At 41.8% G+C, this 72,089-nt stretch overlaps 2 protein-coding genes and 1 long non-coding RNA gene across 4 annotated transcripts in view; 1 reads left to right on the forward strand and 2 right to left on the reverse strand.

Moving 5' to 3' along the window:
- LOC106578600 (uncharacterized) overlaps window positions 1–350 on the reverse strand; it is a 4,970-nt gene extending 4,620 nt beyond the window's left edge. The window contains exon 1 of the mRNA XM_014157593.3: window positions 1–350. This exon is cut by the window's left edge and continues 244 nt beyond it. Coding sequence (XP_014013068.3) covers window positions 1–123 — 123 coding nt within the window. The 5' untranslated portion in view covers window positions 124–350.
- Window positions 351–33,593: 33,243 nt separating this feature from the next.
- LOC123732558 (uncharacterized) lies at window positions 33,594–59,909 on the forward strand. Of its 2 annotated transcripts, XR_006763228.2 has the most exons (4): window positions 33,980–34,140; window positions 37,225–37,330; window positions 37,615–37,724; window positions 37,816–38,357. XR_006763228.2 is itself a non-coding variant. In XM_082968072.1 (2 exons), the coding sequence occupies exons 1-2, from the start codon at window positions 33,966–33,968 to the stop codon at window positions 58,094–58,096; spliced, it is 1,248 nt and encodes a 415-aa protein (XP_082824198.1). In that variant the 5' UTR covers window positions 33,594–33,965; the 3' UTR covers window positions 58,097–59,909. The 2 variants fall into 2 exon arrangements, 1 of the variants encoding a protein (XP_082824198.1); XM_082968072.1 differs by lacking the exons at window positions 37,225–37,330; window positions 37,615–37,724; window positions 37,816–38,357 and adding an exon at window positions 57,024–59,909 and having other exon boundaries at window positions 33,594–34,140.
- LOC106578602 (uncharacterized) lies at window positions 46,914–47,911 on the reverse strand. Its single transcript, XR_001322486.3, has 3 exons — window positions 47,854–47,911; window positions 47,536–47,645; window positions 46,914–47,444 (listed from the first exon to the last, which is right to left on the reverse strand). It is a non-coding gene; the product is annotated as an uncharacterized LOC106578602 (long non-coding RNA).
- Window positions 59,910–72,089: the final 12,180 nt, after the last annotated feature.

Below are 72,089 nucleotides of genomic sequence, written 5' to 3' on the forward strand. Positions count from 1 at the left end.
TTCACCCTCTACTTGTTTTTGTATTGTAACAGCCTCCTCTTCCTCCTCCTCTTTAACGAGAGTTTCTTTCTCCATCCAACAGACCTCTTCTTTAGCAGGAGGAGAGTAGCTTAGTGAACTCATGGTCGGGGATAATAGCTAGCTAGCATTAGCGACTAGACTAGTGCTAACTTAACCAGCCAGCTAGCTGACTTACAACGTAAATAATACATTAAATGGGGTAGCTAGTTGTTTCCACATAAGTATGTTTAAATCATAGTAGCAATTAAACCACGAAATCGTATAAAGAACTTGAATGTTCCGACTTTGTTGGCTAGCGAGCTACGGAGGTGGCTGCAGTTGGTGAAGAAGCGTTCCGTCCACTAGATTATACGTCACACTAGAAACATCGCCTGAAAGACACATATCGCCATCTGCTGTCTGGAGGGAGGAAACGCAGTTGAGGAGGGAAAACTTTTTTTATTCTTCATTTTATTATAATATTATAAAGCAGTTTAGGGAAACGTTTTTTTTCTCTTCATTAAATAATAATATTATATTAACACGTACAAAGAGTAACACGTGTTGTTTGATTAGTTCAGATTTTTTTTATGAGAATTTAAAATAAACTCTACATCTACTCCACATCCTTATTTCTGACTCAGTCAAATATCTAGATATCAAAATAAGCACCTAGTTATTGATACCCTTGATAAAGATGAGCAAAAATTACTGTATAAAATAAATAAATAAACTTTACCCACTACCAGGATATTTTAGCCCAAAACCTGGTTACCTCTCTGCTAGGAGGCTGAAACTTGGCCATAAGTGGATCTTCCAGCAAGACACATTAACATCCACATAGAAATGGTTAATTGGGCACAAAAGCAACATTTTCAATGGCCAACTCCATTGAAAACCTGTGGTTTGAATTGAACAGGGCAGTCCATAAGCGCAGGCAAAATATATCAAGGACCTGGAGAGATTCTGTTTGGAGGAATGGTCTAAGATCCCTTTCAATGTGTTCTTTAATCTCATAAAACATTTCAGTGTCGTTATTCTCTCAAGTGGAGGGTGAGTATGGAAAACATGGGTGGCAATAATTCAGACCCCTGGCTTTTGAGAATTACATGTTAAACTAAATCTCTTTCTCTGAGCAATTGTACTAGTGTCAAATAATAAAATGTCCCTTTAATTTTTACATACAATATAGATCAGTATTTTAATTCTTTATTTTATAGAGTTGTTTTTTCTCATCTTTATCAAGGGTGTCAACAATTTTGTCCCCCACTGACCTCCATACATGGTGTAACAATACATCATGTAGATGTATATAATGAACAGACTAGGTCTATACTGCTCCTACATGGTGTAACAATACATCATGTAGATGTATATAAGGAACAGACTAGGTCTATACTGCTCCTACATGGTGTAACAATACATCATGTAGATGTATATAATGAACAGACTATGTCTATACTGCTCCTACATGGTGTAACAATACATCATGTAGATGTATATAATGAACAGACTAGGTCTATACTGCTCCTACATGGTGTAACAGAGTGCATTCGGAAAGTATTCAGACCCCTTCACTTTTTCCACATTTTGTTACGTTACAGCCTTATTCTAAAATGGATAAAAAATACTCATTCGACCAAATCAATCTACACACATTACCCCATAATGACATCACAATACCCCATAATGACAAACCAAAAACATGTTTTAGATTTTTTTTGCTAATTTATTAAAATAAACTGGAAAAGTATTCAGACTCTTTACTACATACTTTGTTTAAACACCTTTTGCAGTGATTACAGCCTCGAGTCTTCTGGAGTATGACGCTACAAGCTTGGCACATCTGTATTTGGGGAGTTTCTCCCATTCTTCTCTGCAGATCCTCTTCTCCCGAAGCAACTCCTGCGTTGTCTTGGCTGTGGACTTAAGGTCGTTGTCCTTTTGGTAGGTGAACCTTCACCCCAGTCTGAGGTTCTGAGCTCTCTGTAGCAGGTTTTCATCAAGGATCTCTCTGCACTCTGTTCATCTTTCCCTCGATCCTGACTAGTCTCCCAGTCCCTGCTGCTGAAAAACATCCCCACAGCATGATGCTCCCGCCACCACCACGCTTTACGCCAGGCTAGCTGCTTGGCATTCAGGCCAAAGAGTTCAATCTTGGTTTCATCAGACCAGAGAATCTTGTTTCTCATGGTCTGAGAGTCCTTTAGGTGCCTTTTGGCAAACTCCAAGCGGGCTGTCATGTGCCTTTTACTGAGGAGTAGCTTCCGTCTGGCCTCTCTACCATAAAGGCCTGATTGGTGTAGTTCTGCAGAGATGATTGTCCTTCTGGAAGGTTCTCCCATCTCCACAGAGGAACTCTGGAGCTCTGTCAGAGTGACCATCTGGTCACCTCCCCGACCAAGGTCCTTCTCCCCCGATTGCTCAGTTTGGCCGTCCAGCTCTATCAGCACGGTTATGCTGGTTATGCACGGTTATGGTCAGCGAGCTGGAGCCCAACTACCGGAGACCAGTTAGAACCCAACTAACAAAACCCAACTGAAACATGACTGCAGATCAGAAGAGCAGAGACATACAGAATGATGGCAGGGAAAATCACCAACATCCAAAATAGATAGATTCCAGATGTCAGTCATCTAGCGCACTAGCAGTAGTCTACTTCACAGAGAATATGCTGAAAAGTAGTGATGGGGAAACAAATCTTCCTGATGCATTGACGCTTTCCAGCCTTTTGTGTAAAAAATAGGTTCATTACTCAAGGCTTTGATCGACACAGAATTTAGAACAGCCACATTTTTATAGACGATGTTCAACACACCGTAGCGCGTAGCAGCATAGCCTTTATGTCATTATTATAGGTGACATCCCACACCGTAGCAGCATAGCCTTTATGTCATTATTATAGATGACATCCCACACCGTAGCTGCATAGCCTTTATGTCATTATTATAGATGACATCCCACACCGTAGCAGCATAGCCTTTATGTCATTATTATAGATGACATCCCACACCGTAGCAGCATAGCCTTAATGTCATTATTATAGATGACATGCCACACCGTAGCAGCATAGCCTTTATGTCATTATTATAGATGACATCCCACACCGTAGCAGCATAGCCTTTTTGTCATTATTATAGATGACGTCCCACACCGTAGCTGCATAGCCTTTATGTCATTATTATAGATGACATCCCACACCGTAGCACCATAGCCTTTATGTCATTATTATAGATGACATCCCACACCGTAGCAGCATAGCCTTTATGTCATTATTATAGATGACATCCCACACCGTAGCAGCATAGCCTTTATGTCATTATTATAGATGACATCCCACACCGTAGCAGCATAGCCTTTATGTCATTATTATAGATGACATGCCACACCGTAGCAGCATAGCCTTTATGTCATTATTATAGATGACATCCCACACCGTAGCAGCATAGCCTTTATGTCATTATTATAGATGACATCCCACACCGTAGCAGCATAGCCTTTATGTCATTATTATAGATGACATCCCACACCGTAGCAGCATAGCCTTTATGTCATCTACTAAACCCCTGGCCATGTTCGAGAGAATCTAATCCATGCTGCATTGTGGGTAAATGGTGACTGGCTGACTGATTTATGAATAATAATGAGTAGTTATTTATGATGTAAGGTGATTTGTAGATCAGTCAGTTGGCAGTCGCCTGCAGTGTCGAACAAGCCCAATACCAAACCAATCAGGTGGTTGTTCGATGAAATGAAGCTTCAGACGCCATTGATGACGTGCTGCAGATAAAGTGATACAGGCATCGGTACACTGCTTTGAAGTTTACTGTTTAGCGATTTGGACGCAGGCCTCGTAGCTCCGGTATCAAAAGTAACATACCTACCGAAAAGTTGTCAAAACAAAAAGGAGCAAGCAGGTATGATTTTCAAAACTTATGCTTCCTACACTTTAACTTGTTGTCTGAAAATAAAATAAACATTTTACTCAACTGCGTTACCCACTCCAGTCAGCAGATGGCGGTCTGGGAATTTAAGGTAATGCTGTTGGTGTGACGTATAATGTAGTGGACGGAACGCTTCTTTCAACAGCAGCAACAGTTATTCAGCCACCTCGGTAGCTTGCTAGACAAAATAGCCGAACCAATAAAGCTCTTTAGATGCTTTAGTGTATATTAGTGTCACGGCTCCTCCTCTGCAGTGCAGGGGCGGTTCCTCCTGCAGGCAGAGGAGGGTCATTAGTGATTGGAGCCACCTGGGCTCAGGGTATAAAACTGCTCCACTAACCTCTCTCTCTCCCTGCTCCTCCAGGTATGATCCTGTTTTGTTTGTTCTTTGTAGTTTTACGTAGTTTCCACTCAGTCATGTTCACACACACATATTCACGCATCCATGCACCTTACATACACCCTACATTATGACATTTCCACACCTCATTCCTTTTTCTTTGTTTAGAGTTAATAGTTTTGTTTACAATAAAGAACCTTTTGAATTGGCCTATACCTGTTGTTAATGTCCCCTAATTTTTGCCACAGGCTATGAGCCGGCCTGTGACAATTAGCCACTGTGTTTTAAAACCACTTCTGTTGTCTAGTTAGTTATCCGATTTAATTTCATATTTACGGTCTTGTTGTTATTAGTCAGCTAGCGGGCTGGTTAAGTTAGCATTAACCTAGCTAGCTAACATCCCCGACCATGCGGTCACTAAACTACTCTCCTCCTGTTAAAGAAGATGAGGACATCACAGTAAAACAAGAAGTAGAGGGTGAGGCCGTTACTGTGAAAGAAGAGAAAGACGTTTCAGTGAAAGAAGAGGAAGACGCGTTCAGAGTGAAAGAGGAGGCGGATGTTACAGTAAAAGAAGAGGAGGATGCAGTTTATGGAGTGAAAGAGGAGGAGGGGGAGATTACTGTTACATCGAGAAAGGAGGAGGAGGAAACTGGATATCTGGGCCCGGTTTCCCAAACGCATCTTAAGGCGTCCAATGGTTGTAACGGTGAATTTAGCCATAAGATGGTTTTAAGAAACCGTTCCCTGATTAACACTAGTAAGTACTGTCTTAAATACAGAGGCACAAACTCTGCAGTTGTTGAACTGATGTTTGGTGTTAAAGGAAAAATCTGCAATATCTACATCCATATTTAGACTTTTAAATTATTTATTTATAGCCATTGATTCTTGAAGAACATAACACATGCCCATGAGCTTAGTTCAAATGTTTACCCCATCAGAACCCCAAATAAGCTTTTTTTACTCCAATGTCTAGAAACAATGTAAACCAACATTGTACAGCCTCAACATGGTTAAAACTATAATGTTGATATCATGGATGGTCTGTCCTTGCATCCATAGGTCTGTCTATGAATTTAAAAGTAGTTACATTTCTCCAACCCCATCCATCATCTTATTACCAAAACAGTGTTTGAACTGCAGATTGGTTGATTGATTCCTGTGTGGGTTTTTTAAACAGAAACAAAATGGCTGCTCAGAGACTTTGTTTGGTAAACAGCTGAGGGATGGGGGCTGGAGAAATGTAATCACTCTCAAATTAATAGAGAAAGCTATTGTAGCAACCTTCAGGCTATCCCCTGAATTCACTACACTATGAATACCAAGACTGGCCATCCATGATGTCATAATGATAGTTTAACCAGGTTTCTAGGCTATATAGTATATTCTAGAATTCATCCATGATGTCATAATGATAGTTTAACCAGGTTTCTATTCTAGTAGATTATGATTTTTCAACGCCGATACCGATTATTGGAGGACCAAAAAAAAGCTGTTAATTTTTATTTAAATATTTTTTATTATTATTTTTTTTATTTTAAATTAATTTATTTGTAATAATGACAATTACAACAATGCTGAATGAACACTTATTTTAACTTAATATAATACATCAATAAAATCTATTCAGCCTCAAATAAATAATGAAATATGTTCAATTTGGTTTAAATAATGCAAAAGCAAAGTTTTGGGGAAGACAGTAAAAGTGCAATATGTGCCATGTAAGAAAGCTAAAGTTTAAGTTCCTTGCTCAGAACATGAGAACATATGAAAGCTGGTGGTTCCTTTTAACATGAGTCTTCAATATTCCCAGGTAAGAAGTTTTAGGTTGTAGTTATTATAGGAATTATAGGACTATTTCTCTCTATACAATTTGTATTTCATATACCTTTGACTTTTGGATGTTCTCATAGGCACTTTAGTATTACAAGTGTAACAGTATAGCTTCCGTCCCTCTCCTCGCTCCTACCTGGGCTCAAACCAGGAACACATCGACAACAGCCACCCTCGAAGCACCGTTACCTATGCAGAGCAAGGGGAACAACTACTCCAAGTCTCAGAGCGAGTGATGTTTGAAACGCTATTAGCTCGCACCCCGCTAACTAGCTAGTCATTTCACATCGTTTACACCAGCCTAATCTCGGGAGTTGATAGGCTTGAATTCATAAACAGCGCAATGCTTGAAGCACAGCGACGAGCTGCTGGAAAAACGCACTAAAGTGCTGTTTGAATGAATGCTTACGAGCCTGCTGGTGCCTACCATCCCTCAGTCAGACTGCTCTATCAAATCATAGACTTAATTATATCATAATAACACACAGAAATACGAGCCTTAGGTTATTAATATGGTCGAATCCGAAAACTATCATCTCAAAAACAAAACGTTTATTCTTTCAGTGAAATACGGAACCGTTCCGTATTTTATCTAACGGGTGGCATCCATAAGTCTTAATATTCCTGTTACATTGCACAACCTTCAATGTTATGTCATAATTATGTACAATTCTGGCAAATTAGTTCGCAACGAGCCAGGCGGCCCAAACTGTTGGGTATACCCTGACTCTGCGTGCAATGAACGCAAGAGAAGTGATACAATTTCACCTGGTCAATATTGCCTGCTAACCTGGATTCCTTATAGCTAAATATGCAGGTTTAAAAATATATACTTGTGTGTTGATTTTAAGAAAGGCATTGATGTTTACGTACATTCGTGCAACGATTGTGCTTTTTTCCAAATGCGCTTTTGTTAAATCATCCCCGTTTGGCGAAGTCGGCTGTCTTTGTTAGGAAGAAATTGTCTTCATACAGTTTGCAACGAGCCAGGTGGCCCAAACTGCTGCATATACCCTGACTCTGTTGGAAGAGAAGTGACACATTTTCCCTAGTTAAAAGAAATTCATGTTAGCAGGCAATATTAACCAAATATGCAGGTTTCAAATATATACCTGTGTATTGATTTTAAGAAAGGCATTGATGTTTACACGTTGGAGCAACGTGTACCTAAGCGATTATATGCAACGCAGGACAGGCTAGATAAACTAGTAATATCATCAACCATGTGTAGTTAACTAGTGATTATGATTGATTGATTGTTTTTTATAAGATAAGTTTAATGCTAGCTAGCAACTTACCTTGGCTTCTTACTGCGTTCGCGTAACAGGCAGGCTCCTCGTGGAGTGCAACGTAAAGCAGGTGGTTAGAGCGTTGGACTAGTTAACCGTAAGGTTGCAAGATGGAATCCCCGAGCTGACAAGGTAAAAATCTGTCGTTCTGCCCCTGAACAAGGCAGTTAACCCACCGTTCCTAGGCCGTCATTGAAAATAAGAATGTGTTCTTAACTGACTTGCCTAGTTAAATAAAGGTGTAAAAAAAACATGAAATCGGCCCTAATTAATCGGCCATTCCGATTAATTGGTCGACCTCTAGTCTAGACGTCCTACAAAACCATACTTCTTTCTCTATTTCGGACCATAATATACATTCCTCTTATCTTTAGAATGTTTATCCCCCTTGTGGCATTACTCGTTTCCTTATGTCTTTTGACAACTAACTGTCTCACACGTTTAACAAAGTTATCAATTTCCCGTTTTCTTGTGACTTTTGATAGCAAACTATCTCACACGTTTAACAAAGTTATCCCCCTTGTATACATCTCTCTCATCCCCGGTTAATTCCGGGACCTCCTTGGAGGATTTACTTCCCATGGTAGTAAACCCTTTCCTGTGTTCCCTTGGAAGTAGGAAGAATCACTGTTATGACTTTAGATTATTAGAGTCTCTCACGCATACGAGTTCCTTGTGTCTTTTGACTAGTAATATATCTTATCTCACACGCATACGAGTTTAATGACCTAGATCAATTTTATCGTTCCTTGTGTCTTTTGACTAGTAATATAACTTCTCACACGCACGCAATTATTTCCCAGCTGATAGTTTATTTTGGTAATGGCCTCAACTACCTTGAGTCGTCGCGGACCGAATTCCTACTGTTTATTCAGTACTCAGTGTCATTTTACATTTATTTAGATACTTTGTTGTCGAACTTTCTCTATATAAACTTCTAAAAACGGTATACCGAATAAGAATCCTGTTTGACCCTGGTGGTTATCACCTTACATACATCAGATTTTTAACAATGTAAACGTCTAATGCAAGTTTGGTAAACAGTGTATGATCGCTGGATGATTCTGTCGTGTCTTTGGCTATGCTTGATTAAGTGATATGAAATGCTATTCTATAAAATCCTTTCTCTGTAATTAATATTACCTGATTGAGCTAATCATGTAAATGTAATTAACTAGAAAGTCGGGGCACCACGAAAGAGTGTTTATAGAGCTGTTATCTTCCGAATAAACTCTGAAAGACCTAGTAATATTCTATTTATTTTCGTCAAGGGCTTATATAGTGGAGGGAGAGAAGGGTGTGTTTCATAGTTTATAACCCATGTCTCTTCACAGGGGCGGGCCACTGATTGAGCAGAGCTCTAACCTTATGAACACCCAATTCTCTCATTTGGAAGCTAAAATTACATTTAATCTTTTCACAAATAGTTTCATATTCAAACATTTAAATTGCACAACATTTCCATGTGAATCTGATAACTAGAATGTGTAGACTTTCCAAGATCTAGTTTATGTTGTCCTGTCATCAGTCATAATGTCTCAGATGACAACCGAACTGACATCATATTCATTAAGTACCAACGCATATTTTCAACTGGTTCTATTACCGAAATGTTGTTCCTTTCCCCCCACCGTTTGATGTTCCCAGACTCTCTGTGTTTAACAAAGGCTATTCAAGAGTCCTTCAGTAGAGTCAAGAGAGAGAGGGGAGAAAGGTATTTACGGGGGGGTCATAAACCTAACCCACAGGCCAACGTCATGACAATTGGTTTTAAGTCTAATACTGCGGGTAATGGAGTCACCAATGACTAGGGTTTTCAATTTGTCAGAGCTAATGGAGGGAGGCTTAGGCGTCTCAGACAACGTAACTGGATGAGTAGAGACCTGTAAAGGCTCAGCCTCTGACTCCAACTCGCTGCTTAATGGGGAGAACCGGTTGAAAGTTTCTGTTGGCTGAATGAGCGACATTCCTACAGCATTTCCCTCCAGAAGCCATGAGAAAGTTGTCCGGCTGCGGGGACCGTGCGAGGGGATTTATACTACTATCTGTACATACTGGTGGCACAGACGCTGTTTCATCCTTTCCTACACTTAAATTACCCTTGCCTAATGATTGCGTCTGAAGCTGGGCTTGCAGCACAGCTATCCTCACCGTAAGGCGATCGTTCTACTGTACATTATGAGTACAGCGACTGCAATTAGAAGGCATCATGTTAATGTTACCACTTAGCTTCGGCTGGTGGAGGTCCTGACGAACCACGTCCAGATAAAGCGTCCGGAGTGAAAAAGTTCAATGAAAATAAAAACTTGAGTGAGGGAAAAACTAAAAATATAAACGTAATTAAAAAGTAAAAACGGTAAAGTTGTCAGGTAGCAAAGTAAGTTTAGCAACAAAACGCACAGCAGCATGTAACAAGTCTGCAAGTTGTGACCGGAAACTTGTTAGGTGAAGTTATGGGACCTACAGTAGGTCTATGTTATTGTAGGTGAAGTTATGGATCCTACAGTAGGTCTATGTTGTTGTTAGGTGAAGTTATGGATCCTAGAGTAGGTCTATGTTATGGTTAGGTGAAGTTATGGATCCTAAAGTAAATCTATGTTATTGTTAGGTGAAGTTATGGGTCCTACAGTAGGTCCTACAGTAGGTCTATGTTATTGTTAGGTGAAGTTATGGGTCCTACAGTAGGTCTATGTTATTGTTAGGTGAAGTTATGGGTCCTACAGTAGGTCTATGTTGTTGTTAGGTGAAGTTATGGGTCCTACAGTAGGTCTATGTTATTGTTAGGTGAAGTTATGGGTCCTATAGTAGGTCTATGTTGGTGTTAGGTGAAGTTATGGGTCCTACAGTAGGTCTATGTTGTTAGGTGAAGTTATGGATCCTACAGTAGGTCTATGCTATTGTTAGGTGAAGTTATGGGTCCTACAGTAGGTCCTTCAGTAGGTCTATGTTATTGTTAGGTGAAGTTATGGGTCCTACAGTAGGTCTATGTTGGTGTTAGGTGAAGTTATGGGTCCTACAGTAGGTCTATGTTGTTAGGTGAAGTTATGGATCCTACAGTAGGTCTATGCTATTGTTAGGTGAAGTTATGGGTCCTACAGTAGGTCCTTCAGTAGGTCTATGTTATTGTTAGGTGAAGTTATGGGTCCTACAGTAGGTCTATGTTATTGTTAGGTGAAGTTATGGGTCCTACAGTAGGTCTATGTTATTGTTAGGTGAAGTTATGGGTCCTACAGTAGGTCTATGTTGTTGTTAGGTGAAGTTATGGGCCAACTGGTTAAAAACTTAGTGTACGAACCCTTATTGGCAGGCTGATGGCAAAGCTAGCCAAAGAGCATTTTACTGGTTGAAGTGTTTAACTATAAATCAGTTGATTTGCGACAATAACACAAACATATTAAGCAGGTGATTCAAGCGAGCCCTACAATTATAATCCATATTTAATGTGAAATACACTTATAAACAACCTGTAAATGGAGGCTATTTTTGCTGTCAACCTTTGAGAACTCCGAGTTTTCCCCCACGGTGGTGAATTATTGTCACAGCTGTCGTGGAAGAGAGAATGGGACCAAAACGCAGCGGGTTGCATGCTCAACATATTTATTATAAAAAATGCGAACACCACGGAAAAACAATAAACAAACTAACGACAGGAACAGAGAAGCAGGCTCAACAAAAGCAGTGCTCTCAAACAACTACCCACAAGTGACAAACAAAACACACACCTATTTATAGGACTCCCAATCAGAGGCAACTAGAAACACCTACCTCCAATTGAGAGTCCAGCACCCAACCTACACATAGAAAAACTACCCTATAACATACACAGAAATACAAACATAGACCAGTGACCAAAAAAACCCCGTAATACATAAATAAACTACCCTCTGCCACGTCCTGACCAAACTACAATAACAAAATATCCTCTATACTGGTCAGGATGTGACAATTATTAAATAGACACAGAGCTTAATGTGAGTTTCCTTGAGTAGCACTCCTGATCTTGCACTGTAAAATTCAGAATACATTGTGAAAAACTAAAATCTTTGCTCACCATTTTTTGCTCCAGGAAGATATACTACATCCATAACTAGTGGTTTCCTCATTAGCAGGGAGGTGTTTCTGCAATCAAATTGTGTGCGCATTGCCCTCGTGCTGCAATTTTAGCAAACACAGAAAGGGGCCTATATTGGAGACCAAAAGTCATCTGGTACACTGCTTAGGATTTCAACAACTCTAATAACTTATTTCTAGTTACTACTAATGTGAAAACAAGACAAAATATGATTGTTGCTGAGTTGACTGTCTTAATAGTCAAATAATTTAACAGACGTCAATTGTTGTACAACATCATTGGTATGATCTGGGCATCACCTTTTACCTCAAATAAAAAATGGATTTCTGCTGTTTTGGGCCTTTAACCATCTGTCTGATTTTGCCATTCACACAGGAGAGAGGCGGGACAGTCGTGGATCCTCTGGGGAGCCTCAACAACCTCATGATGCTGACGAGGCAGGGAAGAGTCTCTCCAGATCAGAACACCTCAAGAAACACCTGCAGAGACCCACAGGGAAGAGAACTCACTGCTGCTCTGATTGTGGGAAGAGATTCACCTCATCAGGCAATAGAATTCATCAGAGAATCCACACAGGAGAGACATTTTTTAGCTGTACTCAATGTGGGATGAGTTTTACTCGGTCAACCAGCCTCATATCACACCAGAGAATACACACAGGAGAGAACCCCTATAGCTGTGATCAGTGTGGGAAGAGTTTTACTGAGTCTGGGGGTCTGATTAAACACCAGAGAACACACACAGTAGAGAAATCTTATAGCTGTGATCAATGTGGGAAGAGTTTTACTGAGACTGGGGGTCTGACTAAACACCAGAGAACACACACAGGCGAGAAACCTTATAGCTGTGGTCAATGTGGGAAGAGTTTTGCTGCATCTAGCAATCTGACTCCACACCAGAGAACACACACAGGAGAGTAACCTTATAGCTGTGATCAGTGTGGGAAGAGTTTTGCTGCATCTAGCAATCTGACTCCACACCAGAGAACACACACAGGAGAGAAATCTCATAGCTGTGATCAGAGATACTCTGATAAAAGATCTCTGATCAAACATCAGAAAATACATGAAGGAGTTGTTTCATGATATCAATGAATTAATGTCACAATGTAGAATGTTCTAACATTGTAGTAGGAGTATTTTAATAATACTCCCCCCCCCTATTGATTTCAGCCATGATATGGATATTAGCCTCAGGGGGAAATTCCAGGCTCTGAAATGTGATTTGACAAAAAGTGACCAAAAAAAAAAAGAGTTGTGTTACACTTACCACGTTGGTGACCCACTGGAATCAAAATGCAACACTTCAAAATGTAGCTAGCTGTTTTCTACAAGTTGTCCTCTAACCAGTGATGTACACATTATTCCCAGATTCCGTGTGGTTTTTGAGCTGTTAGTTTTAACAGGACGTGCAACTTGATCTTCCTCCTCTCGCACAATTGATTTCCACATGATATCGATGAGTTATGACAAATAAGTGTTGTGTTCCTTTGTTTAGCAACCCCTACATTTAAATGCATCACTCCAAAATGTAGCTGACTGTCTTCTGCAGGTTGTCCTCTAACCAGCGAGGTAAAATACATCTCCCATATCCATGTTTTTTTTTGTTTTGTTAGTTTCAACAGCACGTACAACCTGATTTCCCCCCTAATCGATATCAGTGATTTATTGCTACTTGTCAAAACAACAGCGTTTTTGGTGCTTGTGCAGTTTATAAGGTGCTTGTTTAAAAAAATACAACTAATATGATTATTGTGGCAGATGTTTGTGTATATAGCACATTTTATGTTTAGGTTTTCACTTTATCCCAAACTGTTTCTGCATATTGGTTATTGATTTGGACACTTTAAAACTGTGTTTTGACGTTGGGGCTATTTCATATTTACATTTCATGTAACATTTAGTAATGATATTTATTTATTCAACCAACTGACAATTTTTTGGTACAATTATATTGACATTGTTGCCCTGCTTTTAGAATATCGGGTTCATTCTCAGATGTGCCAACCCAAATGTACTAGAGCATGACATTGGGGACTGGGCCCCGATCCAACAACATGCCTATCTAGTGACCCCTGAAAAGAGAGAGAAGCTCCGCAGTGAGGTGGAAAGTTACTACGGATATTGCAGGAGTTTCCTCTTGAAATCAGACATGTCTGTGGTAAGGACAACTTGGTTTCTGATTGTCTCTGGGGTTGGCAGTCCAAAATATTTGTGTTGTGCATTTAGCCAATGCGTTACCATGGATCACAATATTATTTAAATACGTGTTTTTAATTGTTGACAGCCAGTAGACACCATGTTTATATTGTAGAAAGTGAAGCATTGTAGATGATTATAATGTGAAATGGAAGTTGTTTTCTGTTGGTGGTGAGCAAACTAGTCCAACAAAAATATAGGATATATTTGTTGTCTTAAGGGGGTAGGTGTTACAAGCTTTGGTTTTTCCATTTATGTTTTGAGGTTGGACTTTAGCACGTCTAGCTCGTTAGCACGTCTAGCTCGTTAGCACGTCTAGCTCATTAGCACGTCTAGCTCGTTAGCACGTCTAGCTCGTTAGCACGTAGGACACACTGATTGGTGTCACCTCGTTAGTCAGTATGTGTTACACCTGTGCTGGCTTGTCCATCTCGTTAGTGGGAAGGTGTTTCACCTGAGCTGGTCCAGGTTCTATTTAAGAGTGTCTGGCCCAGTGCTCCAGTTGTCTTGATACATGTGGAGAGTCAACACCTTTAGTTGCTCTACCTTTTTGGTTTGCTTCCTGTATTTAAGTTTGGTGTGGGTTTTTCTTTTGTTTGCCTCTTCTTGGGCCGATTTAGTGGGTCTCATGGTGGGTGACTTTTAGGTCCCAGTTGTTGTTACTAGTCAACTTTCAGTGGACACTGAGAGCAAAACTGCAAGATTATGTTATAATACTTTTATTGCATCAAATGGTTTTTTTATGCAACAGAATAGAGGGTTCTTAGAACTATTGTGTCTGTGTTCTACTGAGGATGGGCCTCTGGGAGATAACACTGTCAGGAAATTTACAATGTCTTTTGGGTGATAAAACCTAAAGAGACCGCATTCCAGAGCATGAGTTAATGTTTCTGTTCTATATGGTACCAGGGAGAGATGACCCCAGGGCCAGACCCTGGTCTCTACACAAAGAGTACTGTTTTTACAGCAGATACTGTCTGCTGTGAATTATAAGTATCTCTCATACAATTCTTAATCTTGTGACCCGTTCTATACATCTGTTGTTCGTCATGTAGATTGAAAGGGGTGTATCTTGGCTGTAAAAGACCTTTGTACTTATGTCTTGGGGCTCTCAACGATTCATCTGGGGGTGATTCATCTCTCAACGATTCATCTGGGGGTGATTCATCTCTCAACGAATCATCAGGGGGTGATTCATCTCTCAACAAATCTTCTGGGGGTGATTCGTCGACCAGCCACCATTGCCACCATTGTCATAGAGCACTCAATTGATTCACCCTATATTATTAATAAGTGAATAAAGATTTAGTTTAAGATTAACTCTGACTTGTGTGATAAGTTTCTCTCCTCAATTGATATTAAAGAAATTAAACGCCACATTTGGCGATGGGGATGTGAATCTTGACTTGGTGACCGCTCCTGGTGACCTGGGTAAATGGTGCACGAGGGATCCCTCTAACTTGGGATCTCAGGGAGACCACACTTCGGGAACGGAGCAGATGGACCCACCTTTGATCTGAGAGGCAGCGAGCAGAGTGGATACCACATCTCAAACCTAGTTTTAAAAGAGGTGAGCGAAACACGCAATGTGGAGTTTTTAGAAAAGCCTCGTAGGCTCTGAGTGTGTATTCCTGTGTGGTGTAAACAGGGCCCAGTCAGGAGGATCTGAGTGTGTATTTCTGTGTGGAGGTGTAAACAAGGCCCAGTCAGGAGGCTCTGAGTGTGTATTCCTGTGTGGAGGTGTAAACAGTGCCCAGTCAGTAGAATCTGGGTTTCTATTCCTGTGTGGAGGTGTAAACAGGGTCCGCTATCTGTGTGAACTGGATGAAAACTAGAATCTGTGTTTACTAGTTAAGACCATTTATGATATAGTGTAAGATAGTAAGGTGCACCTGTAATTGTTTTAAACCTGTAATTGTTTTAAACCTGGACCCCATTTTAGAAGAATTGAAAGATGTAAATGTATGAGTTGCATTATCCTAGGAACTAACCATGAGATAGAAATGTGAAAATATTCCTGCAGGTTAAAATATTGTTGAAAAACAACTAATTGATTAGGTATGTTTGAGAATAGCATTGTGTCACTGTGTTATGATAGTTGTGTGACTGTGGAATGAGAGTTGTGTGACTGTGGAATGAGAGTTGTGTGACTGTGATATGAGAGTTGTGTGACTGTGATATGAGAGTTGTGTGACTGTGGAAATGAGTCTTAATCTGTTGTCTGGATAGTAACATACAGAAATATGCTTAATCAGATGATTGAAATTTGGATAATATTTTAGAAAGCAGCGGAAGGTCTATAGTTCCTGGGAGGCTTGATTTTGCCATGGTCTCTGGGAGGTTAGAGAACCGTTGAGGATCCCATGGTCATTGTCTGGGAAACAAAAGTTTATTTTTTGTTCTGCTGGGAGTATTTATGGAGAGCTGCTTCGTAGCTATGGAGAGTCCTTGAAAAAGCAAATGGAATGGTTGTCGTGACTACCTGAGAATTTCTTACGTTTTATATGGATTCTGTGAATATATGAAAATATGATGAAAGGTACGTGTGTATAATCAATTACTAGAGATTTGATGAAGTAATACTGGGAATATAATTAGACACAATTTAAACAACCCATATGTAGACAAACGTAGGTTTTGAGTTGGTATCTTTAATGGATCATTTGATAAAGATGAGGTATAAGCATTATTAAACAGTCTACAAAGTCTGGGCAGTTGTCTCAGAAACTGATGGGAGTGTGTCCACTTTAGGTTAACTTACCCTAACGATGTAACTATAAAACGCTTATTGGATTGGGGGGGGGTTCTTCCCAATATGAGAGGAGTTGCTATATTTCTTGAATAAACCTTTTTCCATAAAGTTAGAGTGAAACCCACCTTCTAACATGTTCTTTGAAGAACCTTTTGGGGCTGTTTTTAATTGACCAAGAACCCTACGGTTCTTAGGGGATCTGAGAACAACTCCAGTTGAACCCTTCATTTTTAGAGTGTAGTCGGCTCTATTTACTCTGTGATTCAAACATGCTGATTACGATCAAGTCAGCTGCTGCTGCTCCAATACAGTATGAGGTGAGACGGTGAACTGATGTTGAACTGGGCAGTCAGCTGCTGCTGCTCCAATACAGTATGAGGTGAGACGGTGAACTGATGTTGAACTGGGCAGTCAGCTGCTGCTGCTCCAATACAGTATGAGGTGAGACGGTGAACTGATGTTGAACTGGGCAGTCAGCTGCTGCTGCTCCAATACAGTATGAGGTGAGACGGTGAACTGATGTTGAACTGGGCAGTCAGCTGCTGCTGCTCCAATACAGTATGAGGTGAGACGGTGAACTGATGTTGAACTGGGCAGTCAGCTGCTGCTGCTCCAATACAGTATGAGGTGAGACGGTGAACTGATGTTGAACTGGGCAGTCAGCTGCTGCTGCTCTAATACAGTATGAGGTGAGACGGTGAACTGATGTTGAACTGGGCAGTCAGCTGCTGCTGCTCCAATACAGTATGAGGTGAGACGGTGAACTGATGTTGAACTGGGCAGTCAGCTGCTGCTGCTCTAATACAGTATGAGGTGAGATGGTGAACTGATGTTGAACTGGGCAGTCAGCTGCTGCTGCTCCAATACAGTATGAGGTGAGACGGTGAACTGATGTTGAACTGGGCAGTCAGCTGCTGCTGCTCCAATACAGTATGAGGTGAGACGGTGAACTGATGTTGAACTGGGCAGTCAGCTGCTGCTGCTCTAATACAGTATGAGGTGAGACGGTGAACTGATGTTGAACTGGGCAGTCAGCTGCTGCTGCTCCAATACAGTATGAGGTGAGACGGTGAACTGATGTTGAACTGGGCAGTCAGCTGCTGCTGCTCTAATACAGTATGAGGTGAGACGGTGAACTGATGTTGAACTGGGCAGTCAGCTGCTGCTGCTCCAATACAGTATGAGGTGAGACGGTGAACTGATGTTGAACCGGGCAGTCAGCTGCTGCTGCTCCAATACAGTATGAGGTGAGACGGTGAACTGGGCAGTCAGCTGCTGCTGCTCCAATACAGTATGAGGTGAGACGGTGAACTGATGTTGAACTGGGCAGCCAGCTGCTGCTGCTCCAATACAGTATGAGGTGAGACGGTGAACTGATGTTGAACTGGGCAGTCAGCTGCTGCTGCTCCAATACAGTATGAGGTGAGACAGTGAACTGGGCAGTCAGCTGCTGCTGCTCCAATACAGTATGAGGTGAGACGGTGAACTGATGTATGAGGTGAGACGGTGAACTGACGTTGAACTGGGCAGTCAGCTGCTGCTGCTCCAATACAGTATGAGGTGAGACGGTGAACTGACGTTGAACTGGGCAGTCAGTCATTCATTCTGTACTATGAGTCTGGTCTATCATTGTTACTGCACATTCTGGTAAAAATTGTAACCAATAAGGAGAGACTTTTCTTCAAACAATCAACCATTATTTGATAAGAATTGCAATAATGTAGCTGGTCAGCCCTACACTCTGAGGTGGAAGGCCGAGAGCTCGATGACACAAGGAGTTCAGAAGCCTTATATAGTCAAACTATCATAGACCATAATCCATTGCGTGCCTACTTGTCTTGTCTGTGTTTCTTTTACACCTGCTATTTAAGAGACAGAAGAATGCACGATGGTCAATGCAATCAGGGATCCTTGGGACATCCCTACCCTAAACCTTAACCCCTAACCTTAACCCTTTTAAATGTCAACTAAAATGGCCTAGAGACGTCCCATCTCTACCTGAAAATACATGATCTAAGTGATTGATAGTTGGTATTCAGCAGTCATAAAGCCTTATATACTTTAATGAACTACTAAAATAGTGATTTTGTCAGACAGCATAGACAGCAGCTCTACACTTTATTGACTGACTGATCCATTCATCCTTCCATCCCTCCTCAGCCTTCCTCTCCTCTGAGGACCCAGTGAGGGTGGAGCTCAGTCAGAGAGCTGTTGAGGGACTGGTTAGGAAGAACACTTCTACAGCCAGAGAGGTGAGAGGTCACACATGGTTTAGATGGTAAATATTTATGTCCCCTTAGTGGTTCATCACGTCAGCAAAAGGGAATATGTTCCATCATCCATGTTTATTTACATTAGTGCAAATTGTCCACTGATATTGGTGTAATTTCTCACCCCTTTTGGCTGTATGAAAGTTAACTTCCCCTCAGACAAACACATTTGTTATTTGATATTATGAAGGTAATTTGTGTATAATGTACTTTTCCCCACTCATTCACCCCATGTCTTTACATTGCTTATGCATGTTCGGTAGCCTGACTCAAATTCCAAACACATTTTTTACATTTTAGTCATTTAGCAGACGCTCTTATCCAGAGCGACTTACAGTAGTGAACACATACATTTCATACATTATTTTTTTCTTCCCTGTACTGGTCCCCCGTGGGAATTGAACCCACAACCCTGGCGTTGCAAACACCATGCTCTACCAACTGAGCCACACAGGACTGAACACAATGCCCATCCTGGCAGATCTAAACCTAATGCAGCACATTGTGACTTTTGTGCACCCAGACCTTATGCAGCTTGGAGTGATCAGATGACAGAAGTCACATTTAGGTGCCAGTTGTAACTGAGGCCATAGATGCTCCATATTCCTTACTTTGAATGTTTTATATAATTTGACTAAATGTGTTTCTTTCTGTGTTGCAGGGGCAGTCGAGAAATGGAATGGCAAGGCCACAGAATATGACATAATCAGAGCTGTGGGAGACCACCTCAAGTCCCTGGTAGAGCCGGGGGTGGTGTTTACCAGTCCACCACACCTTCAGCAGGCTGGAAAAGTGGTGTTGATCTGTGTGATCCATTTGTTTGTTTCAGTTTTCAGTAGTTGAATCCTTTGAAATGGGATTGATACTGATTTTCATACTAAGAGGGACCAGGAGTCTGTTGATTGGTCAGTCATTGGGTTCATTTGTCAAATCAAGCTTTATTTATACAGCACATTTCAGACATGGGTGCAACACAATGGCTTCACAGGAAGAAACAATGAAAATAAACAGAAATATTTAGTACACAACAAACAGAAGACTACTGAGCATTCTAAGGAAATGCCATTGATTACAATATTCATTGGATGCATCATCCAACCCAAAATATAAGGTTGTTTTTTAGGAGGGGTTCTGAAAGGCACTATGGGAGTGTCCACTGAAAGTTGACTAGTAACAACAGCTGGGACCTAAAAGACACCCACCATGAGACCCACTAAATCTGCCCAAGAAGAGGCAAACAAAAGAAAAACACACACCAAACTTAAAGACAGGAAGCAAACCAAAAAGGTGGCGCAACTAAAAGTGTTGACTCTCCACATGTATCAAGACAACTGGAGCACTGGGCCAGACACTCTTAAATAGAACCTGGACCAGCTCAGGTGAAACACCTTCCCACTAACGAGATGGACAAGCCAGCACAGGTGTAACACATACTGACTAACGAGGTGACACCAATCAGTTCGCCGAGACACATTTCAGTTGAATGCATTCAGTTCACTAGGTATCCCCCTTTCCTATGTGCTAACGTCCAACCTCAAAACATAAATACAAAACTAAAGCCTGAAACACCTTCCCCCTTAAGACAACAAATATATCCTATATATTTGTTGAACAAGTTTGCTTACCACCAACAGAAAACAACTTCCATTTCACATTATAATCAACTACAATGCTTCACCTTCTACAATATAAACATGGTGTCTACTGGCTGTCAACAATTAAAAACAAGAAAAAACATGTATTTCTAAATAATAGTACACAATAGTATTATTTTTTTCTCCTTTTTCTTTCTATAGAATCCTTCCTAAAACTCACTAGCTTCTAGAACTCTCGTCCCCTTGGAACGAGCCCAAAAATAAACTCAAATCAAATTGTATTGTATTAGTCACATGCGCCGAATACAACAGTTGTAGACCTGTAGACCTAACAGTGAAATACATACTTACGAGCCCCTAACCAACAGTGCGGTTTCAAAAAAATACAGAAAAGAAGAGATAAAACTCATCTCCAACACGGAAAACCATGCAGTCAAAATAAATTGTGATCCATGGTAACGCACTAGCAAAATGCAAAACAAATCTTTCTGACTGCCAACCCCAGAGACAATCAGAAACCAAGTTGTCCTTACCACAGACATGTCTGATTTCAAGAGGAAACTCCTGCAATATCCGTAGTAACTTTCCACCTCACTGCGGAGCTTCTCTCTCTTTTCTGGGTTCACTAGATAGGCATGTTGTTGGATCGGGGCCAGTCCCCAATGTCATGCTCTAGTACATTTGGGTTGGCACATCTGAGAATGAACCCTGATATTCTAAAAGCAGGGCAACAACGTCAATATAATTGTAGCAACAATTGTCAGTTGGTTGCATAAATAATTATGATTACTAAATGTTACATGAATTGTAAATATGAAATATCAAAACCAAATGTACACCCCTTTGTTAATATGTATTGGCAATAATTGACTTAATGGTGAGGCATGGAATAATAAAACATGTATCTTTTGTCAGGCTGGATGTTTGAAATATGAGGTGATTTGAGTCATGCTTCTTCAGTAGTGGAATAAAGACAATTAGCATTTGAATGTTGTCAGGAAATACTGGAGTGATGTCAGATTGTTAATAAATTGATTATAGACCAATTGATTATACTGCGTCCATGTGTATAGGCTGCAAGTACGTTGAAATTAAGTTGTTTTAAAGTCATTGAAAAAAACGACCCAAAACAACATTTTCAACTACAAAATAACGTATATTGGGTATAGTCTTATTTTCAACATCTTTCCAATTACATTTTGCTAGGTGGGATAGCCCCAATGTCAAAACACAGTTTTAACATGTCCAAATCAATAACCAATATGCAGGAACAGTTTGGGATATATTGAAAACCTAAACATAAAATGTGCTATATACACAAACATCTGCCACAATAACCAAATTACTTGTATTTTTAAAACAAGCTCCTTGTAAACTGCACAAGCACCAGAAACGCTGTTGTTTTGACAAGTAGCAATAAATCACTGATATCAATTAGGGGGTTAATCAGGTTGTACGTGATGTTGAAACTAACACAACTAAAAAAACACATGGAAATGGGAGATATATTTTACCTCACTGGTTAGAGGACAACCTGCAGAAGACAGTCAGCTACATTTTGGAGTGATGCATTTAAATGTAGGGGTCGTTAAATAAAGGAACGCAACACTTAATTGTCATCACTCATAGATATCATGTGGAAATCAAATGCGCGAGAGGAGGTAGATGAGGTTGCACGTCCTGTTAAAACTAACAGCTCAAAAACCACATGGAATCTGGGAGTAATGTGTACATCCCTGGTTAGAGGACAATTTGTAGAAAACAGCTAGCTACATTTTGAAGTGCTACATTTTGATTCCAGTGGGTCACCAATGCGATAAGTGTAACACAACTATTTTTTTGTTAGTCACTTTTTGTTAAATCACATAAATAGTAACTCTTCCATTTCAGAGCCTGGATTTTCCCCCTGAGGCTAATATCCATATCATGTTGAAATCAATAGAACAGGGGACAAACGTTTAGGGTTCTACATTGTGACATCATGAAAATACTCCTACTACAATGTTAAAACATTCTACATTGTGACATTATTTCATTGATATCATGAAACAACTCCTTCATGTATGTATTTTCTGATGTTTGATCAGATAACTTTTATCAGTGTATCTCTTCCCACATTGAACACAGCTATAATGGTGTGGGGGCTGTGCTTTGGCAAAGTGGGTGGGGTTATATCCTGCCTGTTTGGCCCTGTCCGGGGGTTTCATCGTATGGGGCCACAGTGTCTCCTGACCCCTCGTGTCTCAGCCTCCAGTATTTATGCTGCAGTAGTTTATGTGTCGGGGGGCTAGGGTCAGTCTGTTACATCTGGAGTATTTCTCTTGTCTTATCCGGTGTCTTGTGTGAATTTAAATATGCTCTCTCTAATTCTCTCTTTGTCTCTTTCTCTCTCTCGGAGGACCTGAGCCCTAGGACCATTCCTCAGGACTACCTGGCATGATGACTCCTTGCTGTCCCCAGTCCACCTGGCCGTGCTGCTGCTCCAGTTTCAACTGTTCTGCCTGCGGCTATGGAACCCTAACCTGTTCACCGGACGTGCTACCTGTCCCAGACCTGCTGTTTTCAACTCTCTAGAGACAGCAGGAGCGGTAGAGATACTCTCAAAGATCGGCTATGAAAAAGCCAACTGACACTTACTCTTGAGTTGCTGACTTGTTGCACCCTCGACAACTACTATGATTATTATTATTTGACCATGCTGGTCATTTATGAAGATTTGAACATCTTGGCCATGTTCTGTTATAATCTCCACCCGGCACAGCCAGAAGAGGACTGGCCACCCCTCATAGCCTGGTTCCTCTCTAGGTTTCTTCCTAGGTTTTGGCCTTTCTAGGGAGTTTTTCCTAGCCACCGTGCTTCTACACCTGTATTGCTTGCTGTTTGGGGTTTTAGGCTGGGTTTCTGTACAGCACTTTGAGATATCAGCTGATGTAAGAAGGGCTATATAAATACATTTGATTTGATTTATTCTCCCCTCTTTATTCTCCCCTGATCCTCTTTATTCTCCCCTGATCCTCTTTATTCTCCCCTGTCCTCTTTATTCTCCCCTGATCCTCTTTATTCTCCCCTGTCCTCTTTATTCTCCCCTGATCCTCTTTATTCTCCCCTGTCCTCTTTATTCTCCCCTGATCCTCTTTATTCTCCCCTGTCCTCTTTATTCTCCCCTGATCCTCTTTATTCTCCCCTGAGCCTCTTTATTCTCCCCTGATCAACTTTATTCTCCCCTGTCCTCTTTATTCTCCCCTGATCCTCTTTATTCTCCCCTGACCTTATTTCTAAATTTAGTTAACCTCAAATGAAACAACAGGTTTGGTTTGTCTTTTTAATCATAACATATGGTATTGTCTTGCCTCACAGATATCATGATATACAATAAAGACAGAATGAAGTGATTTATTTTCCATCACTGTGGCTTGTCCAAGATCCAACGTATTCCACATCCAGACACACTCATTTTTCTTCTGACTATAAGGTGATACGGCTATACTGCTATGGAAAACACACTGCATATTATCAGCATCACAGATGATAAAGATTGTAATGATAAGTTTGTATTTACACGTCACCATGTGTTTTCCAAAACAATATATAAACGTGGGCGTCTTTCTGTGGGTTGCTGAAGCCTCTTTTTTTGTGAAAGAGTGCTTCGTTTTACTGTTAATGGCTTTTATACTGTAGAGTATTTTCATTTTTTGAAGTGTCACAACATACCATGGAAGACGTCAGGCCTACCTACACTACGCCATACTTCTCATTTGACCTTTCAGTAAAACAACAACAAGAAGCTTCATTGATGACTGACATTAGGCAAGGTTATCCAAATTACACAACTGGCAGAAATGTCACAACGTTGCAGATTATTAGAACACAGTTGATTGATTTAATTTGGAAAACTGATGTTTTCAGAAGAATGAATCCCGCAACCGATAGTATCTTTGTCAATTACAAAAGCAATGGTGGCTGTCCCGTGGGCTTGACCAAGGAGGGAAAAAAATTAAAATCTGAAAAAGGCCATTGATTTTGTTGTTGAAGGCGAGACTTACAAGAACACTTTATCTGTGGATTGTTCCGTTATTAATTGGTCTAAAACTATCAACCCGTTATCTTATCTACCACCATGACTATAATATTTATTATATCGTCTTATAGCAATTTGAAACCGTTATGACACAAGGCCCGAGTTGAGTCGTTTACACCCAATCTTCCTCAGAGATCAGCCTTTTAATAGCAAATCTCATGTCAATTCAATGTTGTGTTAATTTGTAGTTGACAAAACGTTTTTGTGACGTCAGATCTACTAGTGTTCAACATAAAACATCATTTAATTTAACATTGGGATTAATAATGCATCGTTTACACTCACCTGTGGATATGACAAAATAGCTTACTATCAAATCCACACGGCCGAGTGATTTATCTCAATGTCATAGTTTCATAGATTATAACCTTTATCAAAATATATAGTATGGCTCAGGTTTTCAGACGGTGGCTGAAAACTTGGCCATTTTGTCTTAGAATCAACAGTAGAGGTTTGAAGTAACTAGGCCAACTTGTTGAATATTGTAGTCTTACTATTTCAAACTTTTAATACAATTAATGAGTGGAACAAATTGAATTTTGTACAATTGTTTCAGGTTTTCTTAATGAATACTTTTATCATGTTTAATAATGTATCCACTGAATACTTTTGTGTTTACCTCACAGCTGGTGAGCTATTGTCATGACTTCTGCCGAAGTCGGTCCCTCTCCTTGTTCGGGCGGCGTTCGGCGGTCGACGTCACCGGCCTTCTAGCCACCGCCGATCCACTTTTCATTTTCCATTTGTTTTGTCTTTGTTTTACACACCTGATTTCTCTCCCACAATTACTGTTTCATTATTTAACCCTGTGTTTCCCCATATTTTTTTATGAGTGATTGTTTATCGTATTTTCGGTCTGTCATGGTGTGTGTGTATTTGTTACTTTGTATTTTTGACATTTTGAGTAAAAGTATGTTGATTACTCATATCTGCTGTCCTGCGCCTGACTCTCTACACCAGCTACACACAGGACCCGTTACAGAATCACTCACCTGAAAAATGGAGTCAGCAGGAGCGTGTTCAGCAGCACATGACCATGTTGCAACATCTGGGCACTGTCATGGATCGTGTGCTGCAGACTATGGATCGTTTGGAGAGAGGAGGAGGTTTTTCAGTGCCTCCACCAGCCCCACTACAACAGGTCCCACTGTCCACCCCTCTTTCCCCTGGTCCCAGCGGGATTCGACTCGCACTCGTTTTGTTTTCCCCCTATCCTACAGACTCCCGAGTGAGTATAATGGGACGGCTGCCAGATGCCAGGGTTTTCTACTACAACTGGAGCTCTACCTGGCGACCGTCCACCCAGCTCCTTCGGGGCGTGAGAGTGTGTCTGCCCTCGTCTCCTGACTCTCAGGCAAAGCCCTGGAGTGGGCCAATGCCGTATGGTGTGAGGGAGATGCGGCGTTGGATCATTACGCAGAGTTCACCCGCCGCTTTCGGGCAGTGTTCGACCACCCGCCTGAGGGTCGAGCGGCAGGTGAACGTCTGTTCCACCTGAGGCAGGGGACGAGGAGCGCGCAGGATTTCGCCTTGGACTTCCAGACCCTGGCCGCCAGCGTGGGATGGAACGACAGGGCCCTGATCGATCACTACAGGTGCAGTCTGCACGAGGACGTCCGTCGGGAGTTGGCCTGCCGAGACACCACCCTCACATTGGACCAGCTGATGGACCTGTCCATCCAGATGGATAAGCTGCTGACTGCCCGCGGACGTCCGGATCGGGACCTGTCAGTTCTATCCCCCAGCACCTCCGCACCGACGCCCATGGAGCTGGGAGGTGCTGCACTTAGGGTGACCGGAAGAGGGGCCATTCCCTGCACCATCTGTGGCCGCAGAGGGCACACTGCTGGTCGGTGCTGGAGGGGTTCCTCAGGGAGTCGAGGCAGCAGGCAGGGCACTAACGTGTCACCCCAGGTGAGTCGGCACCAGGCTCACCCAGAGCCCCCTGTTGCTCACATGTATGTGTTTATTTCATTTCCTGACTTTTCCCCGCATTCCCAGCATAAGGCACTAGTAGATTCAGGCGCAGCTGGGAATTTTATTAACCGTTCATTTGCTCATAGTTTAGGGATTCCCCTTGTTCCTGTGGATATGCCTTTCCCTGTGCACGCCCTAGATAGTCGCCCATTAGGGTCAGGGCTGATTAGGGAGGCCACCGCTCCACTTGACATGGTTACGCAGGAGGGTCATGAGGAGAGAATCAGTCTCTTCCTTACTGATTCTCCTGCGTTTCCCGTGGTGCTGGGCTTACCCTGGTTGGCCTATCATGACCCTACTATTTCGTGGCAACAGAGGGCTCTCAAGGGGTGGTCACGAGAGTGCTCAGGGAGGTGTGTGGGGGTTTCCATCGGTGCGACTACGGTGGAAAGTCCAGACCATGTCCCCCACCATGCATATCCCCTCAGAATATGCCGATTTGGCTCTCGCCTTCTGTAAGAAGAGGGCGACTAAATTACCACCTCATTGACGGGAGGATTGTGTGATAAATCTCCTGGTAGACGCAGCACTTCCCAGGAGTCACGTGTATCTGTCACAGGAGGAGACGGTGGCTATGGAAACATATGTCTCCGAATCCCTGGGGCAGGGATACATTCGGCCCTCCACTTCACCTGCCTCCTCAAGTTTATTTTTGGTGAAGAAGAAGGATGGGGTCTGCGCCCCTGTATGGACTATCGAGGGATCAATCAGATCACTGTGAGGTACAGCTACCCACTGCCTCTCATCGCCAGTGCGATCGAGTCAATGCACTGGGCGCGCTTCTTCACAAAATTGGATCTCAGGAGCGCTTACAACCTGGTGCTGATCCGGGAGGGGGACGAGTGGAAGACGGCATTTAGAACCACCTCAGGGCACTATGAGTACCTCGTCATGCCGTACGGGTTGATGAATGCTCCATCAGTCTTCCAGGCCTTTGTTGACGAGATTTTAAAGGGACCTGCACGGGAAAGGTGTAGTGGTGTATATTGATGACATTCTGATATACTCCGCTACACGCGCCGAGCATGTGTCCCTGGTGTGCAGGGTGCTTGGTCGACTATTGGAGCATGACCTGTACGTCAAGGCTGAGAAATGTCTGTTCTTCCAACAGTCTGTCTCCTTCTTAGGGTACCGCATTTCCACGTCAGGGGTGGAGTTGGAGAGTGACCGCATTTCAGCCGTGTGTAATTCGCCGACTCCCACCACGGTAAAGGAAGTGCAGCGGTTTCTGGGGTTTGCCAACTACTGCTGGAGGTTTATCTGTGGGTTTGGTCAGGTAGCAGCTCCGATTACCTCACTGCTGAAGGGAGGACCGGTGCAGCTGCAGTGGTCGGCTGAGGCGGACAGGGCTTTTGGTCACCTGAAGGCTCTGTTTACCTCGGCTCCCTTGCTGGCTCATCCGGATCCCTCTTTAGCGTTCATAGTGGAGGTGGACGCGTCTGAGGCTGGGATAGGAGCCGTGCTCTCTCAGCGCTCGGGCACGCCACCAAAGCTCTGCCCCTGTGCCTTCTTTTCGAAGAAGCTCAGCCCGGCGGAGCGAAACTATGATGTGGGGATACCAGGAGGTGTTGGCTGTTGTCAAGGCTCTGAAGGCGTGGAGACATTGGCTTGAGGGGGCTAATCACCCTTTTCTCATCTAGACTGACCACCGCAATCTGGAGTACATCCGGGCGGCGAGGAGACTGAACCCTCGCCAGGCAAGGTGGGCTATGTTCTTTACCCGTTTTGTTTTCCCCCTATCCTACAGACCAGGTTCCCAGAACGCTAAGGCAGACGCACTATCCCGGATGTATGACACAGAGGAGCGGTCCATGGATCACACTCCCATACTTCCGGCCTCCTGCCTGGTGGCACCGGTGGAGTGGGAGCTGGACGCGGACATCGAGCGGGCGCTACGCACAGAGCCCACTCCCCCCCAGTGTCCAGCTGGGTGCCTGTACGTTCCGTCTGCTGTCCGCGACCGTTTGATCTATTGGGCCCACACGTCACCCTCCTCTGGTCATCCTGGCATCGGGCGGACGATGCGTTGCCTTAGTAGGAAGTACTGGTGGCCACCTTGGCCAAGGACGTGAGGGTTTATGTTTCCTCCTGCTCGGTGTGCGCCCAGTGCAAGGCTCCCAGGCACCTGCCCAGAGGGAAATTACAACCCCTACCCGTTCCACAACGGCTGTGGTTGCACCTATCGGTGGACTTCCTGATGGATCTTCCTCCCTCACAGGGCAACACCACGATCCTGGTCGTTGTGGATCGGTTTTCTAAGTCCTGCCGTCTCCTCCCTTTGCCCGGTCTCCCTATGGCCCTACAGACTGCAGAGGCCCTGTTCACTCATGTCTTCCGGCACTACGGGGTGCCTGAGAACATAGTCTCTGATCGAGGTCCCCAGTTCACGTCCAGGGTCTGGAGAGCGTTCATGGAACGTTTGGGGGTCTCGGTCAGCCTCACCTCAGGTTTTCACCCCGAGAGTAAAGGGCAGGTGGAGAGAGTAAACCAGGATGTGGGTAGGTTTCTGCGGTCATATTACCAGGACCGGCCGGGGGAGTGGGCGGCGTTCATCCCCTGGGCAGAGATGGCCCAAAACTCACTCCGCCACTCCCCCACTAACCTCTCTCCTTTCCAGTGTGTACTGGGGTATCAGCCGGTTCTGGCACTGTGGCATCAGAGCCAGATCGAAGCTCCTGCGGTGGTCGAATGGTTCAAGCGCTCGGAGGAGACCTGGGACGCCGCCCATGTGCACCTACAACGGGCCGTGAGGTGGAGTAATAGACTCAAACACTATTGTGAAGGTGTCAGGTTTCACAGTAGACCTGTGGGGGATTGTGTGAGTGTGGAGACCTCTCCCCCAGTCACTCTTCTGATTTATTGCCCTGGTTACCTGGAGAGAGCCACAAAAGCCAGTTGTTTTTCTGTAGTTCAATAGTAATATCCTCTAAAACTATCTGATGACAAACAAACTTTGCTGCCCTGTTTCCAATTGTCCACAAGGCTAGGAGAACCTATTCAAGTAAGTAAGTAAATAGATTTTGAAAATGTAAAAATAACGATGTATTATTAGCTAACTAGCTAATGTGCAGGCTAACTCAAATGAGCTGCTAAATGAGCTAGCTAGCTATCTAACCACCTTCATATTCTGTATAGATAGATAGGTAGCTAGCTAAGTGAATTAAAAATCACCAGCTACCTAACTTCATATCAGCTAGCTATCTTGATGTATTTATCACTGTAAAAATCTAAATCCAAATGCATTTGTAGGTAGCTAGCTAACAGCCATGGAGGAGGTTGAAAGGATAGCAGCCCACACTGTCAGTGAGAGAGGAGGTTATTCTGGATAGGGCAGGTACTTTTGTGTAGTTCCTGTCCCTAGAAGTGAGGACGGAGATAATAGTAACATAATATTCAGTGTGGTGTAATTTGACTATAATGAAGTCTGTTTCTTGTGAGGTTTTTTGTCCTCAGATAAAGAGCGCTATGAAAGCCAGTCTTCATATGAAGAGGTCCCAATGAAGAGCAGTGGTTCTCAGTCCTGGGGACTCAGAGGGGCACATTTTGGTTTTTGCCTTCACACTGCACAGCTGATTCAAATGATCAACTCATTATCAAGCTTCAGGTGGTATTTATGTATTCATTTGTGATGCCATCTTTGATATGATCCTGTTATTGTCACATGCTACACATGTACATATGTGTGCCCATGAATTTATCAATCCAATGTCATCATTTGTTATCAGGGATATTATACTTTAGTAATCCACAATGACCTGGTGATGTAACAGTCTAATAATTACATTGTCTTCCATATTCCTACAGAGACCTTGTAACTGGAGATTCCTTCAAAACGATTGCCTACAGTTAACGTGTAGGGCACTGCAAGGTTGGGTGACCAGGGTCATCTGGGACTGCCTCCTGGAGCAATTCAGGTGTGTGAAGGCTACCTGGGTCCTGTGTAACTTCATGAGGATGGACACGAGGGGATCTGCAGCTCGCCGCCGTCTGCCAGAGGAGAAGTCTGCTGCTCTGCAGGATGTTTCAAGGATGGGGTCCAACAACGCAGCAAGAGAGGCAATCCGTGTGCAGGAGATCTTCACCTCCTACTTCTTCAAAGAGGGTGCTGTTCCCTGGCAACACCATAGACTACACTATGCACAACCAAAGGCTCTTTTAAGAGCCATTCACATTGCAGTAAGAGTATTCTTTCATTTACTTAGCTATGTCAACTGCAGTTATTCAATTCACAGTTTCTCTCCCTTTGATTTCTACTTCTCATGTGAGGGTGCTGTTTAGGTAAGGGTGTGATGTCTGTGCAAAAACAAAACAGGCTATTTTAAATCACCCATATTGAAAAAAATGTAGAACAATTAGACACCCTATAACCCACACCTACACACTTGTATCTATCTGATTGATGGATTGTGTTGTGCAGTAAGCGGGCTCAGGTGTATAACTGTGGCTCCTTCCACCTTCAAAGAATAGGCAAAAGGACCAACCATGGAGAATAGTAAGACACTTTATTAGTTCTATAACTACGCTATATTGTTTGTCCTTGTGGGTCTGTTAATGTTTTTCAGCATAAAGTACTCTGCAGCCACTTAGTGTGGTGTAGACACCAGGTGAGGCCACACCACACTGACAGGTCACTTGGTCAGGTCAACAGGAAGTATTATTAAAGAGATGCTTTACATTGAAATAAAGATAGAGATGCAGTAGTCCCAGAGTTAATGATCCCAGGTCAGTTTATATTATACAGGAAGTATTATTAAAGAGATGCTTTACATTGAAATACAGACAGAGATGCAGTAGTCCCAGAGTTAATGATCCAAGGTCAGTTTTGCATTTCACCTCCTGATTGATGACTAACAATGTTAGAATAAAAAATAAAAACAAGGTTTAAACATGCTCTCTCTCTCCATCTGTCTCTTATCTGCAGGTATATTTTGATGTGAGAGGATGCCAACCCCCAGTCCCATCATCGCCACCTCACCTGCTTTTAAGAACCTTTGGGCCGACGATAGACACTATTATGTAATTGTGATGAACTGAGAGAATATTTATGTAGCACTGTGATTCATTAATCATGTGCTGCCTTCCCTGCTCCTATGTGCTTACCTCTTTCCCTTTCTATCTTTTACACCTCTCTCACCACCTCCTCTTTCTTCCTCTGTTTTTATAATGCACAACAGATGTGCATTGAAGTACAGATTGAAACTTGTATTTATAACACTTGGATAATGAGCTTTTCAATAAAGTGTTTCACATTCTCTACTGGTTGAAATGAAGTGTAATGTGATTAAATACTCCACCTATCCTGTGTTTATCAGATCAATGCAGATGAAGGGCATTAGATGTTGAGATTAACCAGTGTTAGAGTATTTACATGATGCATAGGAAGTGTAGTGTTCTGTTTTTTAACATTATATTTCTGTATATATGAATTAACTAGTTAAATCCTGTTTCTAGTCTATTAGTTACAATGTGTAACCATTGATGTCCCAGGACCAAGATTGGTAAACACTGTTGAAGTGTATAATTGTAATACATACATGCAGACACAGCGTCATTCAAAGACTGTAATTTTACACTCCTGGTATTGGATATGACTGAAAAATAATCTCAAAGACATTCATACCTAAACTGCACCTTTATTTGCCAAGGTAGAGTACAGTGGGGGAAAAAAGTATTTGATCCCCTGCTGATTTTGTACGTTTGCCCACTGATAAAGAAAGGATCATTCTATAATTTTAATGGTAGGTTTATTTGAACAGTGAGAGACAGAATAACAACAAATACATTTCTTTGTAAGTGGGCAAACGTACAAAATCAGCAGGGGATCAAATACTTTTCTCCCCCACTGTACATGATCAGTGAATATATTAAATGTACAGGCTACAATGTGTGGATCTCATGCATGGTAATAACTACATGTATATATGACTTGCATCCTTGGCACAACATGATATTATATTCTACTCAGTCCATAGGCTTCATTAATGTCATTCAGGGTATTTTGAAGTTGATACAACTGGCTATGATAGCTGAGGTTCATAGCTAGGTTCTGAACTAATATGTATACCAAACGTTTGGGTCCATACACAGATCGGCTAGATAGCTAGCTACACATCCATAGGCATACAGGTATTATAATCATCCATTGCACAATAAGCAAGAACATAGCTAGCTACGTTATTTCATCTATCTGCATGGCAAATATCAGCAAGGCAAGCTTACAAAATTGTACATTTAATTTGCAGTAAACTCTTCAACTAGCTAGATTCTATACATCCACTATTTCACAAAACGACAGCCTGGTTTGCTGGTTATTTCTGGAGTCCCTAAAACAACCAGAATGACAATTTCATACTCATGTCACAACAGCCATAAAGCTAGCCAGTTAGCTGGCTAATGTTAGCTAGTCAGCTAGCTGGCTAATGTTAGCTAGTCAGCAAGCTGGCTAATGTTAGCTAGTCAGCTAGCTGGTTAATGTTAGCAAGTCAGCTAGCTGGCTAATGTTAGCTAGTCTGCTAGCTGGCTATTGTTAGCTAGCTGGTTAATGTTAGCTAGTCAGCAAATTGGTTAATGTTAGCTAGTCAGCTAGCTGGTTAATGTCAGCTAGTCAGCCAGCTGGTTAATGTTAGCTAGCCAGCCAGCTGGTTAATGTTAGCTAGTCAGCTAGCTTGCTAATGTTAGCTAGTCAGCTAGCTTGCTAAATCGCGATTTTCGTAAATGAACTTTACGATTAAAAAAATGCTTAATCGTTTGTCTCTAGATTAACTAACATTCCTGTCAACTGTACATGTTTCTGCATGATTCATTATGACGTTATCATCCCTTACATTTACTTCCATCCTAGTATTCTGTCCGCCATCTTTTATGCAGTTCAGTTCTGTGTAGGGGTACCCCTCTCTCCTATTATTTCTGTCCGCCATCTTTGCTGAAGAAAGTCTATCAGTCACTAGTGCAGCCGCAGCCTCCCCCGGTCCTAGTGCCGGCCCTGTAAGAAGTTTAAGATGCGAATGAACGGTTGACGAAAAAAAGAAATCACAGAAAATATATATTGACTGATACTGATTTATTTAAGGGGGGCTAATTAATATTTTAGGCCTAGCGACGTCCCTGATTCCTACCCTTTAACTTTTTGTCTGAGAATTAAATGTACATTTTATTCATCTGCGTTACCCACTCCAGTCAGCAGATGGCGGTCTGGGAATTTAAGGCGATGCTGTTAGTGTGACGTAGTGGACGGAACGCTTCTTTCAACAGTAGCAACTGTTCGTCAGCCACCTCGGTAGCTTGCTAGCCAAAATAGCCTAACCAATAAAGCTCTTTAGACGCTCTCGTGTATATTAGCAACTGTGTTTTAAAACCACTTCTGTCGTCTAGTTAGTTATCAGATTTAATTTCATATTTACGGTGTTGTTGTTATTAGTCAGCTAGCGGGCTGGTTAAGTTAGCATAGCTAGCTAACATACCCGACCATGCGGTTACTAAGCTACTCTCCTCCTTCTAAAGAAGAGGACATCACAGTAAAACAAGAAGTAGAGGGTGAGGCTGTTACTGTGAAAGAAGAAAAGGACACGTTCAGAGTGAAAGGGGAGGAGGATGTTACAGTAAAAGGAGAGGAGGATGCAGTTTATGGTAGTGAAAGATGAGGAGGAGGAGATGACTGTTACATCGATAAAAGAGGAAGAGGAGGAGGAAACTGGATATCTGGGCCCGATTTCCCAAACGCATCTTAAGGCATCCAACGGTGAACTTAGCCGTGAGATGGTTTTGAGAAACCGTTCCCTGATTAACACTAGTAAGTACTGCCTTAAAAAACAGAGGCACAAACTCTGTAGTTGTTGAACTGATGTTTGGTGTTAAAGCGGAAATCTGCAATTGCTACATCCATATTGTGACTTTAAAATTATTTATTTATAGCCATTGATTCTTGAAGAATATAACACATGCCTCATGAGCTTAGTTCAACTGTTGTACCCCATCAGAACCCCAAATAAGCTTTTTTTTCTCCAATGTTTAGAAACAATGTAAATCAACACTGTATAGCCTCAATATGGTTAAAACTATAATGTTGATATCATCGATGGTCATGGTCAGTCCTTGCATCCATAGGTCTGTCTGTAGTTACATTTCTCCAACCCCATAATCATCTTATTACCAAAACAGTGGTGGGATGACAGATGTGTTATTGTTTGAACTGCAGATTGCTGGGTTGTGTGGGTTTTTTAAACAGCAACAAAATGGCTGCCCAGAGACTTGGTTTGGTAAACAGCTGAGGGATGGGGGCTGGAGAAGTGTAACCACTCTCAAATTCATAGAGAAAGCTATTGTAGCAACCGTAACTCAACACCTAGTGTCCTCTTCAAGAAGTTCAGACATCTTGGCATAACAGTTATAAGGTGTTGGCTTGACAGTCGCTGGACCCAGGTTTGAGTTAGACTCAGGGCAACCCCTTAAATTCACTACACTATGAATACAAAGACTGGCCATCCATGATGTCATAATGATTGTTTACCCAGGTTTCTAGGATATATAGTATATTCTATAATTCATCCATGATGTCAAAATGATAGTTTAACCAGGTTTCTAGGCTATATAGTATATTCTATAACTGCCAGTGTAGATTTCCTGTGGGGGCAAATTATTAGAGCTGTTGATAAGTCATTGTATTCAGCCAATTTTTTTTTTTCATGCCCTTACATTAAAGGCAAGACATACCTAGATTCAATTACATTCATGAATTGGTTTGAAACCTTTGTTTTAAACCCTTCTCAAAGTTGGTGTCTTGACAGATTTGTAAAAAATGGTTTGTCATGAAACACAATTTTTATTTTTATTTAAATGTAACCTTTATTTAACTTGGCAAGTCAGTTAAGAACAAATTCTTATTTACAATGACTGCCCACCCCGGACGACGCTGGGCCATTGTGCGCCGCCCTATAGGGACTCCCAATCACGGCCGGTTGTGATACAGCCTGGATTTGAACCAGGGTGTCTGTAGTGACATCTCAAGCACTGAGATGCAGTGCCCGCTGCGCCGCTCGGGAGCCCCAAAATCATATTCTAGTGCTGTCCCCAACTAAAATACATCTTGGCCAACCAAGAGTCATCTGTTCTTTCTACCAATCACCCCATGTGTTTAAAAAAAAATCTCTATGTACTGAACTTGTCTGATGCTTTAAGCACACTGTTTGATTAAATAAATAAGACGCACAAATGACTAGAGGGAGCCAGTCATCAACATAACCTTTTTACATTTTTATTTTATTTGGCAAGTCAGTTAAGAACAAATTCTTATTTTCAGTGACGGCCTAGGAACAGGCCGCCTTGTTCAGGGGCAGAATGACAGATTTGTACCTTGTCAGCTCACCTTTTGGTTACTAGTCCAGCGCTCTAACCACTAGGCTGCGCTGCCGCCCCAACCTCACCAGAAGAACCCCCCCCCCCCACTGCTGGACTTCGTAAATTCTGCAAAACCCAGGAGTTTTTCTCCTGCACTGCGTATGAGAGAATGGCTTACGATACGCCTAGTGCTCTGTCAAATTGAACAGGCCCTTAGCGCTACAGAATTACCAGGCTATGCATTGGAAGAGGTTTTGGGGGGGTCGCCATGATTTACAAGCCATCAGGATCTCTTCCATGGCTTATAGCCCCGACTCCAAAGTGACAATTTTAGCATGTGAACAATTTGATAGTACAAATGCGACGAAGTCTGTCAGTTCATATTTATTTTCCAAAGCCTGCAAGGATGTGAATTATTTTATGCCTGTGTTTAGCTTTAAATGGAGGGATTACCCTATATTTATAACCCTGATGAATAAGCTGGACAATCTTTTCCAAAATCGTGAACAATTACGACGATAGCCGCTTCTATCCTTAAGACACACGGGCAAGTGTCTACAGGCCAGACGTAGGATCTATCCCTGGGGTGAAAACTTACCGAGTCTTGACGCTGGGGAATTGGACACAGACAGCGGGTGGGGTTCAGTGACAACCCTATAGACGGGCCTGTTATCCGTAAGAAAGGAACATCATTTTTTTTTAATGTATTAATTATTCAGAGGTCTGTACTAAATATTACTAATTAAATGAATGTTTTTAAAGCTGCCCCTTAACGAACGGGAATCTGTCATTTCTTCAAACGTTGTTTATACATAAAAAACATTAATGCGTGTTACAATATTGCACAAGCTGTTTTTAAAAAGGTCTGTACTAAATATTATGAATTAAATAAAATGGTTTTAAAGCTGTATCTCACCTTTAACGTAGGGACTATGCATTTTCGAGCCATCCCCCGGCAGGGCCCTGAGAGAAAAGGATTCCGTAATGACGTGTGTGCGCGCGCAGGGGGTGTGTGCGTGTGAGGGAGGGTAATTGTGTGTGTGTGTTTCAAAACAAAAAGGGGGGGGTGTCTCTGCATGGGGGGCTTTTGAAACCAGAAAAGGTGTGTGTAAGTTTGTTTAGGATTGCCGGCATCTCTTCAATTGGTCTAGACACTTTCCATTTTATTACCCCCCCAAGCCCTTTCAAATACGTATTTATCTCACCCACATGTGGGGGCTAAAAAAGTGAAAAGGCCCAGGCATAAGATATCATGTCTAGACGACCTCCTAAGGGTTTAAAACATGTTATTTTCTAATCAGCGCATATACTAAAGGTCCCCCACCCCGGGATATAAATTTACAACGGACACCCCTAAGCTGTGCTATGAAGCATAAATGCAATATCGACAGACCGAATATGTCGAGACACCTGCCTGTGGTTTTTGGGTCTCTAGACATTCGGGAGTACATTATATGACCCTTTTATGCATACAGGATATCGCCCGAAAAAACTGCACCCCCAGCTCTGTAAACTCATTGCATAATATATCTCTCGTTAGAGTACGAAAGGCTAAAGCGCAACATCAGACCAATAGCCAGAAGAGTTATCCGCCCAGAACAGCTAAAAGATCCTCGATGAATCCGTCCTAATGGAGCTTTCTGAAGGTGAGTTAGTGAAAATAATATATTAGATATGTAGGTTAGATTTTTTCAGGGAATTGTTTGACATACATTTTTAGGCAATTATCAATATAATGTGTTACATAGTGTGCAGCTGTGATAACTTTATGTAATTGTTTGGATATAAAACCGGTGTGATATGGTTTGTTAAACGGGGGACAATGATTTTTTTTTTAGGTAATATGTCAAATGCACGTATTATTATAAGTTAGTGAATATATTTGGTATAAATACCTGTTAATATTATCTAACGTCTGTATGATACCCAGAGGCTACCTGGGCATAATTGCTTGGGAACCGACAGCGTTAGACGGGGATTCTCAGAATCAAACTGCGCCCGGTCCTTTATGTAGCCCTTCACCATCACACTATTTTCGACGTAAGTCCAAAAATAAAATCCATAATAATATTTATACATTAAAAAACAAAAAGTGGGCACCCTGTTTTAAAATCTATTTTTGTGATTACAGCGGACAGCCAACAAACAGGAGTACATGATGCATTAGGGACTCTGAACAACTTCGGAGGAGCAGATGAAAGAGATGCTATTCTACGGTTTTGTACTAACGGCCTTACCCTAACTCCAAACACCAGCCAACAGCCCAGAACCGCGGAATACCGAGCAGCTAATAGATCATCTGTGAATCCATCCTCATGGAACTTTTTTGAAGGGGAGGTGAATATTCAGTGTGATGTTTGTATATAGAAAAATATTATTTAAGAATGATAGGTATTATTCTTGGCATTTACATGTATGTTTAAATTTTTTTAAGGCTATTTAAGCATTGAACCATCGTTTTTTTATTCATACAGTTTGTAAACAGTAGCTTCTGCCCTCTTAGGGTCTATCTGACCCGCTTATTATATCAAACCTCTCAGACTAGAAAGTATGATTAAAAAGTATGATTAAAAAGTATGATTAGAAACTATGACAACTATGTTCAAACTGTGATTAGAAACAACAATTTGAAACTACGACAAACTATGATAATAAACTATGAACAACTATGAAGCCAGGGGTGTGTGTGTGTGTGTGATGATCTATTATTTAAGTGTGTAATATTACTCTCTCTCTCTCTCAATGTATACCCTTTCACTCAATGTATACCAAGTAGCAAATATTTAACAACGTTTCAACATTCGGTATTGCAACATTTATGAAAGACAATGACATACAATTTTAGGCAATTATCAATATAATGTGTTACATAGTGTGCAGCTGTGATAACTTTATGTAATATATTCTCTCTCTCTCCCATTTATTTATATATATATATATGACATTGACTCCTGAGTGTTGAACTTATGCCCACTCTACAGCCACCCAGGGTTGTTATATGACCCTGAGGGTCATCTACGAACATTGGAACATCTTGAAAAACAATAAGGGGTACATGTACTCTTAAGTGTCCACTCAGAGCATGGTACCTCTATCATTTTGTTCCTAGGTTTATGACTTATAGTGAGTGTTTCCAAGAGGCTGTGCTGAGGCTAGTGTTAGCTAGCTACATAGTTGCCTTTGTATCATGATAAGGTGTAGTACTGAAACTATCGAGGTTACCTAGCCAGCTACACTTTCAAACAAAGTCAACAACGCAGCCACTGCTAGCTAGCCTACTTCACCAGCCAGCAGTACTGTATCATTTTAGTCAATAAGATTTTTGCAACGTAAGCTTAACTTTCTGAACATTCGAGACGTGTAGTCCACTTGTCATTCCAATCTCCTTTGCATTAGCGTAGCCTCTTCTGTAGCCTGTCAACTATGTGTCTGTCTATCCCTGTTCTCTCCCCTCTGCACAGGCCACACAAACGCTTCACACCGCGTGGCCGCTGCCACTCTAACCTGGTGGTCCCAGCGCGCACGACCCACGTGGAGTTCCAGGTCTCCGGCAGCCTCTGGAACTGCCGGTCTGCGGCCAGCAAGGCAGAGTTCATCTCAGCCTATGCTACCCTCCAGTCCCTCGACTTCTTGGCGCTGACGGAAACATGGATTACCACAGATAACACTGCTACTCCTACTGCTCTCTCCTCGTCTGCCCACGTGTTCTCGCATACCCCGAGAGCATCTGGCCAGCGGGGTGGTGGCACTGGAATCCTCATCTCTCCCAAGTGGACATTCTCTCTTTCTCCCCTGACCCATCTGTCTATCGCCTCCTCTGAATTCCATGCTGTCACAGTTACCAGCCCTTTCAAGCTTAACATCCTTATCATTTATCGCCCTCCAGGTTCCCTTGGAGAGTTCATCAATGAGCTTGAAGCCTTGATAAGTTCCTTTCCTGAGGATGGCTCACCTCTCACAGTTCTGGGTGACTTTAACCTCCCCACGTCTACCTTTGACTCATTCCTCTCTGCCTCCTTTCCACTCCTCTCCTCTTTTGACCTCACCCTCTCAACTCCCCCCCCCTACTCACAAGGCAGGCAATACGCTTGACCTCATCTTTACTAGATGCTGTTCTTCCACTAATCTCATTGCAACTCCCCTCCAAGTCTCCGACCACTACCTTGTATCCTTTTCCCTCTCGCTCTCATCCAACACTTCTCACTCTGCCCCTACTCGGATGGTATTGCGCTGTCGCAACCGTCGCTCTCTCTCTCCCGCTACTCTCTCCTCTTCCATCTTATCATCTCTTCCCTCTGCTCAAACCTTCTCCAACCTATCTCCTGATTCTGCCTCCTCAACCCTCCTCTTCTCCCTTTCTGCATCCTTTGACTCTCTATGTCCCCTATCCTCCCGGCCGGCTCGGTCCTCCCCTCCTACTCCGTGGCTCGACGACTCATTGCGAGCTCACAGAACAGGGCTCCGGGCAGCCGAGCGGAAATGGAGGAAAACTTGCCTCCCTGCGGACCTGGCATCCTTTCACTCCCTCCTCTCTACATTTTCCTCTTCTGTCTCTACCACTCTAAATTCCAAGCATCTGCCTCTAACCCTAGGAAGCTCTTTGCCACCTTCTCCTCCCTCCTGAATCCTCCTCCCTCCTGAATCCTCCTCCCTCCCCCTCCTCCCTCTCTGCGGATGACTTCGTCAACCATTTTGAAAAGAAGGTCGACGACATCCGATCCTCGTTTGCTAAGTCAAACGACACTGCTGGTCCTGCTGACACTGCCCTACCCTGTGCTTTGACCTCTTTCTCCCCTCTCTCTCCAGATGAAATCTCGCGTCTTGTGACGGCCGGCCGCCCAACAACCTGCCCGCTTGACCCTATCCCCTCCTCTCTTCTCCAGACCATTTCCGGAGACCTTCTCCCTTACTTCACCTCGCTCATCCCTGACCGCTGGCTACGTCCCTTCCGTCTTCAAGAGAACGAGAGTTGCACCCCTTCTGAAAAAACCTACACTCGATCCCCTGATGTCAACAACTACAGACCCGTATCCCTTCTTTCTTATCTCTCCAAAACTCTTGAGCGTGCCGTCCTTGGCCAGCTCTCCTGCTATTTCTCTCAGAATGACCTTCTCGATCCAAATCAGTCAGGTTTCAAGACTGGTCATTCAACTGAGACTGCTCTTCTCTGTGTCACGGAGGCTCTCCGCACTGCTAAAGCTAACTCTCTCTCCTCTGCTCTCATCCTTCTAGACCAATCTGCTGCCTTTGATACTGTGAACCATCAGATCCTCCTCTCCACCCTCTCCGAGTTGGGCATCTCCGGCGCGGCCCACACTTGGATTGCGTCCTACCTGACAGGTCGCTCCTACCAGGTGGCGTGGCGAGAATCTGTCTCCGCACCACGTGCTCTCACCACTGGTGTCCCCCAGGGCTCTGTTCTAGGCCCTCTACTATTCTCGCTATACACCAAGTCACTTGGCTCTGTCATATCCTCACATGGTCTCTCCTACCATTGCTATGCAGACGACACACAATTAATCTTCTCCTTTCCCCCTTCTGATAAACAGGTGGCGAATCGCATCTCTGCATGTCTGGCAGACATATCAGTGTGGATGACGGATCACCACCTCAAGCTGAACCTCGGCAAGATGGAGCTGCTCTTCCTCCCGTGGAAGGACTGCCCGTTCCATGATCTCGCCATCACGGTTGACAACTCCCTTGTGTCCTCCTCCCAGCCCTGGACAACACCCTGTCGTTCTCCACTAACATCAAGGCGGTGACCCGATCCTGTAGGTTCATGCTTTACAACATTCGCAGAGTACGACCCTGCCTCACACAGGAAGCGGCGCAGGTCCTAATCCAGGCACTTGTCATCTCCCGTCTGGACTACTGCAACTCGCTGTTGGCTGGACTCCCTGCATGTGCCATTAAACCCCTACAACTCATCCAGAACGCCACAGCCCGTCTGGTGTTCAACCTTCCCAAGTTCTCTCACGTCACCCCGCTCCTCCGCTCTCTCCACTGGCTTCCAGTTGAAGCTCGCATCCGCTACAAGACCATGGTGCTTGCCTACGGAGCTGTGAGGGGAACGGCACCTCCGTACCTTCAGGCTCTGATCAGGCCCTACACCCAAACAAGGGCACTGCGTTCATCCACCTCTGGCCTGCTGGCCCCCCTACCTCTGAGGAAGCACAGCTCCCGCTCAGCCCAGTCAAAACTGTTCGTTGCTCTGGCACCCCTATGGTGGAACAAGCTCCCTCACGACGCCAGGACAGCGGAGTCAATCACCACCTTCCGGAGACACCTGAAACCCCACCTCTTTAAGGAATACCTAGGATAGGATAAAGTAATCCTTCTAAGCCCCCCCCCCCCCCAAAAAAAACAAATGATTTAGATGCACTATTGCAAAGTGGTTGTTCCACTGGATATCATAAGGTGAATGCACCAATTTGTAAGTCGCTCTGGATAAGAGCGTCTGCTAAATGACTTAAATGTAAATATGCATTGATAGGTCTTAGATTTTATAGACAGGGTATCTGTAAAAACACTTTGTGACAACTACGGATACAAAAAGGGGTTTTCAGAAATACATATGTTTGACAGATTTGTATTATTATAAAAATATAACATTATTATCAGAATCTTTAGTATTATTATGTTACAGGCGAGACCTACCCAGAAATGTCAACGTAGACAACTTACAAGAATGTGTTTACTAGGCAGTGATGAAAACGTTTTAAAGGAGCTCTAATTCAAACATGCAAAGATATATATTGGATACAATTATCCCGTTAAAACTGTTGTTACAGTATCACTTCTCATTGACGTACATTTCAAGGTTTCACAAAACAACTATCTCAATAATGTTTCGCTTTACTTAAATTGTATTATTTATCGTGTCTCATACCATGCTAATACACTACCAAGAAATGCAAACAGCTGTGGAATTAACCCATAACCGATGTGTCTTTTTGGGGATCAATAATTGATCAAGAATACCAATGGGCAGGATCTGATCCTCTTCCCTATTACGACATCATTTTTATTTATTTTATTTATTTCACCTTTATTTAACCAGGTAGGCAAGTTGAGAACAAGTTGTCATTTACATTTGTGACCTGGCCAAGATAAAGCAAAGCAGTTTGACACATACAACACAGAGTTACACATGGAGTAAAACAAACATACAGGCAATAATACAGTAGAAAAATAAGTCTATACACAATGTGAGCAAATGAGGTGAGATAAAAGAGGTAAAGGCAAAAAATATATAAAAAATAAAAAAGGCCATAGTGGCGAAGTAAATACTTTATAGCAAGTAAAACACTGGAATATAATGCACAGTCATATGCAAAACCATAGAACTCCGACAAGAAAACAATGAAAACCTTAACATGACTACATGCATTGTCATTATTTTAGTTACCATCCATCAATGGTTGAATTGGGTACTTTTTCTTTGTACATGCACGGAGCCTCCAAGTGGCTGGAGCCAAACAACAGGCAAAATTAAAAAGACCCAAATAAAAAGTATGTGAAAAGATGGGGTCAAATGTATTTTTGTAATGTTTTGTTACAACCAACAGGTCTACCTAACATTTGACATAACTAGTAAGCCGTACATCCTGAATGTATAGGGGCTCCCAAATATGGACCTGGGAACACACGGGAGGGCTGGGACCACAACCACCTTATAAGTAATTGAGCCGAGAACATAATTGCTATATTGTAATTAAAAACAAGGACCCATAACACAGGACCAAGGCAAAGCAGGACCCATATAGAATTAAAACAACAGTATTCTTAATGAGAAATATAATCTAATAAACAAATGTCTGCATAATGAAAGACATGAAAACTGTCTCCAACAATGTATTTAGATATGTATAAAACGTTGATATTGTCAGTAAGCTCACTGAGACTAACAATAGACAATCGTTATTGTGGGAGGTTTCGGGTTAAACTATATGGGAAGGATCATGGATGTTAGAGATTTGGTCACAGTGGGGATTTTGAAAGAGGGCGATTAGAACCCCAAAGTAATAGGGGTAAGAAAGATCATAAATGTAATTTCACATTCCTGTTTAGGGGGTTAATAACTTTAAGGAAACCACTATTCACACTATGTGGATTATAAACATGTACAGACATAGAGAACCATCACATCAAGATGTAACAGGGATGAATGGTTATTCAATGTACAACAGTAGGCTTCTGTAACATGCAATACGTGTTAAATATGTTTTACATACATCCATGAATGAACGGTTTCACAAACTCCCTTTAAAGGTTTTGAAAGCAAGTTGTTACAGGCCTCATTCAGCAGTCTAGAGATTAACCGAGAGACACCAAAAACAGCAATGTTTAGAGCAGCTTGGAGATTATTCCCCAAATGTAAGGGGCAAAGAGTTGATTTACCTAAATGTACAGACCAAAGGAATTTCCAGACTTAGCAAACCCTGACACTGGGCATGATAACTTTGACATCTAATGATTATTGTAGATGTTAACAACCAAGGGAGTTTACAGTAGGTCAAAGAGATGTATAAAGGCAAAGAGAGCAACAAAATTGACCTACATGACCTCAAAGCAAAGAGTCACTGACGTTTTTATATACAGTACTACACATATCCAGAAGACAGGTCCGTACTGTAGTACTACACTATTACACTGTTATGTACTACTAATGTACTAGTATCTAGGATGTTAAGGAATATCTATAGTGGGGGAACATGTGCATGATATAACACATTCCCACAGCATCTAAGGATGAATACACTGACATTGACATTGTATTTTGTTATGTGAAAGTAGCAAGTATGTGTAAAGAGTTTACAATTTTGTTTAAAAGTTCAGAATATGCCTCTTGGGAAAATTGAGATGGGGTACATATATTATGTATTTCAATTTCTTACTCTTTTTAATAATACTTGTGAGTTGTAGACACGTATAAACCAAAGGTTTCATTTGGGTTATAATAATGATTTACAAATGACAGACCCTGTCTTGTATTGACAAGCAGAACAAATCATTTGACATTCAAATATGTCATTTTAAATAGCTCAATTCAATCCAGCTGGGCCTTCTTAACACAGACAGTTGTTTCTGCTGTCGATGTTATGCCTTTGTACAGATCTAGGATCAGTTCTCCTCCACAATGCATATTCAGTACCGGTCAATTGTTTGGGCACACCTACAAATTCAATGTTTTTTTTATTTATTTTAACTATTGTCTACATTGTAGAATAATAGTGGAGACATCAAAACTATGAAATAACTCATATGGAATCATGTAGTAACCAAAAAAATAAAAAATAAAAGTGTTAAACAAATCAAAATATATTCGATATTTTATATTCTCCAAGTTTATCATTTTAAAAGGATAACCGTTTTGCAATTATGTTAGCACAGCTGAAAATTGTTGTTCTGATTAAAGAAGCAATAAAACTGGCCTTCTTTAGACTAGTGGAGTATCTGGAGCATCAGCATTTGTGGGTTCGGTTACAGGCTCAAAATGGCCAGAAACAAATAACTTTCTTCTGAAAATCGTTAGTCTATACTTTTTCTGAGAAATGAAGGCTATTCCATGCAAGAAATTGCCAAGAAACTGAAGATCTTGTACAACGCTGTGTACTACTCCCTTCACAGAACAGCGCAAACTGGCTCTAACCCGAATAGATGGAGGCCCCAGTGCACAACTGAGCAAGAGGACAAGTACATTAGTGTCTAATTTGAGAAACAGACACCTCACAAGTTTTCAACTGGCAGCTTTATCAAATAGTACCCACAAAACACCAGTCTCAATGTCAACAGTGAAGATGCGACTCCAGGATGTTGACCTTCTAGACAGAGTGGAGGCAATGTGATGGTCTGGGGGTGCTTTGGTGGTGGTAAAGTGGGAGATACAGGCTTGACAGATGGCGTCAAGCACTCCTCCAGCATCTTTTCATTTTTTCTGCATCTCATGAATGTTCTTCTTTGATCCGAACACCTCAAACTTAGATTCGTCTGTCCATAACACTTTTTTCCAATCTTCCTCAGCCCAGTGTCTGTGTTATTTTGCCCATCTTAATCTTTATTTTTTTATTTTTTTTTAACGGTCTGAGATATGGATTTTTCTTTGCAACTCTGTCTAGAAGGCCAACATCCTGGAGTCGCATCTTCACTGTTGACATTGAGACTGGTGTTTTGCGGGTACTATTTGATAACTACTATTATTTTGAGGGTACTATCCTGCCTATTGGTATTCTTGATCAATTATTGATCCCCAAAAAGACACATCGGTTATGGGTTAATTCCACAGCTGTTTGCATTTCTTGGTAGTGTATTAGCATGGTATGAGACATGATAAATAATACAATTTAAGTAAAGCGAAACATTATTGAGATAGTTGTTTTGTGAAACCTTGAAATGTACGTCAATGAGAAGTGATATTGTAACAACAGTTTTAACGGGGTAATTGTATCCAATATATATCTTTGCATGTTTGAATTAGAGCTCCTTTAAAATGTTTTCATCACTGCCTGGTAAACACATTCTTGTAAGTTGTCTACGTTGACATTTCTGGGTAGGTCTCGCCTGTAACATAATAATACTAAAGATTCTGATAATAATGTTATATTATTTTTATAATAATACAAATCTGTCAAACATATGTATTTCTGAAAACCCCTTTTTGTATCCGTAGTTGTCACAAAGTGTTTTTACAGATACCCTGTCTATAAAATCTAAGACCTATCAATGCATATGCCTCAGCACAGCCTCTTGGAAACACTCCCTAGAAGTCATAAACCTAGGAACAAAATGATAAAGGTACCATGCTCTGAGTGGACATTTAAGAGTACATGTACCCCTTATTGTTTTTCAAGATGTTCCAATGTTCGTAGATGACCCTCAGGGTCATATAACAACCCTGGGTGGCTGTAGAGTGGGCATAAGTTCAACAATCAGGAGTCAATGTCCTGTATTTTTTTATATATATATATATATATAAAAATGAGAGAGAGAGAATATATTACATAAAGTTATCACAGCTGCACACTATGTAACACATTATATTGATAATTGCCTAAAATTGTATGTCATTATCTTTCATAAATGTTGCAATACCGAATGTTGAAACGTTGTTAAATATTTGCTACTTGGTATACATTGAGTGAAAGGGTATACATTGAGAGAGAGAGAGAGAGAGAGTAATATTACACACTTAAATAATAGATCATCACACACACACACACACACCTGGCTTCATAGTTGTTCATAGTTTATTATCATAGTTTGTCGTAGTTTCAAATTGTTGTTTCTAATCACAGTTTGAACATAGTTGTCATAGTTTCTAATCATACTTTTTAATCATACTTTCTAGTCTGAGAGGTTTGATATAATAAGCGGGTCAGATAGACCCTAAGAGGGCAGAAGCTACTGTTTACAAACAGTATGAATAAAAAAAACTATGGTTCAATGGTTAAATAGCCTTCATTTAAAAAAACAAAACACATGTAAATGCCAAGAATAATACCTATCATTCTTAAATAATATTTTTCTATATACAAACATCACACTGAATATTCACCTCCCCTTCAAAAAAGTTCCATGAGGATGGATTCACAGATGATCTATTAGCTGCTCGGTATTCCGCGGTTCTGGGCTGTTGGCTGGTGTTTGGAGTTAGGGTAAGGCCGTTAGTACAAAACCGTAGAATAGCATCTCTTTCATCTGCTCCTCCGAAGTTGTTCAGAGTCCCTAATGCATCATGTACTCCTGTTTGTTGGCTGTCCGCTGTAATCACAAAAATAGATTTTAAAACAGGGTGCCCACTTTTTGTTTTTTAATGTATAAATATTATTATGGATTGTATTTTTGGACTTACGTCGAAAATAGTGTGATGGTGAAGGGCTACATAAAGGACCGGGCGCAGTTTGATTCTGAGAATCCCCGTCTAACGCTGTCGGTTCCCAAGCAATTATGCCCAGGTAGCCTCTGGGTATCATACAGACGTTAGATAATATTAACAGGTATTTATACCAAATATATTCACTAACTTATAATAATACGTGCATTTGACATATTACCTAAAAAAAATCATTGTCCCCCGTTTAACAAACCATATCACACCGGTTTTATATCCAAACAATTCCCTGAAAAAAATCGAACCTACATATCTAATATATTATTTTCACTAACTCACCTTCAGAAAGCTCCATTAGGACGGATTCATCGAGGATCTTTTAGCTGTTCTGGGCGGAAAACTCTTCTGGCTATTGGCCTGATGTTGTGCTTTAGCCTTTCGTACTCTAACGAGAGATATATTATGCAATGAGTTTACAGAGCTGGGGGTGCCGTTTTTTTCGGGCGATATCCTGTATGCATAAAAGGGTCATATAATGTACTCCCGAATGTCTAGAGACCCAAAAACCACAGGCAGGTGTCTCGACATATTCGGTCTGTCGATATTGCATTTATGCTTCATAGCACAGCTTTGGGGTGTCCGTTGTAAATTTATATCCCGGGGTGGGGGACCTTCAGTATATGCGCTGATTAGAAAATAACATATGTTTTAACCTGTTAGGGCTAGGGGGCAGTATTGACACAGCCGGATAAAAAACGTACCCGATTTAATCTGGTTACTACTCCTGCCCAGTAACTAGAATATGCATATAATTATTGGCTTTGGATAGAAAACACCCTAAAGTTTCTAAAACTGTTTGAATGGTGTCTGTGAGTAAAACAGAACTCATATGGCAGGCCAAAACCTGAGAAGATTCCATGCAGGAAGTGGCCTATCTGACAAATTGTTTTTCATCTTGGCTCTTTTTATTGAAGACTGAGGATCTTTGCAATAACGTGACACTTCCTACGGCTCCCATAGGCTCTCAGAGCCCGGGAAAAAGCTGAATAATATCGAGGCAGGCTCTGGCTAAAACACTTTATCGCTTTTGGCAAGTGGCCGATCAGAGTACTATGGGCTAAGGCGCGTGCCCGAGTCGACCGAATGCTTTATTTTCTTTCGTCTGTTTACCTAAACGCAGATTCCCGGTCGGAATATTATCGCTTTTTTTATGAGAAAAATGGCATAAAAATTGATTTTAAACAGCGGTTGACATGCTTCGAAGTACGGTAATGGAATATTTAGAATTTTTTTGTCACGAATTGCGCCATGCTCGTCACCCTTATTTACCCTTTCGGATAGTGTCTTGAACGCACAAACAAAACGCCGCTGTTTGGATATAACTATGGATTATTTTGAACCAAACCAACATTTGTTATTGAAGTAGAAGTCCTGGGAGTGCATTCTGACGAAGACAGCAAAGGTAATAACATTTTTCTTATAGTAAATCTGACTTTGATGAGTGCTAAACTTGCTGGGTGTCTAAATAGCTAGCCCTGTGATGCCGGGCTATCTACTGAGAATATTGCAAAATGTGCTTTCACTGAAAAGCTATTTTAAAATCGGACATATCGAGTGCATAGAGGAGTTCTGTATCTATAATTCTTAAAATAATTGTTATGCTTTTTGTGAGCGTTTATCGTGAGTAATTTAGTAAATTCACCGGCAGTGTTCGGTGGGAATGCTAGTCACATGCTAATGTAAAAAGCTGGTTTTTGATATAAATATGAACTTGATTGAACAAAACATGCATGTATTGTATAACATAATGTCCTAGGGTTGTCATCTGATGAAGATCATCAAAGGTTAGTGCTACATTTAGCTGTGGTTTGGGTTTATGTGACATTATATGCTAGCTTGAAAAATGGGTGTCTGATTATTTCTGGCTGGGTACTCTGCTGACATAATCTAATGTTTTGCTTTCGTTGTAAAGCCTTTTTGAAATCGGACAGTGTGGTTAGATTAACGAGAGTCTTATCTTTAAAATGGTGTAAAATAGTCATATGTTTGAAAAATTGAAGTTTTTGCATTTTTGAGGAATTTGAATAACGCGCCACGGGATTACACTGGCTGTTGAGTAGGTGGGACGCAAGCGTCCCTCCTAGCCCATAGAGGTTAACTGTTGTCTGACCTGTTGTTGTCTTAGCTAGCTCTCCCAATCAACACCTGTGATTGCTTTTTGCCTTGCTTTATGTCTCTCTGATGTGAATATGCCTTGTATACTGTTGTTTAGGGTAGTTATCATTGTTTTATTTTACTGCGGAGCCCCTAGTCCCACTCAACATGCCTCAGAGAACTCTTTTGTCCCACCTCCCACACATGCGGTGACCTCAGCTAGCATAACTGGTGCCTCCTCTCTTATCGTCACTCAATGCCTAGGTTTACCTCCACTGTACTCGCACCCTACTAAACCCTGTCTGTACCTTATGCCTTGAATCTATCCTACCACGCCCAGAAATCTGCTCCTTTTATTCTCTGTTCACAATGCACTAGACGACCAGTTCTGATAGCCGTTAGCCGTATCCTCATCCTACTCTGTTCCTCGGGTGATGTAGAGGTTAACCCAGGCCCTGTGTGTCCCCAGGCGCTCTCAATTGTTGACTTCTGTAACCGTAAAAGCCTTGGTTTCATGCATGTTAACATTAGAATCCTCCTCCCTAAATTTGTTTTACTCACTGCTTTAGCACACTCCGCCAACCATGATGTCCTTGCCGTGTCCGAATCCTGGCTTTGGAAGGCCAACAAAAAATCTGAAATTTCCATCCCCATCTACAACATTTTCCGTCAAGATAGAACTGCCAAAGGGGGATGCGTTGCAATCTACTGCAGAGATAGAACTTTGCAGGCTATCATACTTTCCAGGTCTATACCCAAACAGTTCGAGCTTATAATTTTAAAAATGAATCTCTCCAGAAATAAGTCTCTCACTGTCGTGCCTGTTACAGACCCCCCTCAGCTCCCAGCAGTGCCCTGGACACCATATGTGAATTGATTGCCCCCCCCATCTATCTTCAGAGTTTGTTCTGTTAGGTGATGTAAACTGGGATATGCTTAACCTCTCTAGGGGGTGTGGGACGCTACCGTGCCACATGGCCAACATCCAGTGAAATTGCAGAGCGCCAAATTCAAAAACAGAAATACTCATTATAAAAATTCATAAAACATACAAGTGTTATACATCGGTTTAAAGATTAACTACTTGTTAATCCAACCACGGTGTCAGATTTCAAAAAGGCTTTACGGCGAAAGCATACCATGCGACTATCTGAGAACAGCGCCCAGCAGACAAATCATTACAAACCGTTACCAGCCAAGTAGAGGAGTTACACAAGTCAGAAATAGCGATAAAATTAATCACTTACTTTTGATGATCTTCATATCGTTGCACTCACAAGACTCCCATTTACTCAATAAATGTTTGTTTTGTTCGATAAAGTCTCTCTTTATATCCAAAAACCTTTTGTTCACTCATTTTGTTCAGTAATCCACAGGCTCAAAGGCAATCACAACAGCCAGCCAAAAAATCAGATAAGTATCAGTAAAGTTCGTAGAAACATGTCAAACTATGTTTATAATCAATCCTCAGGTTGTTTTTAGCCTGAATAATAGATAACATTTCAACCGGACAATAACGTCTTCAATAGAAAAGGTAAACAAGAAAGGCGCACTCTGGGTCTCGCGCATGAAAAAATCTCTGGGACACTGAATGGCCCACACATTCAGAGTGGTCTTACACTCATTTTTCAGAATACAAGCCTGAAATAATTTCTAAAGACTGTTGATATCTAGTGGAAGCCATAGGAAGTGCAATTTGAGTCCTAAGTCAATGGAATCTGTATAGGCAGTCAATGGGAAAACTACAAAAATAAAAAAAATCCCACTTCCTGGATGGATTTTTCTCAGGTTTTCGTGTGTCATATCAGTTGTGTTATACTCACAATCATTATTTTAACAGTTTTGGAAACTTTAGAGTGTTTTCTATCCAAATCTACCATGTTTACTTTGGGCACGCTTTTCATCCGGAGGTGAAAATAGTGCCCCCTACCGTAGTGAGGTTAACACCCCGGCCGTCCTACAATCCAAGCTAGATGCCCTCAATCTCACACAAATTATCAAGGAAACCACCAAATTCAACCCCTAAATCTGTAAACATGGGCACCCTCATAGATATTATCCTGACCAACGTGCCCTCCAAATATACCTCTGCTGTTTTCAATCAGGATCTCAGCGATCACTGCCTCATTGCCTGCATCCGTTATGGGTCCGCGGTCAAACGACCACCCCACATTACTGTCAAACACTCCCTAAAACACTTCTGCAAGCAGGCCTTTCTAATCGACCTGGCCCAGGTCTCCTGGAAGGATATTGACCTCATCCCGTCAGTAAGGGATGCCTGGTTGTTATTTAATTGTAATTTCCTCACCACCTTATATAAGCATGCCCCTTAAAAAATGTAGAACTAAGAACAGATATTGCCCTTGGTTCACTCCCGACCTGACTACCCTCGACCAGCACAAAAACATCGAATAGTCTCCGCGATATGCAACTTTTCAGAGAAGTCAGGAACCAATACACACAGTCAGTTAGGAAAGCAACGGCTAGCTTTTTCAAACAGAAATTTGCATCCCGTAGCTCTAACTCCAAAAAGTTTTGGGACACTGTAAAGTCCATGGAGAATAAGAGCACCTCATCCCAGCTGCCCACTGCACTGAGGCTAGGAAACACTGGCACCACCGATAACTCCACGATAATCGAGAATTTCAACAAGCATTTCTCTACGGCTGGCCATGCTTTCCTCCTGGGTACCCCAACCCCGGCCAACAGCTCCGCAGCTACTTCGCCAAGCCTCCCCAGCTTCTCCTTCACCTAAATCCGGATAGCTGATGTTCTGAAAGAGTTGCAAAATCTGGACCCCTGCAAATCAGCTGGGCTAGACAATCTGGACCCTCTCTTTCTAAAATGATCCGCCGCCATTGTTGCAACCCATATTACTGGTCTGTTCAACCTCTCTTTCATATCATCCGAGATCCCTAAAGATTGGAACGCTTCCGCAGTCATCCCCCTCTTCAAAGGGGGTGACACTCCAGACCCAAACTGTTACAGACCTATATCCATCCTGCCCTGCCTTTCTAAAGTCTTCGAAAGCCAAGTTTACTAACAGATCACTGACCATTTCGAATCCCACCGTACCTTCTCCGCTGTGCAATCCGGTTTCCAAGCTGGTCACGGGTGCACCTCAGCCACGCTCAAGGTACTAAATGATATCATAACCGCCATCGATAGACAGTACTGTGCAGCCGTCTTCATCGACCTGGCCAAGGCTTTCGAACTCTGTCAATCACCGTATTCTTATCGGCAGACTCAACAGCCGATCAATCAACAACCGATCGCTGCCCACACCCGCGCGACTAGCATCACTACTCTGGACGGTTCTGGCTTAGAATATGTGGACAACTATAAATGCATAGGAGTCTGGTTTGACAATAAACTGTCCTTCCAGACTAATATTAAGCATTTCCAATCCAAAATTAAATCTAGAACCGGCTTCCTATTTCGCAACAAAACCTCCTTCACTCACGCTGCCAAACATACCCTCGTAAAACTGACTATCCTACCGATCCTTAACTTCGGCGATGTCATTTACAAAATAGCCTCCAACACTCTACTCAGCAAACTGGATGCAGTCTATCACAGTTCCATCCGTTTTGTCACTAAAGCCCCATATACCACCCACCACTGCGACCTGTATGCTCTTGTCGGCTGGCCCTCGCTACATATTCATCGCCAAACCCACTGGCTCCAGGTCATCTATAAGTCTTTGCTAGGTAAAGCTCCGCCTTAACTCAGCTCACTGGTCACCATAGCAACACCCACCCATAGCACGCGCTCCAGGAGGTATATCTCACTGGTCATCCCCAAAGCCAACACCTCCTTTGGCCGCCTTTCCTTCCAGTTCTCTGCTGCCAATGACTGGAACGAATTGCAAAAATCGCTAAAGTTGGAGACATATATCTCCCTCACTAACTTTAAGCATCAGCTATCTGAGCAGCTTACCGATCGCTGCAGCTGTACACAGCCCATCTGTAAATAGCCCATCCAACTGCCTACCTCATCCCCATGTTTTTATTAACTTTTTTTGCTCTTTTCCACAACAGTATTTCTACTTGCACATCATCATCTGCACATCTATCTCCAGTGTTAATTTGTTAAATTGTAATTACTTCGCTACTGTGGCCTATTTATTGCCCTTCCTCCGTACTCCATTTGCACACACTGTATATAGATTTTTCTATTGTGTTATTGATTGTACTTTTGTTTATCCCACTGCTTTGCTTTATCTTGGCCAGGTTTCAGTTGTTTTCAAATAGCCTACCTGGTTAAATAAAAGTGAAAACATTAATTTTTTTTTAAATCGTAGCTTTATTGACAACACTCAAATGGATACTGTCATTAACCTCTATGGGCTAGGTTGGACGCTTGCGTCCCACCTACTCAACAGCCAGTGTAATCCCGTGGCGCGATATTCAAATACCTTAGAAATGCTATTACTTCAATTTCTCAAACATATGACTGTTTTACACCATTTTAAAGACAAGACTCTCGTTAATTTAACCACACTTTCCGATTTCAAAAAGGCTTTACAACGAAAACAAAACATTAGATTATGTCAGCAGAGTACCCAGCCAGAAATAATCAGACACCCATTTTTCAAGCTAGCATATAATGTCACATAAACCCAAACCACAGCTAAATGCAGCACTAACCTTTGATGATCTTCATCAGATGACAATCGTAGGACATTATGTTATACAATACATGCATGTTTTGTTCAATCAAGTTCATATTTATATCAAAAACCAGCTTTTTACATTAGCATGTGACTAGCATGTGACTAGCATTCCCACCGAACACTTCCGGTGAATTGGCTAAATTACTCACGATAAACGTTCACAAAAAACATAATTATTTTAAGAATTATAGATACAGAACTCCTTTATGCACTCGCTATGTCCGATTTTTAAAATAGCTTTTCAGTGATAGCACATTTTGCAATATTCTGAGTAGATAGCCCGGCCATCACAGGCTAGCTATTTTGACACCCACCAAGTGTGGTATTCACCAAACTCCGATTTACTATTAGAAAAGTTTCATTACCTTTGCTGTTCTTCGTCAGAATGCACTCCCAGGACTGCTACTTCAATAACAAATGTTGGTTTGGTTCAAAATAATCCATAGTTATATCCAAATAGCGCCGTTTTGTTCGTGCGTTCAATACACTATCTGAAGTGTAAAGAAGGGTGACTCGCCCGACGCGTTTCGTGACAAAACATTTCAAAATGTTCTATTACCGTACTTCGAAGCATGTCAAACGCTGTTTAAAATCAATTTTTATGCGATTTTTCTCGTAAAAAAGCGATAATATTCTGACCGGGAGTCGTTGTTTTCGTTCAAAGAGAGAGAAAGTAAACATGGTGTCGGCTCGTGCACGCGCCTCCAGTCTCATTGTCCTCAGATCGACCACTATCCAAATGCGCTAATGTTTTTCAGCCATGGCCTGCAAAGCCACCATTCATCGTTCTGGCGCCTTCTGAGAGCCTATGGGAGCGTTAGAAAATGTCACGTTATGCCAGAGATCCCCTGTTTTGGTTAGAGATGATCAAGAAGGCCAAGAAATAGTCAGAGAGAGCGCTTCCTGTTTGGAATCTTCTCAGGTTTTGGCCTGCCAAATGAGTTCTGTTATACTCACAGACACCATTCAAAAAGTTTTAGAAACTTTAGGGTGTTTTCTATCCAAATCAAACAATTATATGCATATTCTAGTTACTGGGCAGGAGTAGTAACCAGATTAAATCGGGTACGTTTTTTATCCGGCCGTGCAAATACTGCCCCCTATCCCCAACAGGTTAACGCAGTTCTTCAATAATTACACATAATACTTGAGTTACAGTCACATGTTCAGCTATCATCAGCTGATCCAGGAAATCATTTTCTGAATGACAGTCACATGACAAACATCACGACATGCAACAACAACCAAAGTGCTTCTTCATTCATTACTCTGGTAAAGACAGTTATGCCGTGCTCCATGTTGGATCCAACATCCCTAACAAATGTATGTTTATAATGTGTTATTGTCTGGTTGATTTACTGTAGGGTCTCGTTAGTCTGTTTGGACACAGAGATACTTAGCTCATAATGTGTAGAGAACTGTTCCTTGATGGATAGGCTATTGTACAACACACAGAGCTATTTTCCTATATTTGTTGTTAGGTGAAGTTATGGGTCCTACAGTAGGTCTATGTTGTTGTTAGGTGAAGTTATGGGCCAATTTGGCAAACAGTGTACAAACCGTCATTGTCAGGCTGATGAAAAAGCCAAAGAGCATTTTACTGGTTGAAGTGTTTTTTTAATTACAAAGCAGTTGATTTGGGACAATAACACAAACATTATATTAAGCAGGACATTCAAACGAGCCTTACAATTATAATCCAAAGTAGTGTGAAATGCACTCATAAGCAACCTGGAAATGGAGGTTACTCCCCTGAGCAAAAATCTTTTCTCACCAGCAAACACAGAAAGGGGCTACAATCTTAGATGTTACTACTAATGTAAAAACAAGACAAAATATGACAAAATATATTGTTGCTCATTTTAAGACAAATGTCAAATAATCATTACATTCATTACAGACGTCAATTGTTGTTCAACATCATGGCTACGCTGTTGGCATCACCTTTTACAGTGGATTTCTGCTGTTGTGGGCCTTTAAACTGTTGGGGCTAGGGGGCAGTATTTTCACGGCCGGATAAAAAACGTACCCGATTTAATCTGGTTACTACCCCTGCCCAGAAACTAGAATATGCATATAATTAGTAGATTTGGATAGAAAACACTCTAAAGTTTCTAAAACTGTTTGAATGGTGTCTGTGAGTATAATAGAACTCATATGGCAGGCCAAAACCTGAGAAGATTCCATGCAGGAAGTGCCCTGTCTGACAATTTATTGTCCTTCTGTTGCATCTCTATCGAAAATACAGCATCTGTGCTGTAACGTGACATTTTCTAAGGCTTCCATTGGCTCTCTAAAGCCGCCAGAAAGTGGAATGGGGTGTCTGCTGTCTCTGGGCAAAGTACAGCAGCTCTGTTTGTGAGTGGTCAGCCTGGGGACAGTGAGACTGAGATGTGCGTTCACGAGACTTCTCAATTTTTTTTCTTTCAGCCTTTGAATGAATACAACGTTGCCCGGTTGGAATATTATCGCTATTTTACGAGAAAAATAGCATAAAAATTGATTTTAAACAGCGTTTGACATGCTTCTAAGTACGGTAATGGAATATTTTTAAATTCTTTGTCACAAAATGCGCTTGCATTTTTGAGGTATTTGTATTTCGCGCCACACGATTCCACTGGCTGTTGACTAGGGTGGGACGTAGAAGTTAACCATCTGTATGACTTTGTCATTCACACAGGAGAAAGACTTGACTATCGTGGATCCTCTGGGGAGCCTCAACAACCTCATGATGCTGACAAGGCAGAGAAGAGTCTCTCCAGATCAGAACTCCTCAAGAAACACCAGCAGAGACCCACAGGGAAGATAATTCACCGCTCTGACTGTGGGAAGAGCTTCACCTCATCAGCAGGCACTAAAATTAATCAGAGAAGCCACACAGTAGAGAAACCTTATTGCTGTACTCAATGTGGGAAGAGTTTTGATACTTCTAGCCATCTTATTGTACACCAAAGAACACACACAGGAGAGAAACCTTATAGCTGTGATCAATGTGGGAAGAGTTTTACTCAGCTAAGCCACCTGATATCACACCAGAGAATACACACAGGAGAGAAACCTTATAGCTGTGATCAATGTGGGAAGAGTTTTACTCACCAAAGCAGCCTGATATCACACAAGAGAATACACACAGGAGAGAAACCTTATAGCTGTGATCAATGTGGGAAGAGTTTTACAAAGTCGAACAATCTGACTCTTCACCAGAGAACACACACAGGAGAGAAACCTTATAGCTGTGATCAATGTGGGAAGAGTTTAACTCATTCAACCAGCCTGATATTACACCAGAGAACACACACAGGAGAGAAACCTTTTATCTGTGATCAATGTGGGAAGAGTTTTACTCAGCTCAGCAGCCTGACATCACACCAGAGAACACACACAGGAGAGAAACCATATAGCTGTGATGAATGTGGGAAGAGTTTTACTAGGTCGAGCAGTGTGACTCTTCACCAGAGAACACACACAGGAGAGAAACCCTATAGCTGTACTCAATGTGGGAAGTTTTTTTTTACATCTAGCCATCTGAAGATACATCAGAGAATACACACAGGAGAGAAACCCTATAGCTGTACTCAATGTGGGAAGTTTTTTTTTACATCTAGCCATCTGAAGATACACCAGAGAAGACACAGAGGAGAGAAACCCTATAGCTGTACTCAATGTGGGAAGAGTTTTGTACAATCTGGTGAACTGAAGAAGCACCAGAGAACACACACAGGAGAGAAACCTCATGGCTGTGACCAGACATAATCTGATAAAAGATCTCTGATCAAATATCAGAAAATACATGAAGGAGTTGTTTCATGATATCAATGAATTAATGTCACAATGTAGAATGTTTTAACATTGTAGAAGGATTATTTTAATGATGTCACAATGTAGAACCCTAAACTTTTGTCCCCTGTTCTATTGATATCAACATGATATGGATATTAGCCTCAGGGAAAAATTGATGAATGATGACAAATAAGTGTTGCTTCCTTTGTTTAGCGTCCCCTACATTTAAATTCATCACTCCCAAATATAGCTGACTGTCTTCTGCAGGTCTGTCAAAACTGTCATGTTTTAATATTCCATCATCATTAAGTTAATTATTGCCAAATCAAAATTAACAAAGGGGTGTACATTTGGTTTTGATATTTCGTATTTACAATTCATGTAACATTTAGTGATCATAATTATTCATGCAACCAACTGACAATTTTCAGGTATAATTATATTGACATTGTTGCCCTTCTTTTAGAATATCAGGGTTCATTCTCAGATGTGCCAACCCAAATGTACTAGAGCATGACATTGGGGACTGGGCCCCGATCCAACAACATGCCTATCTAGTGAACCCTGAAAAGAGAGAGAAGCTCCGCAGTGAGGTGGAAAGTTACTACAGATATTGCAGGAGTTTCCTCTTGAAATCAGACATGTCCGTGGTAAGGACAACTTGGTTGCTGATTGTCTCAAGTATGGGCAATCGAAAATATGCGTTTTGCGTTTAGGCAGTGCCTTACCATGGATCACAATTTATTTTGACTGCATGTTTTTCTGTATTGGAGATGTGTTTTGTTTGGGCTCGTACCAAGGGGACGAGAGTTCTAGAAACTAGTGAGTTTTTCAAAAATTAAGATTGTAGAAAAATATATTTAGAAATGTGTTTTTTCCTGTTTTTACTTGTTGACAGCCAGTAGACACCATGTTTATATTGTAGTTGATTATGTCAAATGGAAGCTGTTTTCTGTTGGTGGTGAGCAAACTTGTCCAACAAAAATATAGGATATATTTGTTGTTTTCAGGGGGACAGTGTTACAGTCTTTGTATTTTCCATTTATGTTTCGAGGTTGGACTTTAGCACGTTTAGCTCGTTAGCACGTCTAGCTCCGTTAGCACGTCTAGCTCCGTTAGCACGTCTAGCTCCGTTAGCACGTCTAGCTCGTTAGCACGTAGGACGCACTGATTGGTGTCACCTCGTTAGTCAGTATGTGTTACACCTGTGCTGGCTTGTCCATCTCGTTAGTGGGAAGGTGTTTCACCTGAGCTGGTCCAGGTTCTATTTAAGAGTGTCTGGCCCAGTGCTCCAGTTGTCTTGATACATGTGGAGAGTCAACACCTTTAGTTGCTCCACCTTTTTGGTTTGCTTCCTGTCTAAGTTTGGTGTGGGTTTTTCTTTTGTTTGCCTCTTCTTGGGCAGATTTAGAGGGTCTCATGGTGGGTGTCTTTTAGGTCCCAGTTATTGTTACTAGTCAACTTTCAGTGGACACCCCCATAGTGACTTTCAGAGCCCCTCCTAAAATCCCACCTGTTTAGTTGTGGTTGTTGTCAGTGACGTTTTGTTAGTTCCCTCTTCTATTTTAGGGACATTTTAGATTTTTCCCTGCTGGGGAAAGTAACAACAATGTGGTAAAACAAGCTGATATTTTGGGTTGTTGCATCCAATTAATCAATTTCCTTTTAATGAGCACTTCATCCTTTTATGTGTACTAAGTATTTCTTTATTTTAATTGTTTTTTCCTGTGAAGCATTGCATCATGTCTGAAATGTGCTGGATAAATAAAGCTTAATTTGATTTGAACATATTGCAAACAAATGAACCCAATGACTGACCAATCAACAGACTTGCTAAACCAATGAACAAATCTGTGTAAAAGCAACACATTTCTTGGTCCATCTTAATATGAAAAACTATCACTTTTCCAGCCTGCTGAAGGCGTGGTGGAGTGGTAAACACCACCCTCGGCTCTACCAGGGGTTTGAGGTGGTCTCCCACAGCTCTGCTTATGTCATGTTCTGTGGCCTTGCCGTTCCATTTCTTGACTGCCCCTGCAACACAGAAATAAACACATTTAGTCAAATTATATAAAACATTCAAAGTAATGAATATGGAGCATCTATGGCCTCAGTTACACCTGGCACCTAAATGTGACTTCTGTCATCTGATCACTCCAAGCTGCATTAGGTCTGGATGCACAAAAGTCACAATGTGCTGCATTAGGTTTAGATCTACCAGGATGGGCATTGTGTTCAGAATTTGAGTCAGGCCACCGAATATACATAAGCAATGTAAAGAGATGGGGTGAATGAGTGGGAAAAAGTACATTATACACAAATGACCTTCATAATATCAAAGAACAAATGTGTGTGTCTGAGGGGAAAATAACTTTCATACAGCCAAAAGGGGTGAGAAATTACACCAATATCAGTGGACAATTTGCACTAATGTAAATAAACATGGATGATGGAACATATTCCCTTTTGCTGACGTGATGAACCACTAAGGGGACATAAATATTTACCATCTAAACCATGTGTGACCTCTCACCTCTCTGGCTGTAGAAGTGTTCTTCCTAACCAGTCCCTCAACAGCTCTCTGACTGAGCTCCACCCTCACTGGGTCCTCAGAGGAGAGGAAGGCTGAGGAGGGATGGAAGGATGAATGGATCAGTCAGTCAATAAAGTGTAGAGCTGCTGTCTATGCTGTCTGACAAAATCACTATTTTAGTAGTTCATTAAAGTATATAAGGCTTTATATGACTGCTGAATACCAACTATCAATCACTTAGATCATGTATTTTCAGGTAGAGATGGGACGTCTCTAGGCCATTTTAGTTGACATTTAAAAGGGTTAAGGTTAGGGGTTAAGGTTTAGGGTAGGGATGTCCCAAGGATCCCTGATTGCATTGACCATCGTGCATTCTTCTGTCTCTTAAATAGCAGGTGTAAAAGAAACACAGACAAGACAAGTAGGCACGCAATGGATTATGGTCTATGATAGTTTGACTATATAAGGCTTCTGAACTCCTTGTGTCATCGAGCTCTCGGCCTTCCACCTCAGAGTGTAGGGCTGACCAGCTACATTATTGCAATTCTTATCAAATAATGGTTGATTGTTTGAAGAAAAGTCTCTCCTTATTGGTTACAATTTTTACCAGAATGTGCAGTAACAATGATAGACCAGACTCATAGTACAGAATGAATGACTGACTGCCCAGTTCAACGTCAGTTCACCGTCTCACCTCATACTGTATTGGAGCAGCAGCAGCTGACTGCCCAGTTCAACGTCAGTTCACCGTCTCACCTCATACATCAGTTCACCGTCTCACCTCATACTGTATTGGAGCAGCAGCAGCTGACTGCCCAGTTCACCGTCTCACCTCATACTGTATTGGAGCAGCAGCAGCTGACTGCCCAGTTCAACATCAGTTCACCGTCTCACCTCATACTGTATTGGAGCAGCAGCAGCTGGCTGCCCAGTTCAACATCAGTTCACCGTCTCACCTCATACTGTATTGGAGCAGCAGCAGCTGACTGCCCAGTTCACCGTCTCACCTCATACTGTATTGGAGCAGCAGCAGCTGACTGCCCGGTTCAACATCAGTTCACCGTCTCACCTCATACTGTATTGGAGCAGCAGCAGCTGACTGCCCAGTTCAACATCAGTTCACCGTCTCACCTCATACTGTATTGGAGCAGCTGACTGCCCAGTTCAACATCAGTTCACCTTCTCACCTCATACTGTATTGGAGCAGCAGCAGCTGACTTGATCATTGATACTAATCATCATGTTTGAATCTGAGAGTAAATAGAGCCGACTACACTCTAAAAATGAAGGGTTCAACTGGAGTTGTTCTCAGATCCCCTAAGAACCGTAGGGTTCTTGGTCAATGAAAAACAGCCCCAAAAGGTTCTTCAAAGAACATGTTAGAAGGTGGGTTTCACTCTAACTTTATGGAGTTACATCGTTAGGGTAAGTTAACCTAAAGTGGACACACTCCCATCAGTTTCTGAGACAACTGCCCAGACTTTGTAGACTGTTTAATAATGCTTATACCTCATCTTTATCAAATTATCCATTAAAGATACCAACTCAAAACCTACGTTCGTCTACATATGGGTTGTTTAAATTGTATCTAATTATATTCCCAGTATTACTTCATTAAATCTCTAGTAATCGATTATACACACATACATTTCATCATATTTTCATATATTCACAGAATCCATATAAAACGTAAGAAATTCTCAGGTAGTCACGACAACCATTCCATTTGCTTTTTCAAGGACTCTCCATAGCTACGAAGCAGCTCTCCATAAATACTCCCAGCAGAACAAAAAATAAACTTTTGTTTCCCAGACAATGACCATGGGATCCTCAACGGTTCTCTAACCTCCCAGAGACCATGGCAAAATCAAGCCTCCCAGGAACTATAGACCTTCCGCTGCTTTCTAAAATATTATCCAAATTTCAATCATCTGATTAAGCATATTTCTGTATGTTACTATCCAGACAACAGATTAAGACTCATTTCCACAGTCACACAACTCTCATATCACAGTCACACAACTCTCATATCACAGTCACACAACTCTCATTCCACAGTCACACAACTATCATAACACAGTGACACAATGCTATTCCCAAACATACCTAATCAATTAGTTGTTTTTCAACAATATTTTAACCTGCAGGAATATTTTCACATTTCTATCTCATGGTTAGTTCCTAGGATAATGCAACTCATACATTTACATCTTTCAATTCTTCTAAAATGGGGTCCAGGTTTAAAACAATTACAGGTGCACCTTACTATCTTACACTATATCATAAATGGTCTTAACTAGTAAACACAGATTCTAGTTTTCATCCAGTTCACACAGATAGCGGACCCTGTTTACACCTCCACACAGGAATAGACACCCAGATTCTACTGACTGGGCACTGTTTACACCTCCACACAGGAATACACACTCAGAGCCTCCTGACTGGGCCTTGTTTACACCTCCACACAGGAATACACACTCAGATCCTCCTGACTGGGCCCTGTTTACACCACACAGAAATACACACTCAGAGCCTACGAGGCTTTTCTAAAAACTCCACATTGCGTGTTTCGCTCACCTCTTTTAAAACTAGGTTTGAGATGTGGTATCCACTTGGCTCGCTGCCTCTCAGATCAAAGGTGGGTCCATCTGCTCCGTTCCCGAAGTGTGGTCTCCCTGAGATCCCAAGTTAGAGGGATCCCTCGTGCACCATTTACCCAGGTCACCAGGAGCGGTCACCAAGTCAAGATTCACATCCCCATCGCCAAATGTGGCGTTTAATTTCTTTAATATCAATTGAGGAGACAAACTTATCACACAAGTCAGAGTTAATCTTAAACTAAATCTTTATTCACTTATTAATAATATAGGGTGAATCAATTGAGTGCTCTATGACAATGGTGGCAATGGTGGCTGGTCGACGAATCACCCCCAGAAGATTTGTTGAGAGATGAATCACCCCCAGATGATTCGTTGAGAGATGAATCACCCCCAGATGAATCGTTGAGAGATGAATCACCCCCAGATGAATCGTTGAGAGCCCCAAGACATAAGTACAAAGGTCTTTTACAGCCAAGATACACCCCTTTCAATCTACATGACGAACAACAGATGTATAGAACGGGTCACAAGATTAAGATTTGTATGAAAGATACTTATAATTCACAGCAGACAGTATCTGCTGTAAAAACAGTACTCTTTGTGTAGAGACCAGGGTCTGGCCCTGAGGTCATCTCTCCCTGGTACCATATAGAACAGAAACATTAACTCATGCTCTGGAATGCAGTCTCTTTAGGTTTTATCACCCAAAATACATTGTAAATCTCCTGTCAGTGTTTTCTCCCAGAGGCCCATCCTCAGTAGAACACAGACACAACAGTTCTAAGAACCCTCTATTCTGTTGCATAAAACAACCATTTGATGCAATAAAAGTATTATAACATAATCTTGCAGTTTTGCTCTCAGTGTCCACTGAAAGTTGACTCGTAACAACAACTGGGACCTAAAAGACACCCACCATGAGACCCACTAAATCTGCCCAAGAAGAGGCAAATAAAAGAAAAACCCACACCAAACTTAAAGACAGGAAGCAAACCAAAAAGGTGGAGCAACTAAAGGTGTTGACTCTCCACATGTATCAAGACAACTGGAGCACTGGGCCAGACACTCTTAAATAGAACCTGGACCAGCTCAGGTGAAACACCTTCCCACTAACGAGATGGACAAGCCAGCACAGGTGTAACACATACTGACTAACGAGGTGACACCAATCAGTGCGTCCTACGTGCTAACGAGCTGTACGTGCTAAAGTCCAACCTCAAAACAATAATGGAAAAACCAAAGCCTGTAACACCTTCCCCCTTTACGACAACAAATATACACCAACAGAAAACAACTTCCATTTCACATTATAATCAACTACAATGCTTCACCTTCACCAATATAAACATGGTGTCTACTGGCTGTCAACAATTAAAAACAAGAAGAAAAAAAAAAGTAAAACTCACTAGCTTCTAGAACTCTCGTCTTCGTAAAACTCACTAGCTTCTAGAACTCTCGTCTTTCTAAAACTCACTAGCTTCTAGAACTCTTGTCTTCCTAAAACTAAATAGCTTCTAGAACTCTCATCCCCTTGGAACGAGCCCAAACAAAACTCATCTCCAATTCGGAAAAACGTGCAGTCAAAATAAATGGCAATGCACTGGCTAAATGCAAAACACAAAACTTTTTGACTGCCCAGCCTTGAGACAAACAGCAACCAAGTTGTCCTCACCACAGACATGTCTGATTTCAAGAGGAAACTCCTGCAATATCCGTAGTAACTTTTCACCTCACTGCAGAGCTTCTCTCTCTTTTCAGAGTTCACTAGATAGGCATGTTGTTGGATCAGGGCCCAGTCCCCAATGTCATGCTCTAGTACATTTGGTTTGGCACATCTGAGAATGAACCCTGATATTCTAAAAGCAGGGCAACAATGTCAATATAATTGTACCAAAAAATGGTCAGTTGGTTGCATAAATAATTATCATTACTAAATGTTTCATGAAATGTAAATATGAAATATTTGATTGCATAGTCTTATTTTCAACGTCTTTTCAATGACATTTTGCTAGGTGGGATATCCCCAATGTCAAAACACAGTTTTAAAATGTCCAAATCTAAACATAAAATGTACTATATACATAAACATCTGCCACAATAATCATATTACTTGTATTTTTAAAACAAGCATCTTATAAACTGCACAAGCACCAAAAACGCTGTTGTTTTGACAAGTAGCAATAAATCAATGATATCAATTAGGGGGGAAATCAGGTTGTACATGCCGTTGAAACTAACACAACTAAACAAAACACATGGAAATGGGAGATATATTTCACCTCACTGGTTAGAGGACAACCTGCAGAAGACAGTCGGCTACATTTTGGAGTGATGCATTTAAATTTCGGGGTCGCTAAACAAAGGAACGCAACACTTATTTGTCATAACTCATCGAAATCATGCTAAAATAATTTGTGTGACAGGAGGGAGATGAGATTGCACGTCCTGTTAAAACTAACAGCATAAAAACCACATGGAATCTGGGAATAATGTGTACATCCCTGGTTAGAGGACAATTTGTAGAAAACAGCTAGCTACATTTTGAAGTGTTGCATTTTGATTCAAGTGGGTCACCAACGTGGTAAGTGTAACACAGCTCTTTTTGTGTTAGTCACTTTTGGTTAAATCACGTAAATAGTAACTCTTTCAATTCAGAGCTTGGATTTTCCCCCTGAGGCGAATATACATATCATGCTGAAATCAATAGAACAGGGGACAAACGTTTAGGGTTCTACATTGTGACATCATTAAAATACTCCATCTATGTTAAAACATTCTACATTGTGACATTAACTCATTGATATCATGAAACAATTCCGTCATGTATGTATTTTCTAACATTGGATCAGAGATCTTTATTCAGACTATCTCTGGTCACAGCTATAAGATTTCTCTCCTGTGTGTATTCTCTGCTGTGCTATCAGGCCACTTGACTGAGTAAAACTCTTCCCACATTGACCACAGCTATAAGGTTTATCGCCTGTGTGTGTTCTCTGGAGTGATATCAGGTTGGTTGAATGAGTAAAACTCTTTCCACATTGAGAACAGCTATAAGATTTCTCTCCTGTGTGTGTTCTCTGGTGTGATATCAGGCTAGTTGACTGAGTAAACCTCTTCCCACATTTACTACAGCTATAAGATTTCTCTCCTGTGTGGATTCTCTGATGAATTTTAATGTCTGATGAGGAGGTGAATCTCTTCCCACAGTCAGAGCAGCAGTGAGTTCTCTTCCCTGTGGATCTCTGCAGGTGTTTCTTGAGGTGTTCTGATCTGGAGAGACTCTTCTCTGCCTCGTCAGCATCATGAGGTTGTTGAGGCTCCCCAGAGGATCCACGGTAGTCCCGTCTCTCTCCTGTGTGAACAACAAAGTCCGACAGATGGTTAAAGGCCCACAACAGCGGAAATCCACTGTAAAAGGTGATGCCAACAGCGTAGCCATGATGTTGTACAACAATTGACGTCTGTAATGAATGTTAAAATTACTTGACTATTGTCTTAAAATGAGCAAGAATAGTCATATTTTGTCTTGTTTTCACATTAGTAGTAACATCGATGATTGTAGGCTTGAGTTATTCATGTTGTTGAAACTCTAAGCAGTGTGCCAGACGACTTTAGGTCTCCAATATAGGCCCCTTTCTGTGTTTGCTAAAATTGCGGCACGAGGGCGATGCACATGCAATTTGGTTATAGAAACTCCTCCCTGCTAATGAGGAAACCACTAGTTATGGATGTAGTATATCTGGTAATGAGAAAACCACTAGTTATGGATGTAGTATATCTGCCTGGAGCAAAAATGGTGAGCAAAGACTTTAGTTTTTCAAAATGTATTCTGAATGTGAATGGTGGAAACTCAGGGGAGTAACCTCCATTTCCAGGTTGCTTATCAGTGCATTTCACACTACTTTGGATTATAATTGTAAGGCTCATTTGAATGTCCTGTTTAATATAATGTTTGCTACAGTATTATGAATTATGTGTAATTATCGAAGAACCGCGTTAATGACAGTATCCATTTGGGTGTTGTCAATAAAGTTAAGATTACATTTTTTATTTCACCTTTATTTAACCAGGTAGGCCAGCCGAGAACAAGTTCTCATTTACAACTGCGACCTGGCCAAGATAAAGCAAAGCAGTGGGACAAAAACAATAGTTACACGTGGGATAAACAAACGTACAGTCAATAACACAATAGAAAAATCTATATACAGTGTGTGCAAATGGAGAATGGAGGTAAGGCAATAAATAGGCCATAGTAGAGAAGTAATTACAATTTAACAAATTAACACTGGAGTGATAGATGTGCAGATGATGATGCGCAAGTAGAAATACTGGGCAAAAAAAGTAAATAAAAACATGGGGATGAGGTAGGCAGTTGGATGGGCTGTGTACAGATGGGCTGTGTACAGCTGCAGCAATTGGTAAACTGCTCAGATAGCTTAAGCTTAAAGTTAGTGAGGGAGATACAAGTCTCCAACTTCAGCGATTTTTGCAATTTGTTGCAGTCATTGGCAGCAGAGAACTGGAAGGAAAGGCGGCCAAAGTAGGTGTTGGCTTTTGGGGATGACCAGTGAGATATACCTCCTGGAGCGCGTGCTATGGGTGGGTGTTGCTATGGTGACCAGTGAGCTGAGTTAAGGCGTCCTATCAAAGACTTATAGATGACCTGGAGCCAGTGGGTTTGGCGACAAATATGTAGCAAGGGCTAGCCGACGAGAGCATACAGGTCGCAAAGATCGGTAGGATAGTCCGTTTTACGAGGCTATGTTTGGCAGCGTGAGTGAAGGAGGCTTTGTTGCAAAATAGGAAGCCAATTCTAGATATCATTTTGGATTGGAGATGCTTAATATTACTCTGGAGAGTTTACAGTCTAGCCAGACACCTAGGTATTTATAGTTGTCCACATATTCTAAGTCAGAACCGTCCGGGTGGTGGGTGCAGGCAGCAATCGGTTGAAGACCATACATTTAGTTTTACTAGCGTTTAAGAGCAGTTGGAGGCCACGGAAGAAGTGTTCTATGGCATTGAAGCTCGTTTGGAGGTTTGTTAACACATTGTCCAAAGAAGGGCCAGATGTATACAGAATGGTGTCGTCTGCGTAAAGGTGGATCATGGAATCACCCGCAGCAAGAGCAATATCGTTGGTATATACAGAGAAAAGAGTCGGCTCGAGAATTGAACCCTGTGGTACCCCCATAGAGACTGCCAGAGGTCCGGACAACAGGCCCTCTGATTTGACACACTGAAGTCTATCTGAGAAGTAGTTGGTGAACCAGGCGAGTCAATCATTTGAGAAACCAAGGCTGTTGAGTCTGCCGATAAGAATTCGGTGATTGACAGAGTCGAAAGCCTTGGCCAGGTCGATGAAGACGGCTGCACAGTACTGTCTTTTATCGATGGCGGTTATGATATCATTTAGTACCTTGAGCGTGGCTGAGGTGCACCCATGACCAGCTCAGAAAGCGGATTGCATAGCGGAGAAGCTACGGTGGGATTCGAAATGGTCAGTGATCTGTTAGTTAACTTGGCTTTCGAAGACTTTAGAAAGGCAGGGAAGGATGGATATAGGCCTGTAACAGTTTGGGTTTAGAGTGTCACCCCCTTTGAAGAGGGGGATGACCGCAGAAGCGTTCCAATCTTTAGGAATCTTGGACGATACGAAAGAGAGGTTGAACAGACTAGTAATAGGGGTTGCAACAATGGCGGCGGATAATTTTAGAAAGTGAGGGTCCAGATTGTCTAGCCCAGATGATTTGTACAGGTCCAGGTTTTGCAACTCTTTCAGAATATCAGCTATCTGGATTTGGGTGAAGGAGAAGTGGGGGAGGCTTGGGCAAGTAGCAGTGGGGGGATGCGGAGCTGTTGGCCGGGGTTGGGGTAGCCAGGAGGAAAGCATGGCCAGCCGTGGAGAAATGCTTATTGAAATTTTCGATTATTATGGATTTATCGGTGGTGACAGTGTTACCTAGCCTCAGTGCAGTGGGCAGCTGGGAGGAGGTGCTCTTGTTCTCCATGGACTTTACAGTGTCCCAAAAGTTTTTGGAGTTAGAACTACAGGATGCAAATTTCTGTTTGAAAAAGCTAGCCTTTGCTTTCCTAACTGACTGCGTGTATTGGTTCCTGACTTCCCTGAACAGTTGCATAAAGCGGGGACTATTCAATGCTATTGCATTCGCCACATTATGTTTTTGTGCTGGTCAAGGGCAGTCAGGTCTATAACTGTTCTTAGTTAAAAAAAAATTAAACGGGACATGCTTATTTAAGATGGTGAGGAAATTACTTTTAAAGAACGACCAGGCATCCTTTACTGACGGGATGAAGTCAATATCCTTCCAGGAGACCAGGGCCAGGTCGATTAGAAAGGCCTGCTTGCAGAAGTGTTTTAGGGAGCGTTTGACAGTGATGAGGGGTGGTCGTTTGACCGCAGACCCATAACGGATGCAGGCAATGAGGCAGTGATCGCTGAGATCCTGATTGAAAACAGCAGAGGTGTATTTGAAGGGCAAGTTGTTCAGGATAATATCTATGAGGGTGCCCATGTTTACGGATTTAGGGTTGTACCTGGTGGGTTCCTTGATAAATTGTGTGAGATTGAGGGCATCTAGCTTGGATTGTAGGACGGCCGGGGTGTTAAGCATTTCCCAGGTTAGGTCACCTAACAGAACAAACTCTGAAGATAGATGGGGGCAATCAATTCACATATGGTGTCCAGGGCACAGCTGGGAGCTGAGGGGGATCTGTAACAGGCGGCAACTGTGAGAGACTTATTTCTGGGGAGATTCATTTTTTTAATTAGAAGCTCGAACTGTTTGGGCATAGACCTGGAAAGTATGACAGAACTTTGCAGGTCATCTCTGCAGTAGATTGCAACTCCTCCACTTTTGGCATCTCTATCGTGACGGAAAATGTTGTAGTTGGGGATGGACATTTCAGAATTTCTGTTGGCCTTCCAAAGCCAGGACTCCGACATGGCAAGGACAACAAGAGGAGTAGGATGAGGGTACGGCTAAAGGCTATCAAGACTGGTCGTCTAGTGCATTGGGAACAGAAAATAAAAGGAGAGGATTTCTGGGCGTGGTAGGATAGACTCAAGCCATAATGTACAGACAGGGAGTATAGTAGGATGCGGGTACAGTGGAGGTAAACCTAGGCGTAGAGTGACGATAAGAGAAGTTGCATCTCTGGAGGCACCAGTTATGCTAAGTGAGGTCACCGCATGTGTGGGAGGTGGGACAAAAGAGTTCTCTGAGGCATGTTGAATTGGACTAGGGGCTCCGCAGTAAAATAAAACAATGATAACTACCCTAAACAACAGTATTCAAGGCATATTTACATTAGAGAGAGACATAAAGCGAGCCGTAAAGCAATCACAGGTGTTGATTGGGAAAGCTAGCTAAGACAACAATGGGGTAAGACAACAGTTAATCAGCTAAGACAACAACAGGTAAAATGGCGATGAATGGGCAGAGAGGGTCAGTTAACTACACACAGGGCCTGAGTTCGAGGCTGGGGCCGACAGATAAACAAAATAAACAAAATGGAGTACCGTGATTAATGAATAGTTCAGCAGGCATCAGCTATGTAGCCAAGTGATTATAGGGTCCAGTGAACAGCAATATATGAAACAGGGAACACGTTAGGTAGTCATTACTACGCTAGACAGGAGATGCGCCTGGATCGAGGCAAACTGGTGCTAGCTTCGGGACAAGGGCGTTAGCCGCTATAGCCACTCTGGTGCAAAGGTCCAGAGCTTACGGCAGGAATCCGGTGGCTAACAATGACTAAATAGCTAGCAGCTAATTAGCTGGCTAGCTTCTGTTGGAGGTTCTAGCTATAAGGTCTAAAAAATAGCAGATCCGTATCACATTGGGTGAGGCAGGTTGCCGGTAGGTATATTTAATTTAAACATGGAAAAAGAGATTGAAATATATTGCAATATATACAAAAAGACGAAAAAAACAACATTTACAACAAACACCTCATACTGCTACATAGACCTTAGGCAAATACATTTAAACAAGATTTTTCACAATTCCTGATATTTAATCCTAGTAAAAATTCCCTGTCTTAGCTCATTTTGGATCACCACTTTATTTAACTTCTCTAGGGCCGGCGGGAGGAAATCGTCCCACCTACGTAACAGCCAGTGGAATCCTGTGGCGCGTTATTCAAATACCTTAGAAATGCTATTACTTCAATTTCTCAACCATATGACTATTTTACACCATTTTAAAGACAAGATTCTCGTTAATCTAACCACACTGTCTGATTTCAAAAAGGCTTTACGACGAAAGCAAAACATTAGATTATGTCAGCAGAGTACCCAGCCAGAAATAATCAGACACCCATTTTTTAAGCTAGCATATAATGTCACAAAAACCCAGAAGACAGCTAAATGCAGCACTAACCTTTGATGATCTTCATCAGATGACACACCTAGGACATTATGTTATACAATACATGCATGTTTTGTTCAATCAAGTTCATATTTATATCAAAAACCAGCTTTTTACATTAGCATGTGACGTTCAGAACTAGCATACCGGTGAATTTACTAAATTACTCACGATAAACGTTCACAAAAAGCATAACAATTATTTAAAGAATTATAGATACAGAACTCCTCTATGCACTTGATATGTCCGATTTTAAAATAGCTTTTCGGTGAAAGCACATTTTGCAATATTCTAAGTAGATAGCCCGGCATCACAGGGCTAGCTATTTAGACACCCAGCAAGTTTAGCACTCACCAAAGTCAGATTTACTATAAGAAAAATGTTATTACCTTAGGTGTTCTTCGTCAGAATGCACTCCCAGGACTTCTACTTCAATAACA

The sequence above is a fragment of the Salmo salar genome, chromosome 02 (genome assembly GCF_965601325.2).
Source record: "Salmo salar chromosome 02, fSalSal1, whole genome shotgun sequence".
In the NCBI taxonomy this organism is placed as follows: Eukaryota; Metazoa; Chordata; class Actinopteri; order Salmoniformes; family Salmonidae; genus Salmo; species Salmo salar.

Coding starts and splice junctions, on each gene's coding strand:
- LOC123732558 (XM_082968072.1), top strand. CDS start 33,966: ATGCAGTTTATGGTAGTGAAAGATGAGGAGGAGGAGATGACTGTTACA. Junction 34,141..57,023: donor CCGTTCCCTGATTAACACTA/GTAAGTACTGCC, acceptor TCATTCACACAG/GAGAAAGACTTGACTATCGT.